We start from the raw sequence: 61,360 nt of genomic DNA, 5'->3' as shown, positions 1-61,360 counted from the left end.
TCTGATTGGTTGAACATTAAAAAGAAATAAAAAAAATAAAATAATTTATACTAGTCTAGTTTTCTTAGTGGCAATTAGGTATGAAGGGCGGACGAAATGTCATCTGGAGAACACAAACACACTAGGCAGTCAACGATATCAGTGCACAGAGGCTATGTGCAGAAATAGACACTAAAGAATAATAGAACTTACATTAAACTGTTCATGATTAGGGGCACAGCTAATAAAGAGTAAAAGAGATCTTGGTAGGGGTACATCCTTTTTTTGATTGCAATGCATTAGGTATGCTTCATTCTCAGTGCATGACTGTAACCCTATATATAGCTCTTGGGTACTGTAAGCATGTAACAATATCCTAGTCCAGTTGCTGGAAAAATCAATCGTTTGTGGACCTACAGTACACATGTTTAATTTTCATTTATATGATACACAAATAAAGAAATTAACCTATGTCCATTTAAGGGCAACAGTTTTAGAATTTTGACTGTTCTATCTGAGGATTCCACACCACTGTGATGTCATACTGTTGAGAATATATCACTTTTCAAGGTTATGGCAGGACATTTCTAACCTGCCACTCTTTATTGAACAATGCTTTCCTTATGTATGGTGGAAAATCTCTTGCTTTGCATAGTTAAACTAACAGTCCATTAAAAAACAAAAAACAAAAAAAACCTTTATTCAACATTTTATTATTTAGATGAAGGGTAATTATGCACAATTAATACAACAGATTGTAAAATTGTAAGTTTAGATTAAGCAAATATGTAGTAAGTACCCCCTTGAATTAATGCCTCAAATATAACAATTGCTTTAGAACAGAGAAAAAAAGAACATTTTGAGAATCTATTACTGTAAACTTGCTACTCTCTGGATGGACGCAATGAATAGTTCCTTCACAGATTCTAAACACACTGAATTGGACGTAGTCGTGGAGGCTTTTTGATAAGCTGCTTGCAAAAATCAAACCTCGTGATTGCTTACTTTAAAGGCTTACTGTATTGTAAATAACCTACCGATACTACAGCATTTTAAAACTCTTAAAAGGGAAAGTCAAATCATATGCAACACTGGCGATTGCCAAAAACCTTATTGTATCACACAGTTGTAGCTACAGATCTACAGTAACAGGGAACAAATCAATAGATTTAAAAGATACTTTTGCTTGCAGGTTGTTAACTTGTACTGGCTTTCGAAGAAAAGAGTTCATTAGTCTGAGACTGTCGCCCTGGTGCACCTGCCAGCTTTGGCTCAGTCAATGGAAGCACACAGATGCAATGGTTAGGTACACGTCTGGCTATAGATTTTTAAAAATAGATTTTGGAAGCCTCTTCTAGCTGTTGCTCTCATGATATTCCATTTGGAAACATGGGGATTTGAGCCCACTCTTGTGCCAGTCTCAATGAAGTTGCTTGAACTAGAGTCCTCAGTCATATTATATTTCCACAGCTAGGGGGTTTGTAGTCGCTTCATCAATTTATATGCAAAGTGCAAAACAACAGAGAGTTTTAAAGTGCAAGGCAGAACAGGCTTTTAAAACCAGCATTAGATTTTTCCCTTACCTCAAGGGAGTCTCCCAATATTTTAGAGATGTGGCAGTTAAATGATTTCATCTCCTTCTTCTGTTTTAGACTGCACATTTATTTTTGATCTTACCAGTAGTATAAAAGGATTCCCTCTCCCTGTTTATGGTGTCTAAATGGAAGTAAAAAAACAATACAAAGCTGTGCATTTAGCATATTGCGATGTTATAGTACTAAAAACTAGCATCACAGTATTGCTGCAATAAAAGAAAACGTAGTTCATTGTAGCTCTCAACAAAAATGGGGTTTGTTCCAAATGAATTGACAATGTAAATTTTTTTTTTTTAACACCACGAAATTAATGAATCCTTAAAAATTTCAATGTTATATAGATTTTTTTTTTCTTGTAAAAGCATCCTTTATATCTACTTTACAACTTTTTGAAAAACAACACACGTGCCATGCTGGCACTAACTCACTCACGCAGGACCACAGCTGAGGAAAGAATCAGGTATGTGATGATGGAGGTTCTAAATATATATATATATATATATATATATATATATATATATATATATCTTTTTTTTTACCGGTATCTTCCATGAACTTGATTTTTTCATTACTATTTTTTTGTAAACATGATTTTTTCCTGTGCAACTAACATTTGCTACTTGGCTTAAAACTACTGTCACTTATAAAAATAATATTAGAGAATAGTATTTAGCTGCTGACTTAACTTTTCTTTTGATCTGAGAGAAAACTACATTTTCTGTATTTAATAAGGAAATCTAACAAAACATCACAACCCCAGAACCACTGCCTCTCCTCCGCACACAGAACTTTACAAACATATGCTCTGGGGGTACAATATACTCTGCTCCAACAATTAGGGGCTACTCTGGGATGTGAGTATTTAACATTACAAATCCCCAAATCCTGTAGTCATTTAAATGCAAAGCTGGTACAAGTGAATGTGTGAGGTAATGGTAATAAGCAAATATTACAGCCTATGCTGAGAAAGGGGTCCTGCTTCTTCCATATCCAGACTTTTGTGAACCCTTCATACAGGAGTCACCACAGACACTCATACAGCCTGGGTATCTATCGATTATGCACACTGAAGTGCCTGCATAAGCAGCTTTATAAACATACATACATGTGAATATCCCTTAACTGTCTGGAGCAGTGTATCACATACATATATTTAAAATCAGAAGGAAAAAATGCTTGCTATATTCTACAGTATATTCAGCTGCCATACAAAATGCATTGATCAAAATAATACAGTAAGGACAAATTATTCTTCAATCCTCTTCTGTTCTGAAAATGCTGGACAACAAAAAAACAACTCTTTCAACTGAGATATTGACAGTGGAAACGGCTGCCACTATCCAGTTATAGGAGGCTGTGTGGTCCAGTGGTTAAAGAAAAGGGCTTGTAACCAGGAGGTCCCTGGTTCAAATCCCACCTCAGCCACTGACTCATTGTGTGACCCTGAGCAAGTCACTTAACCTCCTTGTGCTCCGTCTTTCAGGTAAGACGCAGTTGTAAGTGACTCTGCAGCTGATGCATAGTTCACACACCCTAGTCTCTGTAAGTCGCCTTGGATAAAGGCGTCTGCTAAATAAACAAATAATAATATATGAGTGGATTGAGACACACATGCTGCCACGTGACCCCCAGACCTGTCAACACTCTCGTATTCACCCGAAGTCTCCTGTATCTTGGAGCCTTCTCCCAGACATCTCACGGGACAGATTTTCTCCCGTATTTTGCTCATAACTCTACTGTTAACCCCCCTTATGTCAGCAAACCTTTAATGTCTGCAAAAGTCATGACCGGTGTGTGGTTACTGCAATCCCTGTCTGTACCTAGCAGGGTTTAGGACCCAGAGGAGTCCTGTGGCACGGATGCATTCAGTGAGTGAGGCAAGTTCACATACTTAGCCACGCACCTGCATCCCCACCACCCCACCCAAAAAGTTGACAGGTATGGACCCTATTGATACAGCAAACCCTGTGGTCAGAAATTAACCAGAATGAGGTCAATAAATACTGTAGTTTACAGCTCATTTTAACACCTTCCTTAAACACAAGCCTACATACAAGTCAGAAAAACACTAGTGGTTAAAAAAAATATTAAAAAAAAACAAATAGACTTTATATAACAAGGGGATCGCAAAAATATAGAAACCTAAAAACTGGACGGATGCCTTAAACTGTAACTGCCTATACTGTATCATATATATATATATGAATAACCCTCCCCAGGGCAGAATAAACCTAAATACAGGAATTCATCTTCAGGTTGTATCTATTTACTGTACAGCCTGATTTTTTTATTGTATTTTTTAAAACATTTTCCTTCAAAATCCCAGCCAAAGCGCTATGAAAGGTGTCTTTCTTTTTAAGGTTTATTCTGCACTTTCTTGGCTCGCCCCCTTTTCTTCGCAGGTGGTTTTGTTTCTTTTCTCTGGTCTCCGGTGATTTTGTTTGCAGCTGAAGCCGTGGTATCTGTTGCATTTGTGGAGCTAGTCTTTGATTCAGCCTTTTCCGTGTCTTTTTGCGGAGGCTCTGGGGGCCTTTCTTTAGGTTTCCTCCCCCTCTTCTTTCCGGTTGTGCTGTTCTTTCCGTCTTTCTTTACATTGTTGAGTTCTTTCCTTTTGCCATTTGGAGAGACCGGGTTTGAAGTCCGGAACCAGTTCTGTTCATAGATCAGTTAAAAAAAAAAAAAAAAAAAATGCAAGGTGGTCAGATTAAATGTAGAATCGTCACTATTGTACAGTAATCACCTTCACATCTATTATCAACCCCTGTTATCTTTCCCTTCTGCTTGACACAGAATTGTCACAGCAGGGGTCACACACAGGCAGGTTTCCCTGAAAATAGAATGACACTCCTTACCACCGAATGGGTCTTGCCGATGTGGTATTTAACTCCACTCTCAGAGCTGAACTCCTTCTGGCACAGCAGACACCTGTACTTCCCAACAGAGCCGCCTTCCTGCATGAGAAAATACAGCAGCATCGGGCTGGGTTCACACACTGACGAATATTATATGACAGGTGGAAGCTCTGCCATTCACTTTCATTGCAATTCCTGCGATAAAACATCACTGATAGCAGTAGAAGCAGAGGTGACTGCCTACTTTACAGGAATAAGGACAACAGGCCAGTTGTGTGGAAACCTCTTCCCACTAAGTGTTGGGAAAAAGCTACAGGGGGTTGTACATACCTTGTTACAGTTGGCTAAATGGGCTTTTAGACCTGAAACACTTGAGTAGACTGCTTCACAGTGCTGGAGGAAGAAAAAAGAACACACACATCAGAATAGAATTAGCCCTGCTGTAATTCTGTTTGAAGGAGTGCACATTTTTTTCAAACCATAAAGCAAGATGATGTTCTAATATATGTCTGCACTGCATATTTCAAAATAGCAGTTTCCAATAAGAGCCATGTGTAAACAAAGCTATTTTCTGTGTTATACAATGATTACAGGCAGGCTTTTGTCTATGATACTGTTGGCCTGGACTGGGTTTAAATCTCTAATATACTGTATCAGCTGGCATGGAATATTCTTTTCCACAGCATAACATACTTCTTTAAGAAACAGAGTTTAAGTTACTTGGCCTACATTATTCACACAGAAGATGAACCCTTTCTCCTTGACTTCTTTCTTCCAGTTATCCAGCACTTTGGGGTTAAATTTCGGAAGCCCAGGGCGAGTGTAGTTAAGCTGAAACACAAGATACATATCATTTGAAACATTTCTAGGTTTTGCAACTCCTTGTAACTAAAGTCTAGTTTCACATTTGTTAATACAATCGTTACTGGCAGTGACAAACTGATTTTGAGGACTGACATGAAAGCAGGAGCTACCTCCCTAGTCCAGTCTCTACTTTGACTTTCCTTTACAGTTACAAGGATTTTCCTGCCTATCAAGTGGTCATCATTTTTAAATGAAGCTTGTTATGGACGCAGTGGAATCGAATTACTACATTCAAGCGGTCACCAGTGGATCGATTAGCTGATTAGCATTATTATCGCTCTTTTATCGTCTAACACCTCTAAATAAAAGTGTTCCAATGCACTGCGGTGTTTAGCGTAGCAGCTTACACCCACCAGTTTCACACAGACTCCCCTTGGTCTTCCTGAGAACTTCTCTCTTCTTAGATTAGATTAAAGAGAACTCAAAATGTTACAGCTCAGTTTCAGTAAGCCGACACGCTTACAAATTCACACTGACAACCAGACTGTGGACAGCATTCAGCAAACACATGCAAACAGATTTGTGTAACATTGTTTCTGTAAACGCTAACTTCAACACGTGTATCCTTTTCCTAACAGCTATCACCGCCATATCCCTTGTTCTTATTTTTTAAAACAGAATATTGACAAATTGCATTGTCATTCAATGGGGGGTTTAAAAAACTGAATGAATCTCAGCACTGTAACTAAGACTGCAGGGCTTTATATTGCAAGTTACCAAGACAGTTGATATAGATTATAACGCGGGATGGTAATACTGAATGTGGTACTTGGCAACGCTGAGTTTAAATGAAGTAATAGTCAAAGCAGGAACCTTGTTCCAGCCCACGTTCGTATGTACAGTTCTAGCACTTGATTTGCTGGCTCTTACTCTCTTGATGTCAGGGACCAGGTCGTCCTTCATCTTGCGCTTGTTCCAGTCCTTGGCCAGCTCATCCTCTGCGATCTCCTGCAGATGGAAGACAGCGACCTGGGCAGACCTGCGGCGCACTCTGCCACTGGGGGTCCTCTCGAAGTCCTCTATCTCCTCCTCCTCCTCCTCCTCCTCCCTTGCAGCAACCTGCTCCGACTGCTTCGGACTCTGCACACACAGGGACCCCAATCCACATTGCAAAATAACCAAGAAGAAACTGGGGTACAAAACCCTGACAAGATTATGGGGACTGTAAAACAAGGCACATGATATCATTGTAGGTCAATGATCAGCACAGGACCTCCCATAACTAATAACTACCCATTTTACAAAAATCTATCAGTCTGCAACTGGAAAACCAAGCCCCGATGTGTCTGCTGAATTTCAAACTTTATAATTTCTAAATGGTGTTTTATGCAATTGTACCGTGCTTCAGGGCACTGTTTATATCTGTGAATGGCTCTTTATAAATGGTGTGGAGGCACTCACAGTGCTGTGCTCGGAGCGGATGTGGTAGTCGTGGCCAGCCTTGGATTTGTAGTTTTTCCTGCAGTGTTTACAGACAAAGACAGGCTTCTCTGTGTCGGAAGGGTCTTTTCCGCAGCGCTTCTGGTGATACTGGTAGCCCATCAGACTGGAAAAGGTGGCTGTGCAGCCCTGGGGGGGACAAGAACAAACAGGAGGCCCAGTTACACAAAGCCCCAGCCGAGGGAGTTAAGAGTTTTACTGGACTCTTAATATAACACTGATGGTTTTTTGAATCTCTAAATGGCTCCTTCATATATATATATATATATATATTGTGAAGGATTGCACCAAACACGGGTTCGTTGCCCCTTTAAAAATATGACCCAGCACAACAGAGATTACAACAGAGTTTATAAATTACTCGACCTTCGGTCTCGTGATTTATGACGTCAAAGAAACCCTAAATGGAATTATTTTCCTGTAACTCACTGAAGCCCATCTATTATATATCTATATATATATATATTTTTTTTACCTCATTAGGACATTTCAGCTTGCCCATTTGTTTGAGAACCTTCCGTAGTCTGTCCCGTTCTTCCTGTTCGTCTGGAAAGCTGTCTTTATGTGCACTGGGCTACAGAAACAATAAGTCAACAGATCTTTTTATAGTACGTTAGCAAGCAATGCCGGACAAGACCACAGTATTTATTCTGCACAAGATTACTCTGAATCAATAACAAAAGAGTTTTCTCAGGAACATTAGCATCTTGCACTGCTGGGTTTCCACTGCTAGAACTCGCACTGTGCTGGGATTGATCGGAAAGCTCCAGATTGTCTTGTGGTGAAGACACCACATATTATTTCTGCTCCTCAGATCAGCACTAGCCCCAGGCAATAACAGCCACTGGGAACACAATCTGGTCTCCAGGCACATTTTAAAACTTGTTTTTCCTCATGTAATACGTCAGCCTTCAACCTAGTGCCAAGTTTCTATAGTTACTTAAAAGGGTTGGCCCTGAAGACTGAACATTATCGCTAATATGTATTAAAAGCATTTTCTATATATATTTACTTATATTATAGGGTCCAATGTTAGATATAAATATATTTTTCCCCCCTCCCTACACACACACACACTTACTTATTAAGTACTGTACCTATTGTGTATTTTATTAAGTACCAATGCTATACAAACAGTATGTTTCATTCAGGCAAAGCTTGTTGAACCTGTGCCCTCAGATGCTCCAGTGCGGCTCACCTTGTTAATATGTTCTGCCATTGTGTGGTAATTCAAGCCTGCTTTGGACTTGAACTGCTTTTGACAGTCTTGACACTTCAGGGCATCCTGCAGCTAAGAACACAAGACCACAGTCATTGATTTCAGAAAGAACAGAAGCCTGGGGATGGGACAAAACTCCAAGCAGAACTGTGGATCCTTGCAGGAACTGGCTTGCTGGAGAACAGCAGTTGTTGGGAATTGGACCTTACTTTTTATTTTATTAAAAGAAAAGAAAAATCTGTGCAGGCAGCACAGGGTTAAAAGGTTTCTCGAAAAAATGTACATTGCTTGAGTAGGTATGAAGCATGATCAGTACTGAACATTACTTTACTTTACTCTTGGTGGGTCAAAACAGCACTGAACCCATATGTGAATGAATTATCTAAGTAATTAAAAATGAATCATTTCTAACAGCACTAGAATGAAAGCTAAAGTATGTGTTTGTTTCTGTGGGTAGCACAATCACAGACCACCTTTATTATGTTTTTTTCAGTACTGGTACAAAATGTTGGCGGATGTGGCTACTGGTTTCTTACAGGGACCGCCTTTGTAGTATTACGAACAGGCTGACCACGGATGGATTTTCTCGAATATGTTATTCACAAAGAAACAAACCCTGCAAGAAGTCTTTAACTATGATGCTCGTATATCGCTCAGAGGTTTTATAAATAAACTGTTATTTTATATTGAAAAAAAAGAGCTGTGGAGCAAAGGCTTAGCACAACATTGCCTTTTATTTCTTTTTACGTTTTTACTGTAAAATCAATGAACAAAACATAAGACATCCTCCAACAATGAGGCGGTGTTGTGATATGAGGGTCGTAGAGATGAAAAATGATTATTATACACGACCACCCTGTGTCCCAATACAGTGCCAAGACATGCTGAAGGGTACACTAAAATATGAAGTAATCATTAGTTCACTGTGAATTCTGCATTTGGTTAATTCTGCCACCTATTGTGAAGTTTTATTATGTGTGGTTTCTCTTATAGTGGCTGGAGCTGGTCAATGTCCTCTGCTGGTTTCAACTTCTGCTCTCAAAGTGCAGCAAGAAACCAAAACCACCACCCACCAAATGCATAACTAGCTTTGGAATACAGCTGTGAACTGAACCAGGATGCTAAAGAGATGCTCTTTTCAAACACGTCAAGGGCAGGCTTTTCTTACAGTCTTAATAATAAACCATTTAGACAGAAAACACTAACAACAAGAAGATAAAAACCCTCTGCACATACCTTCAGGCAGATCTCCATGTGTTTCTTGAGTCCAGGGACAGTTTTCCTGGAGATGAGAGAACAAGTCGGACAGACAACCTCTCCCTTCTCCGTGATAACCTGCTGCCACCTCTCCTCCTTGCTCCCTGGTGAGTGACATCAACACAACAGCCCCATCACAATGGCAACCGTGTTCCTGGGGGGGTGGGGGTAGGTTGGGGGGGGGCTGTTCCATCACTATGCCGACACTTTCCTCTTTAACAGACACCCCAAGCTTTTGCTCCAGTACTCCAAAGCTTAGTGATTATACAAAGAAGTAGGTCTAAAATAGATCAACAGCATGTAGATCCGCCACAGTTTAGATCCTTAAAATATGAAGTAATTAATGCCACGTAGCGTTTACTGTACATACACTTGTACTGTTTTCAATTGGTCCCTATCGCAGATTAATATCCTTGTTTTCACAATAGGCATGCAAAACTTTATGCAAATAAAAATGTGTTTTCTATTAGCAAATATTGCGAATCAATTTTCCATATCTGTTTTAGAGCGACAACATTTTGTTGGGAGCTCTGATGCTCATTAAAATTCTCCCCTGTAATCATCACTGGATTGAAATCCTGAGCCTATGCACACGTATAGCTGCGTTTTGCTATGTTTGTTTCAGTGTGGGTTTACCTGGGGAATAGGAGACAGGGTCCTTGCGAAGGTTCGCGCCCTGTGCTTTCCTCTTCGGCTCTTTTTTACAATCGTTTCCTACAACCTTCTTTCCTCGCCCAGACTTTACCTTCTCTTCTGATTTGGTCAAACCTTAAATACAGAATTATACTTTCAAACATTTTTACTCCACGTAGAACATTGGAACCTTGAAAGCTTCAAGATCTGATTCCTTACAGGTTAGAAAGCTATAACTGGACATAAAAAGAATGAAAGATGACATATACTGGTGGTTATTTGCAAAGTGTTTTGCTTTTTACATTTGTTTTTACACTTTGGTTGAACAGAGCGTTGAAAACGGCCCCTGCTACCAGCACAATGTGTAAAGTTACCTTTCATGCCGAATGTTCCTGAAATGGAAGGCTGCTCCCCGGTGAACTTCTTCGGGGTTCTCTGTTTCCTTCCTGGCTCGAGCGAAGATTAAAACAATCAAGTCAAACCATTTCAATCAACAAGAAATACACACCCTTTTTCAACTGTCACTCCTTATCTAAATACTGAGACTGGGGAGATGTCAGCCTCTTTACCACTGATACATACTGACAGTGTATCGACGCATTGACATAAACACCAAAATGAACAGCAGTACTAAAAGTACCTTTGGAGCTGTAGATAATAACACACACCTAGTAAAATACTGAAGACTACTACATTGATTAAATGACATCAGATTATGCATAATTTCCCACTACACACAGGCATTTGGGGGAATGTGTACCTTGTTAGTGTCAGTGTTGTTCATGACTTCTATTTTTATTTATGCTCAAAAAGATAACAGCATCCACATGTGATGGTTTCAATGACATCAGAGTTTGTTTACTGTCTGCTGCACTGTCTGAATACTGGTACCAGATCACAAGGGAATGCTGTTGCTAGGATACTATCTGGAGAAGCACACTAAAAAGGCAGGCCTGGTTGTTTTTGTCACCACATACAGCAGGTGATCTTCATCAATTTTCAAGGGGATTGTAAGCTTAATTACTGATTATCTTCCGTTTGAGTTGCGAGGGGGGAATCTAATGTTTTGTTCGCTTCAACCACAACACAACAAATCAAAAACCAGGGTGCAATTTGCACTGTTTTTGTGGAAAGTGTTGCATCTGTCTCTGAAGGGATCAGTAGGGTGCTGTGCCAGGCCCTGCTAGTCTACAGAGTGTAATAATCTTACTGTGCCTTGTTCGTTCTGGGTCCTCCTCAGGGAAGCTTCCTGCCTCGCCCTCGCTGCCTCCGGAAGTCGTGGGAGAAGCCTCGGAGGCCGCCCCCTGCTGGTGTTTCCTGCCTGCTTTCTGTGGGACATACTCTCCGTTCTGAGAGTGCTGGAACACCTCCCGCGTCTTCTTTACTTTGCTTCTGATTGGGGAAGCGTCAGAACTTTCCGCAGCTCTGCGTGAAACACAAACACAGCCACAATAAAAAAAAAAAGGTTCACCTTTTCTGGGTCAGTATACAATGGCGTTGTAGGATCTTGAGAACTTCGTAAATGACATCCTTAGAGAATGCCCCCTGAAATGCATGCCCAGTACCTTTTCTTAGCACTCCCCTTCACTGGCGTTTTGTGCACTTCATTGTCTGCTTCACTGCCAGCTGTTGGTTCTTGCGAGACTCTATCAGCGTGATTCCACGCCTTGTGCTTCTCCACACGGGTTTTAGATGCAAATGCAGCTTCACAATAAGGACACTGGTGGTTCAGTTTCTCTGATATTGTAGCCTGAACAAAAAACAAGCAAGGACATTTTGAATCTTGTAAAGACTATTGGTACATCGCAGTGGCTACAATGCAATTAGTGCCAATTAGTCTCAGCTGTTCCACAGGTAATAAAACTAGCTTACTAAGCATGTTAAACAGGCAAACAATCTCACAGCACTCGACGACCATGCGGTGGATAACTTATGCAGTTTTGTTCCTGTTTTATGTGAACAGCATAATACAGCATGAAGATGTCTGCAGACAGGAGCGTTGAAGCAGAAAAAGTGAAAAGTGGATTCAAATAAAGCAGATCAATGGCCCGCTGCTTACAATCAACATACCGGTGAAATATCATTTTGCATGGAATTCAGGGATCAGTCCTTGGTTATAAATATAGGGGGTCTTACTGAAAAAAACAGGCACTAGGGCAAAGCTGAATGACTTCTGGAGTAAAAGTCTTCAGTGCCTGTCCCTTAGTCAATGCAGGGAAGGATAACCACATCGGAATTAGGGATCTGGTTGTAAATAGGTTACTAATGAGTAAGAGCAGTTGATAATAAATTTACTTAATTACATTTTTTTTATTAAACTGAGGTATTGATTTGATCAGCCTTGGAATGCCACAATGATGATTAAGTTTAAATGGTTGATGCAATCCCATATTTGAGGTGCTTTCAAAATTCGCCCCATGGCTTTAAAAACGGAGCCTTACCCCCTGGCAACGCTGATAATGGTACTTTAATCCATAGACACTTGGGAATTCTAGCCAGCACCCAGAGCTGGGGCATTTTACTCGAGAGCGATTCTTAAACTCTTCTTTCCACTGAGTCACCATGCTTGCCTACACAGTAAAGTAAGAGGTTAGCATTGATCACACAAGCCATGCAGATACAGGAGAATTATACAGAAGGAGAAAGTCAGAAAGTAGATCCAGTGCAAGGTGTATTTAAAAAGGCAGTTCAGGAAAACTTGAGGGACTGTAGTTAAATGCCTGCGCAGGTTTCTGTTTGGCCTCAAACCCACTGGGCTGAAGGCCTATTGTCTGGCCACTGGGTAATGAAATTCAGACTCCCCCATATGTTTTGGAAATTAGTGAGACCATGGGGTAATTCCAAAGGCAGATCTGCCATGCAAATGAGTTTCCTGAATTTAAGTTTCAACATTTAATTGTTATGAAAATTTGTTAACGGTGCCAAGCATAACAATAGTTAAGAAATCCAATCCTTCCGTTGAAACATTAAACAGAAGTTCCTGTCTACTCTGTAAACAGAATGCTTGGCCAAATCCCCTAGCCCCCAATAAATTAAGCAAAGTCGTAGACTTTGGGACCTTTTAAAATGGATTTCACTTCAGAGCAAACTTTTATTTTTACGAATAAAATACATTTTGATATACATGAACACATTTCAAGATAGCAGACGGATTTTTGAATAAATGTCTAGGGTAGTTTCAGGAATATCAAACTTTTTTTTGGATATTAAACAATATATTTAATTATCTTGGCTCATTTTAAAGTAGGTTGTACATAACAGTACCAGTATTCTGTGTCTACTCAAACATCCTCAAGACACACCTGTTCAGACAGCATCTGTAAACCTCACAGCTCTCAACTATACTGGACTAGATGGCACCCAATCCTACCAGTGCTTGCATCATCTTGTACTTGCACTGAACTGCTCCATATTTTGCCGTATTCTACTACTGCTCTTAATTAGAACTACTTTCTGTTTCTTGTACTTGATTTTACTTTTACCCGTAGTCATGTTTTATGTAATTGCTCTTATTTGAAATCGTTCTTATCCAGTTATCGTACTTACTATGTGCTCTTAATGGAATTTACTCTTATAAGCAAATATCTTTACTATAAGTTTAACTGCTCTTAGTCGAATTCGCTCTTAAATGTAATTATTTACTGTATTCTTTATTTTGCTGTTATTTGAATTGGATCTTATTTTCTACTGATTTTACTGTACTTTGTAACTGCTCTTATCTGTATTGTGATATTTTCTAATGTGGTATTTTGTAACAACTGTAAGTTGCCCTGGCTAAGGATGTCTGCTAAGAAATAAATACTACTACTACTACTACTACTACTACTACTACTAATAATAATAATAATAATTATAATAATCCAGCCTGGCCTAAACAGTGTACAGCACTGGCTTGCACACAGATCTCATTGTTTGCAGGTCTGGCACTGAATGTGCCCCTGGCTTCTTCAGTAATCACTTCATGCCTGGTACAGTACGCACGCTTTGTACCAGCCTGCCTAATGTGCACACTGGCTCTTGTGCTCCCGGGATCTTACAGACAGTGATAAGTGTGACAATGAAAATACTGTGTTAACCTCTGGGATCGTGTATTTGCAATATCGTCTGTAGCGTGTCCCCCTTCAAGAAGAATTGTATATTGCTCTTCAAACACCCCAATACTTGAGGTGGAAGGCAGGTGCTGAAGGCTTTGTATTTTAATGACATTTCACGAATGTCTGTCTCTGCGCTGCAGACAATGGTGTTGGAGATTAAAAAGCTATATAAAAAGAACAAGCAAACACTGTGCTTTTTAATTATATGTATCGAAGCAAATAATGCTGCAGCATTATTACATGCCATTCACGCTCAATCCTAATCCTATATTACCATACAATCTTATAATAATCCAATACCCGTTTTTTCGTTTGATATTAATTTGGTATCTATGGACAAGCAATATCTCAGTCAAACTGCCATTACAGTATTTAATATCAAAGAGAAGCATGGCGCATCAGTTTATATACAGCAGCAGTGTGGAGTAGTGGTTAGGGCTCTGGACTCTTGCCTGGAGGGTTGTGGGTTCAATCCCCAGTGGGGGACACTGCTGTTGTACCCTTGAGCAAGGTACTTTACCTAGATTGCTCCAGTAAAAACCCAACTGTATAAATGGGTAATTGTATGTAATAATAATGTGATATCTGTATAATGTGAAATAATGTATAATGTGATATCTTGTAACAATTGTAAGTCGCCCTGGATAAGGGCGTCTGCTAAGAAATAAATAATAATAATAATAATACTAAAACAGACATGAATCCCGAGCAATAACGGTAAAAAAAAACGCTTTCAAATTATGGTGGCAAATCCACAGCAATTCCTATAACAAGGCTGCTATTTAGATGATAGGACAACCCCTCAAACTTGGTGAAGGGGCGGGGATGTATTGAATTGATTGTGCATGATGCATTTAAATGCTTGACCAAGGCGCAATTGCCTGACCCCAATGTCTACTGTCCTTCACTGTCCATACTCCTGAAACAAAAACTTCATTAAATTAGTGGTCATTAAGTGTTATGACTAAAAAAAAAAACTGTAAGCTACCGGGATCAATGGGCACATTATTCTTAGAAGGTAAATCAACAGGAAAATGAAGATCGACTTCTTTACAAAACAACAGTCCTGTCAGCTGTACAGCATATAAGAAAACCAATCAGCTCAGAGCGGTCGCAATTCCCTTTGAAAACGGATCCTGCTAATTTACCACATATCACACAAAACACACTAATAATGAGCTCTGAAATCTCAAGAGAGGGGGAATCCAGCCAGAGTAGTGCAGCAAGATTGTCAAGGGTAGATGACAGAGCATGACTGAATAGCCTACAGTCTGACTTGCAACAGCTAAGTGATGGAAGACCCATGCATTAACTTTGTACTGCTTGTTCTTCAGGTGAAGAAAGGGCCTCATTATTTTTAAAACTCGACATCAGCAGTAGCTGGCATTTCTGCTGACATTCAAAATGAATCCTCGACATTTATATTCATTAACAACTGTTACAAGTTAGCTGCCCACGTTACAGCTGCCTGGAGAACTATTATAGTTTTTAATTTCACATCCACGCCAAATGGATGCAATTTTCCTTTGTTCTTAAAAAAACAAAACTCTTTCTCCATCTATTGTGTCTTTATTCTGAGAGAAGGAATTCAGCAGTGGTTAAGGATGAAACACACTTCCACTACAGCACAAAAGCCAAAGCTGGGAAATGCAGGACACTGATAGGAACGATAGCAAATCGTATTACAAGGTCTGCTACACTAGTATCATGCTGAGTTACTGCCCACTGATCCCCAAAGTTAATGCCCATCAATATGATATAATTAGGGTCACTTTTTAAACAGAAAGTGAATGAAATCATGAATTACAGCAGTAATTGCAAATGATCTCGGTGTAATATTGAAGTGTTAACGACCAACATGGCAGAGACCTGCATTGGTGGTTAGGAGCGACCGTATGATATAGCAGGTCATAATAGCCATTATGTGGTACCTCTAGATAAAAGCTGTTTCACTCTTCATTAGTCATGCAGGTGTTTGTAATGAAAGTCTGCTATAGTGCAGGTTTGCCAGGTTTAGGGCGCTGATACGATCTTTCAAATATATCCAGCAACACCCTTGATTTGCTTACAGGTATGTTCCTAAGCTCCTGATTGTCAGCTCTGGGGCGTCCTTTTTTCTTGCCTTCTATCTTCTCAACAGCTGCTCCACCTACAGTTAAAAAACAAACAATGCATTCCTTGTATTCCTGCATCATAAGTGTTAAGAACAGAAAAGGGCACCGTTTTAAAGAGGCAGCGATACAGGTTATTATTCTCCAGCAGTTAACAGTAAGCTTTTAGGAGGTACTATGTCAAGTCAGTTTGAATACTATGCTTAGCTGTGATGTCATTCGAGTGTGGTTATTTCATGACAGCAGTATCCTTTCGAATGCTGTCATGCTCTGGTTGAGCAAAGAAACGCTGTATAAATGTTTACCAATGTAAATGTACACAGTATGCTTATAGTATGCATTTACAATAGTTTACCATGGCTTGAAATGTTTTACGTAACTCTCTAGGCTTTACAATGCAGTCCTTACCATGTGTAATTACACTTAGCTGTGCTTTTACTTTGGGACACTTTGATCAGGCATAATCTTTTCTAAATTGACCTTGACTGGGAGACCAGAGTATCTCCTAATTTCCTATTTACCTTTGAAGGGTCCTTCAAGCTTTTAATTGCACCCGGTTGAAGAGTGTGTACAAATTAACACAATCTTCGGCTGTCGAAATTGGATCTTGTATAAATCAAGTGACGACCCCCGAGCAGTAATCCACCTTTAAGTTTCAGCTTTCAAACAGAAGCTGATTGATTACGTTAATTTCATGCCTGTGTAATCAGGTCAGCAACAACAGGCCTTTTTTCAACATTTAATTAACAGTAAAATATAGTGAGCAGTGGTCTGTGGCCACCGATGAAGAGATGCTGTTGAAAAGAGGAATTATTACACTCTCAGAACTCTTCTTCTGATTGATGGGGACTGCTAAATTGATACACTTTGCATGGCATTTACACTATCTCACTGCCACTGACTGTCCCTGTTTATCCAAACTGATTAGCGTCCCAAGTTCTGTAATTAATGTGCTGTAGTTCCACTTAGTGCTGTGTTAATTCAATCACTTGTCACGGTGCAGCTACACAAGCATTTGAATGTATTTTCGATTCTTTTTAAGCCACAACTGGCCTTAACCACAAGGAGTGTACCCCGAGAAGCATTATTGGGTCTCTTGTGAATTAAAAGTGCAATCATGTTTTTTTCTTTTTTGATATATATTAAAAAAAAAAAAGTGTTCTGGTATTTGACTGGCAAAAGGTAAGGTTCAATAAGCTTTTGTTTCTCAATGGCATTTCTAACAGAATTAAGTTTCTTCTTTCAGACATTCCCTTATAAAAGCTTCTCAGAGTTAAACATGGCAAAGTGTAATAAAGCATAAAGCTTGGAAAAGCATAGGTAAGCACTGTAAATCCCAGAGTGGTGTGAAAAACCATGGTAAACTACAGTAATTGCATGCTATAACCATGGCAAACGCTCGGGAAAACGGCTACATTTCTGAGCAATTATAAGAGCTGCTCAGTAAAAGCCCTAATCTCACTATGGAGCATGGAATAAATCCTTGTATAACAGAAGAAAGTCCCAAATTAAATGTGCTTTCTATTCTTGTTTGGTAAGAGGGCATGTCTGTCCTTTGTGAAAAACCCATGCCAATGACGAATTGGAGAATGTTACCCATGGAGGTCACTTACAAATCTTTCATGAAATTAAAACATTTATGACTGGCTAATGGAAATGTGAGAGTTTATCCACTCTGTCAGGCCATAAAGCTGGATATGCATTTTTAATTTAACATTAGTTCCCGGTTAATTATATAAGGGTTAGCTTTGAGATTGTTGCTATGGGAACAAGGAACAGTATTTTAGCAAAAAGAATTTCACTCATGATGGCTTGTCCTTTTTGCATTCAGACTGGATTAGATAAAACTAAAATGCAAAAGGATTCATCAACTTCGGTTTACTGAAAAAAACTGCTTTTATGAGGGTGTTTCCAGTCTTTTTTTCAGAGTGGGTTCGCTTCTATGTATTTCTTGGCTTGAAAAACTGGGGCACGTTTGTTTTCACTGGAACAAAAGTGAACTATGAATATGAATTTGAAATTTAAATTCAGAAGGCTGTTTTGAATGTTAAAATATATGTGTTGCTATAACAACTACGACTGCTGGGTTAGGGATCAGAGAAAAACTTCCTATGCAGAATTGATCAGAAGAAAATTAACTCTCTGAATGTTGCACCCATTTATATTTTCCCTCAAATGGAATATTTAACCCAATTACCAGTATCTTTACCATTGAAAAAGTAATCTGGTTGGAGCTTAGTGACTAATGGGAAAGGAAACTGCTGAAAATTGTATGGATTTAACACTTAATTTACCAGCAGTTTAATACATCTTAAAAAAATCATATTTGCAACTCTGACCATATTTAACCATATTAATTAAGGTCAGTAAAGTGTAGCATTTACGAATCTAACCAATTTAGATGAATCCTAAACCACTTAACATACAATATGGTATTGTTTTCAAAGTCAAGTAAACGTTTGATTCACCCTTATAAATAAAATAAAATGACTAAATTAACACAAACTGCAGATCAAAACCTACAGCAGATAATAAAAGCATCGTTGCTGTTCTTTCAAATATAATACCGATGTTTGTACAGAAACCGGGTCATTTTTTTTACACCTGTATTGAGAGGATCAGCTTGCGGCAGTTTCATGAAAAACAGCAGAGCTCAAATAAGAAAAGCTGTATAGGAATGGTGTAGAATGAAGCAGGGCCTAAATGAGACTAGCTTTGTTTTTGTCAAGTACTGGCAAAAATGTGAAAAGGGGGCCCTCAGGACTTGATTCATTAGTCAGTGGAAGACATCTAATGTTAAGCTGTATGGTCTTTGTTTTGGGGGATTTCGAGTGCATTTCATGCTGAAATAAGCCTAGCCTGCAGGCATGTTTTTTTCATTGTAGGCTGTATTAAGAGGCTATTATAAAGATGGAAAACTAAGCCACAGGGCAGGAAACACCAGTCTTGGTATGTGGTATTTGAAACGGAAGTTATCTGCATATTTGCTGCATTCTTAAAAATAGAGAGTGCTCATCTTTGTGGGCTTGTGACTAAAGCTGTGTAGTGAACATACATTTATAAACTTCATATAACAGCGCCATAATTAATGTATAATCCTGTGGAGACGTTAGTCTGCTTGACTTTGTTTCTTATAATCCCAGAAGCTCTCCTCAAAGTGAAACTATATGTTCGTAAAATCCTGCCCAGATGTGCAGTGTAAATTACATTAGCCGCCCTGAGTACAAATAATTCCAATCCGACTGTCACCATCACAGACTGTTTGAATTTTTCCTAGAGAGATGAGACTTGTGCCTAACTGCCCATTCCTTACAGCTCCTGTTAGTGACACACTACAGCATAAGTATAACTTAATTCACTTGTGATCCCTTTTCATTAGGTAACTAGCATTCAGTGTGGAAATGAAAGATGAGTAGAAACGCTCACCATGCTTGTTGCCCGTGGCAGCTGTTTTTTTGGCAGTCTCTTCTGAGGCGGGCCGACTTCGACCCCCACTGCGTGCTGTGCTCTTACTGGAGTCAGCCATACCTGGAACACAGGCACATCTGCACTGTAGCAACACTCAGCACTCAGACTAATAGCAACATTTCAACATACTGCTATACTGAGAGACGGTCCCTACACCAAGCATTTCCACCCAAGAACTGAGTGTATTGGTAAGTGTGTAGCATTATGCAGGGGTAACACTAATTTACTGCACATGAATTATACTTTAAATATTAAACGATAGCATCGGACAGGTGGCCCTAAATGACTAAAAAGCTGTTAAGAAATTTGATTTAAGGGCCTCAACTGACTGAGCGCCGCCCAGGGGGGGAGGGCTTAGCTCGGCCAGGGTGCCCTCACCTCACCGCGCACCAGCGACCCCTGTGGTCTGGCCGGATGCCTGCGGGCTTGCCTGTAAGCTGCCCAGAACTGCGTTGTCCTCCGACGCTGTAGCTCTGAGGTGGCTGCATGGTGAGTCTGCAGTGTGTAAAAAAGTGAACGGCTAACGGCACACGTTTCGGAGGTGTGTAAGTCTTAACCCCTCCCGAGTCAGCGCGGGGGTGGTAGAGGTAAGCTGAGCCTAAAAATAATTGGACATTCTAAATGGGGAGAAAATAATAAAAAATAATTGGTGACGACTAAATAAGAAAATTTAAAAAAAGAAATTAGATTTATATACTTCAGAAAGATACTGTACACAAGAAGATAGGCATAATGTACATAGGTACATAATGTACATAATCAGACAGCACATTATTTATTCTTTTTCACCAGGTCTGAATTATTCATTTTAAGTGGCAGTTACTGGGGCTCTGGATATCTTAACTAATTGATTTGAATGGTTAAGAAATGACACTGTAGAACATGAAGGTAAACTAGGACAAGCTGGCTTATTAAAAGGGAGCGGGGCACTAATTATGAAAAATGACAATAAAGGAAGCAATTCAGTGCACACGTGCTAATTAATTAGCAAGCCCATGTAAATGACACATGTCATCGTTCTTAAGTGACAGGTCCGTCCCTCCATCAGTTGTTTACTGTGGTATCCACCCCAGTCCCCACTGTATTCCTGTTTATTCAGCGTGACTGACACAAAGTGTTTAGGCTTACTCTTCACATGTATGCAAATGAGGGAACCATAGCATCGGACAGTACTTCAGAATGATACAGCATGTTAATTAATACATATATAAGAGGGTTATTATATTTTAAACATCACTCCCTTTACAGAAACTAATATATATATATATATATATATATATATATATATATATATATATATATATATAATACCGGTACACCTCTTGCAAACTTTATTATTATTATTATTATTATTATTATTATTATTATTATTTTATCAGTCAGCCAAATACGGTGCAATATGCTTGTGCAGTTGGCTTGCAAAATCAAACCACTGACCCCCTCAACTCACACACACTGACATGCCAAAGCACACACCTACCTGGCGTGTTGGAATCACCCTCCCCACACCAACACGAGTGGCCGGGTGGCCCGGGTCGCCACGTGGGGTCACCGCTGTGCACTCTGCGAGTTGCCTTTTATGTTACATGGCAATCACACACCTGCTGTCTCGGGAGTCTGATCCTTAACCAGCACTCGTCATGGGCAGCAGTCACTCGTGGGGCTCCTGCTGTGAATCGAAGGGAGGGGGGTGGGAAAGCAAATTAAAACAAGTGAACGCTTTCACCTCTATGCAGCTACTTTCCACTTTCCCTCATTAATATGCAAATTATGAGGTACTTCCTTTACCCTAGCCATACTAGGAAAATAAAAAATAAAAATACAGACAAATGCGAAAAAAGAAGTGTTCGCTTTACACTAAAAAAAATAACACATGAAGCTTTTAATACTAGGCACTGAAGCAAAATGGCGACTTTTATACGAAGGAGGAGGAAAAAGCCTCCTTGTGCTGCTAAAGGAGACAGGAAAAATATGTTTAGAGTAGTAATTGAATGCAGCTGCATGACAATTGGCTGGAGTAAAAGAAAACGAAACGAAGGAAAATGTCCAGAGAGGTGCCAACACGAGCATGTTAGCGGTAGTCTCCCAAGTCTTACCTCTGTAATTTTTTTTTTTAATAGATATTATCTCCCGAGTCCGTGTACAGTACTACAGTAATGTGTTGGGTCATGCGCGATTCCACTCTCTACCTTTGACAGTTGTACAGTCGAAAGGCAACTTGCAAACTCTCGCGTTATTATTATTTTTTTTTTATCGTGCAAATAAAATTCAGATTCCTGTAAAATAAAATGCAAATGCAAAACTGACCGTCCGCAGCGCTTCCACTGGCGTGCTGCTACACACAGACTCGCGCAAAGGAAACGACGTCTTTAGTCCTGCTTGAACAGAATTATGTACAGTACAGTAATCATAAAAAAAGGAGCTCTTTTCTCGCAAATACTTAGACAACATTTAATGAAACACTGCATATGTCTTTTTCATTTTTAGGTTTTCCGATCTATGTGGAACGGCTATCCTAGCCCGTGCAATACTTAAAGCAGGTCAGTAAAAGCAGAATATTATACTGCTCCGATCCGAGAAATAAAAACAAACAAAAAGCCGGGCGAAGGCATTGTATACAAGTTGACTTTTTAGACATAGGAAAATGATCATATAAGTGATAGATTTTGTAAGATATACCAGAGACTACAGTATTACAATACACTGCAGTACATTTACCTTAATGCATGAAGTATTGCGGCACAAGTATTTTTTGTTATTTCACAGTACTATTGCATAGTCACTGCACCCGAAACAACAAAGTAATCCTAAAGTATAAGTAGTACATTTTTTATGATGTGTATACGAAGATATTATATTTAAAAAAAGATGTGAGTGCAGTTGGTAATGCTTACTTGTACCCGACATCCGCCGTCCTCTCTTAATTTCAACACCTGCGTTTACCTGCCCTTGAACGTGAGGTACTAAAGCGTGAACTATCAACAAAAGCCCTGCAGATGGCGCTCTCTGCTACAGAATTGTTTCAGTCTCACTCTGAACTTCATTTGGCCTGTCTTCATTTAACTACAGGCAATTTCCATTCAGAAGCATTTAACCAGAAAGCTGTTAAATATAACGAAACTGACACACTGCTCTAGACTTCTATATGTCAAGGTGCTAACTTTTTGACCTACTGCCCTTCATCAGCTTACTTGATCTGACACCCCATATATATATATATATATATATATATATATATATATATATATATATACACACATATATATATATATATATATATATATATATATATATATATATATATATATATATATATATTACTACATGCTATAGTATATTTTACAAAAATTGTGTTTTTGTACAATACTATGGTATTTTTCTATGTGGGATTGTGGGGTATAGAGTGAAATAAAGACTCACCAACAAATCCCATTAATGTGTAAAAACCAACAGCCATGACTTTAAGATGCTGCAAAACAGAGCTCAGGCCCAGGTGAGGAGACAGGTTCGACTGCCTGTCCCTGCTGTGTTCATGAACCTCTTGCAGTCTGTGCTTGCAAAGCTGGAATGTACTTCACCCTCAGGAGGCAACATCTCTTTAAACAACATCCTGAAGAAATAAATCCTGAAAGTGAGAACTCCCAGGATAGTCCCTGCTTAAGACATTAAGAAACACATCTAAAATTATTATTATTTTATATAATAATAATAATAATAATAATAATGAGTTACATAAAAGATACACAACACACACTGGCACTATACAATCTGTCTGTAATGCACGGTATACTGGATGAAGAGGACCACAGCTGGACTGCAGACCCCCAGGGAAAATGACTGCCTGAGTGAGGATGGAAATTGCTGACAGGACGCACAGTGCAGAAAGAACTTGCCCCAGGACCACCAGGTGGGGTCTTTTTAGTTTTGCTGCTTGAGATGATCGGCTTCTGTGAGCCCACCGCCTCCCCACTCACACCCCCTCCTGAACCCCAGCTCTCTCTGTTCTGTGGAATCAGCCTGGCTGTGCTGGAATGGCATGTTTCCTACTGGGCTACAGAGGACACACAGGCTAGGGGCCTGACAGAGTGTTTCATCCTCATCTCTCTGATGCCTGGTAGCTGTTTTGAGGCTTGATACACTGCAGCACATTGTGACAGCTTTACTAATTTGCTCTAAGTCCTTCTAGAACATGTCTCTCCAAAAACTCCCCAAATGTGCCGCTCAGACTGAATTACCCAGATGTGCTCAAACCTTGTGTTTCAAGCCCAAGTGTGTTTAATTGAAATGAAAACTGTTGTTCCTACTGTACCCTTTTTATTCGCTTCAGGACCATTTTCATTGCTTCTCATCATGCATTTTCTAATCACCATTTAACTTGCAATTTGTTATTGGAGACAAAATCACTGCATATAATGCATATTGAATTGTCTTCACAAGTTTTTCTGCTTCATATTGATTTACATGGTTTCAGTTGGGACCTGCGTAGGGTAGAACATGGACTTAAAAACCCTTGCATGTTTCTAACCCTTCTAAGTGCAGCCCTGCTTGTAACACTAGCACCTCCAGCAACAGCCCACTCTGTTTCTAGAATCCATCTGACGGCTTTCTCAAAAAGCAGTGTAAATTGAACTGTCAGAACGGTGTCGCTGGTGTTATGTCATGCTAAGCTGAACATTCTTCCAGTTTGCTAGTTTCACATGCAGGTCACATGGGTGAAGGGTTACTGCATTACATCCAATCCAATACCTGATGTTCACCCTCACGCTTATCACATACAGTGTAGCAGCATGGTGTTTTATTGAGGGATGAATAGTACCAGCCTTTTCATCTCTATAGGAAAGTGTATACGCAACAGACAGATGCTGCACTTAACCACCACACAGAAATAGGTCCCCCTGGACGTTTGTTAAGCTATTACTTCATCTTCCACACAACATTCAGCAGGATCCAGGCCAGCAGACCCTCACACAGCACTGTTGGTTAGATGTACAGTACGGACGATAAAAAATACAACACATGCCACCTTGTTTATCATTTTTAATACAAATATATTACAAGAACACGCTCTGATTCTGACGTATTCACATTCCTGTATATTTACCATGTTTACTTACAATCAAGGGTAGAAGATCTCAGTTTTTGGAAAAAAATATGGAAAATAAGTTGATGGAAGCAAGGTACTTTACATAAGGCAATATCTATGTTTGCATTAATGGAAACCCATTCTTAATACATTTGTCAAAAGTGATTCAGGGCTAGCAAGGTAGAAAACGTGTGACTAATAATGTCACACGCTACTGTACACCCTAGAGCAATTCACAAGAAGGTTGTTACCCTCTGATGCAAATTCAATCTCTGCAGGTGTTTTCTGTAGAATAGTATCAATATACTATTTGTTAAAAATGAGATCCATTTCTTTCCTTTGTTCAATTTTTCCTGCTGCAGGTAGTAGCAGGGGCAGGTTTATTTAGATCAAGTGATAAAAAGGCTTCAGAGATAAAAGGAAATTTATGCCAGCAGCTAAAACAGCCTTTAGTTAAATGGGATAGACAACATCTGCTTTTTATGGAAGAATGTCTTCAACTGTAACCAAAGGAATAATACCCGATTATAAAATGTGACATGATTGCGGGATACAAAGCAATAAGATATGACCGGTTTAACAGTCCCCGATGAGCATTAATGTTGGACTGCAGTACTCAAAGAGGTCTGTGAAACCAGATGTATAATAAAGATTGACAGAAAGAGAGTCTTGGGAAGAGAGGGTTTCAGTTCAACAGATTCTTCATTGTGTTTTTTCTGGATTGACGGCTGTCCTTGAATATTGAATATATTCTGCATAAATATTGTACTAAACCCACACTTTCACTTTGTCTTAGGGAAAAGCAACCCTGTTCAAATCAATTGACGATGATTCATGTGAGTGTTCTATATAATTTAGGTCCCGGTAATAAATCCATCAACATTTCAAACATTTTGTCTTTCCAGGCTGAAACACACAGTGATGTGCCTAGACCTTACAGACAAAGAACAGGTTTTTAAGAATGAAGGGAAGCCTGATGAAGCTACAGGATGAATACACAGTGAGTACTGGTATAAGAAATGAGTCCTTTTAATATTACCGGTCTCATAGACATAATATTGGGTACCACGTGATATTACAGAACAGATTACTGGATAATTAGCAATGCTTCTTCGTTCACACAGTGGCTACTGTGTAATTATATGAATGGCTTCGGGAACAAGATTTTGTTATCTGATGTAATCAGATTGTAACACCAGGATACAGGCATTTGCCGTGTAATTACATACTTATTCCACCAGGAGTTAACATGTAACAGCAGGAATAATGGGTACTATGATTACATATATAGATTATATATAGAGAGATTACAATGCATTAGATATTGTACACATTCAAGGGCTTTCTTTTAAAATCATTGAAATTATAATGGTCCTCTGTTATCCAGTTGTCTTGATTGTTTGTAACTTCATTTTGTGACACTACAACGACTTGTGTTGTTTAAGAGGATGTTGGCTAATTAAAATGTGTTACAATTTTAAATGAGAATAATTTAAAAACAAAAATCAATGTCAACATGACAAACATATTAAAAATAATAACCTGAGATGCAAAATACATTAAAAATAATTTTAATTATTATAATTATTATTATTACGTATGGCAGCGTGAAAACTTTAGCATTCAGTTTTAAGATGGTGAACAATTTAACAGTTAGCATCGACCACCATGGCTTGACAGCAAGGTCAGTCCATTAGTGTAAAAGAAAACCACAGGACCTGTTAATACAAGTGATCTGAAGTCTAAAAGGATTCTCCATATTTAGAATACGAGAAATACATTTTAAAATCTGATTATCAGAGGTGCTTAGCAGTTTCAGTTTTCAGCCTGACAAAAAAAAAAAATCCATACAGAAGTCCTATTGGGTTTCGCTAACAATGTTCATCTACATTGCAGGCCGTTGTATGAATCCCCAGCAGCACGCTTTCAGTGTCCTCCCTTGTTATAAGCCTGTTCCTCTAAAGCCTCGCAGAGTGTGGTTTGAATCAGTCCCTCGGAGGCCAAAGCCTTCTTTCCAATTGAAAGCATGCTTTTCCATCTTCCTATCTGGAGTCTGCAGCAGTCCCTCCCAAAGGAATCCCAGATGCATTGTGTGAGAAGCGAGCTGCCAAAAGGACGGATAAGCTTCTAGAGATTTCCAAAAGAAGCTGGAAAGAGAGAAGGCAGGGAATAAATAATGTAGGAAAGCAAAGATGGGATAACACAACTTTAGATGGCTTCTCTGGGGTCCCTCCATCCACCCATACACATCTACAAATCATTTACGGCTGTTTGAAACCAAGTCCATGTGAAACGAAACTAGACAGGTTTTAATCTACTGGAAATTGAATCTTTATTTATCTTTCAAGTGTTCACTCAATGGGCCATGTTTAAATGATTTAAAATGCTGGTGATCTGAATGTTGTTCAAATTACAAGACACTTGCAAATATGTTGTTTTTCATAATATATAACTGTCACAAAGACGGCCAGAGTGGGTGGCGTCAGACCAGATGGAGGAAATAAATAAACAGAGAGATGGGGTTTTGGTAAAGCTGAGCGCGTGATTGCGCTCAGCATTTAATAACAGACAGAAAATAAAAGGTTTGAAACAACAAAAACACAGGACACGGCACTATACGCCAAAGTAAAAAGACAAACAAAACGCACTAAACACAAACGGTGCACGGAGACAAACAAACACGGTGAGTACAAACAAAACACTTATTATATTTATAATTACGCTTTTAACTCTCCTTCTCTCTCACCCGTTCTCCACTCTCTGAACACCTAACCACCAGTGAGTGAAAATGTGTCTCTATATATACTGTTGTGCTGGGATTCAATTACTAATTAATTATTCACTTGAATCCCAGCACGTGAATTCATTACGTGCAACCCCGTGCCACACATTATACACATTTTATCTGCACGTGAAGTGATGTGCCATCTTCGTGCCTAAATATAATTATACACTTTAAACACACGTGAAACACAGACCCGTTTATATCCCGTGTACCAATCTATACACCAACATTAACATACGCACGCATATACATACACATAACACAAATGCACACAGGGGCGGGGCGCTTTGCCACAATAACACACACTAATTAAAGTTACATTTTAAATGCAACAATTATTAAAAAGTTTTAACCAGGCTCATAGCTGCATGACTATATGTAATTTTTTGGTGCTGTGTGAACTTGCAATATCGTCTGCTTTATATACAAATCTTCCATTGAAATACTATGAAAGAAGTAAAACTAGCAAAAGCACATGTCACATTAAGTATGAATGGGACCCTTGTTTCTCCTCAGTCTGTTGTCAGATGCCCTACAGGAAGTTCAATGGAGCCTTAACATATTGAGCAGCCTTCAAGGAATATCACATTGTGCTTTTCAGGGGTGCAGAAAAACACATGCAGGCTTATTTACAGAACCATGTAACTCTCAAAACCAGTAGGTTTCAAGTTTGACAACATTTTCCAAAAATCTTCCTAAATTGAATCTGGCACAGATTTTCCTCAGAACGCCACTTCTCCAGCACTGTTCTCAAATAACGGCTCCCTATTCCAAAGATCACGAGCTGTATTGTGTATGGTAACCATGGGGCAATTGGGTTGGAAAGAGGAACCAGGGAAGTATCACATAGCTACAAACCAGCCCTGGTTACTGCAAGCTGCTGCTCATGGAATAAACCCAGCAGCTTTGCTCAGTTGATGAGTGTGAATAAATAAGAAAAACACTGTGTAACAATTTTTTTTTTTTTTTTGGTTCCTGGGTAGTAAGTGTTATTTCCTAATTGCTTAAGCCTCAAAAGTATAGGAAATGGCTATTATTCCCCACAAACTTTGCTTTTGTGACCAGGACAGTGATATTTTGAAATTTACCTATTTTCCAGAAATTCCAGATAGATTCAGTGCTGAGTAAACTTGGAGTAACTTATAGAACTTTCTAGAACTTTCCAGTAATATAAATAGTAGTATAAATACAGGGGCCTTAAGCCCACCAGTTCAGTTTAGTTCCAGCTGCCTAAGTGGATACATATCTGCATTTTTCTGAGGTGGCATCAAGGTCATAGGAGACTTCAAAATGGTGGCATTCCTGATGGGTCTCCAAGGCGGTTTTACCAAGTTTCCCTGCTATCTTTGCCTTTGGAACAGCAGGGACACCAAGGCGCACTACCACAGGCGGGACTGGCCACAGCGGACCGAGTTCTCTGTGGGGAGGAACAACGTCAAGTGGGAGCCACTGGTGGACCCCCGGAAGGTGCTGATGCCACCACTGCACATGAAATTGGGCCTTATGAAACAATTTGTCAGAGCTCTAGATAAGGAGTCGGCAGCCTTCAAGTACCTTCAAGACTTCTTCCCTAAGCTGTCTGAGGCAAAGGTCAAAGCCGGTGTCTTCGTCGGACCACAGATAAAGAAGATCCTAGAGTGCAATGAATTCCCCAAGAAGCTCACTAGTAAGGAGAAAGCGGCTTGGAACAGCTTTGTCGCAGTGGTTCGGGGCTTCCTGGGCAATCACAAGGCCGAAAACTATGTGGAGCTGGTTGAGACTCTGGTGAAGAACTACGGCAAAATGGGCTGTAGGATGTCCCTCAAAGTCCATATCCTTGATGCTCATCTTGATAAATTCAAGGAGAACATGGGAGTGTACTCGGAGGAGCAAGGCGAGCACTTCCACCAGGATATACTGGACTTTGAACGCCGCTACCAAGGACAGTATAACGAGAACATGATGGGAGACTACATTTGGGGGCTGATTCGTGAAAGTGATTTACAGTATAATCGTAAATCTCGAAAAACTACTCACTTCTAAATCTTTTGTAGTCATTTTTGTATTACTTTAGTATAAATACATGTTAATTTGGATTCATATGTTATTTTTTTCTGACTTTATGTGAACGAAAAGACACAAATTCGCCCGTTTTCTCATTGGAAATAGGTAAATTTCAAAATATCACTGTCCTGGTCACAAAAGCAAAGTTTGTGGGGAATAATAGCCATTTTCTATACTTTTGAGGCATAAGCAATTAGGAAATAACACTTACTACCCAGGAACAAAAATTGTGTTACATAGTGAAATCAGCACAATAGTGACTGTGTTAAAAAAAAAAAAAAAACTCATTGTAGGAATACAGTGAGATAGTAAATAATGAGCTGGCTCTTATCTCTCTGCTGTGTTCAGAATGGCTATTGCAAGTTCAAACCCAGGTAGGCAGCCTATGGTCTGCTAATGAGCCTGTTTGTGACAAGCACCCTGTCTATCTGATCATGACAGAGTTCCGCTCTGGGCCATGCAGATAAAACCCAGTTCATTAAATCTGCAAATGAATCCACACATTTCCCTTTGTCCCTGGCTACCTGAATGCTTTCTGATGATTTTCACCTGCCAAACCTTTTTAAAAGGACAATTCCCTGGGCTGAATTTTCAGATACAAGAATCTGCAAATTGCATGTAGCTTCACTGTTTGATATTTCGATAAACCAGAATAACTGGAAGTGAAGGAACGGTTTGTGTGATATTTGTGTGTAATTTGTGTGTATGTAGCTACAGAATGAATCAGGGTCCAGTCTATGTATGAATGCAAATGTACCTGCAGCTGATTAACATTGGAGTAAATATATACTGTATTTTGAATCCTGAAATACAGTAAGGGATAATATGGCATTGATGGCAAGTATGATGATTTAAAAACACAGTTTCCTTGACAACATGCACAATTCTGTTTTTTCGTTCCTGTAGACGAAATATAGATCATTGCTGTTATATTTTCTCTATACAATCAAAGCACGCTGTGAAAGCTTGTTTCTCCCTTTGCTATAAACAGTATCGAGCCTGTGCTCCTTGTCTCTGCAATCTTCCTGCCACAGTTAAGAAGCATGGAGCTCCGGGAGGCACTGCCCTATGGATTAGATGTTAAAACGAGATCTCGTCTTCTTTGTGGACATCCCATGACACCCATTTAATGAAGAGCAGAGGTGTTGACCAGATTCCTGCAATGGTCAGAAATAGTGGCCAACCTGCAATTCCCCCTGTTCTGGCTCCTTTGCAAACAACTGGCCGGGTTCTCTGCTATTTTTCTGATGAGCTGTTTCTCGGTGAACAATGTATTGCAATTGTTATCAGCTATACAGTGTTTACGTGCAGACATTTATGTTCATTTCCCTATCAATACTATTACTAATTCTATCTTCCCTCATGAAACCCCTACATTAATTTGAATGGTGTATTATCTAATTCCCCTTAAAAATAAGGCGGTGAACCTCATTGGAGACTCTACTGTTATAAAACTGCTCCAAAATATAGACAACAGTGGAGAATCAAGGGCTCACTCTCAGAGCTCAATCCCCTATGGCAAGAGCCCCAGGCAGCTGTTATCAGCAATGCCTGCTGTATGTTCACTGGGTTCAGACAGAGGAATAGCGTGTCTACAGAAACATCATACATGGAATCTCAATGTACCTGAGACCACAACAGATGTTTGAATTATGCCACTGAAAACATACACTAAAACATGGACTGATTAAACATAGCATAACATCCCCATGTTGAATAACCCCCATACCTGGAATGTAATGTGTCTGATTTGACTGTATACTGTGCATACTGTGTTGCATGCTCTTTATAATCCCACTGTGTGGAAAGGAAAGGTTGTGTGCACGACACTTTCAATCAGAATTGTATTGTGAAGAAATGCAAAGAGTCACACATGAAAATGTTACTGCAACTCAATGTCACCGTTTTGATTATTTAAAAGGGCACCTTGTGTACCAAGATAATGAAAATCAACAATCTATGTGCATGATATGTTTAGTGCATATCTGTTTTTTGTATTTATGCACATCTGTCTGTCTTTCCCAATGTCTTTAGTAAAGCATATAGCAGCATCTTTATCTATGGAAATGCTGTGCATTTGTTTGGAAGATTATAACATTTTAAATATTTACAAGGTTCCAAGCAACTAAATTGTCTTTCTACCTTGGAGCAACACATGTGTTGATAAGCCAGAATTTGAAGGCCATGTATATTGAAAAGCGCTACACATACGCTGTCAAATAAATGATCCCGTCTTACACACATCACGCTACTAGATTAAATAAGCAAGCACGTTCTACACCCCAGCACAGGCTATTAATAATACAAAGGGAAAGTTTATAAATGCTTTTTTGGGCTGTCGGGCAAATTTATGCTCCTTTCCTGCTGTGTGAGATAAGAGTTAGTGATAAGAGTTTATGGTCCAGGCTAATGCTCTCTTTCTTAATCGAAAACTTAGCAGGTCTCCGCTCTCAACAGAGGCTCCATCTGTCTCGTTCACAGACTGTTCAAACCCTTTATTATACCTCAGCCAGCGACCATTCTTCTTTCTACATTTAAAGTAGTGGAAAAAGATGAAAGCGTAACCATGCATCCTGAAGTGTGTTACTTTATGTTCCAGTTAAAATGCAAGTGCCTTCATTGTAGGTGTCAGACCAGCAGTACTGTAACTTCCACTGTGCTGCTCACTCTGCATGGCTTGTAAGCTATCATCTCTTTGCATTGCCGTAAGTGAAAACAGGAATGGTGCGATACCAGCTCCACATGGAAATCGCTCTTCAAGTTGAAAAAACAAAGACAAATCAAGCCATAGGGCTGACAGAATGACATTGGGATTTCTGTCCCTACACTCCCAATCTCTGGAATTCCCTACAGAGTTAGATGTTGGGAATATGGTACCATTCAGGTGTTAATAAAAAACTAGCCTTATCATTGCTCCCAGGGCTAAGCACTTGCTGTGGCTAGTGCTCTGTATCAGTGGTTTGATACCACATGATAAAGACTACTCATTAAAGGTCTTGTCCTCTTTTATTACATATGGTTTTTAGGTCATAAGTAAATTGAGTGCTACAATTATTCTAGTAATATTACAATGGGTAGAGTGGAGCTAAGCCTCTTCTATTGTAATTAAAGAGATTATTCTCGCTGACAAGCATATTGCAACTGTTATCAAGGGTACAGTGTTAACAGCAGTCATGTGTTTTACTGGGAGGATTTATTTGAATCATTTTCTGGAGATAACCTGTGGTTAAATAACCTCTCTTGCATTACTCTACACACACTGCTCTAGTTGTATGGGCCTTGACCTTGCCATTCTGTCTCTCCGTAGTTCTGCATTCCCTCTAGTATACCATGCTCAAAATCATGTTGGACTTGTCAGAAATGCTTTGCAATGATAGGAATTACAATTACAACGTTTGTCTGGAAGCATCAGGTGATCTCCACCTATTACGCATACTATTATCCTAGTTTACAGTACAGTAACTATTTGATGTGTTATAGTGCAGCACAGATTCACTGGTCCTTTGCATACTACATACTGTATTGGGGAGCGACAAAAGTAATACTTAAAAATGTACTTTCCAGATCACACAATTTAATGGTTACAGTATTTGGTCAGGGGAGACGGATATCCCTATTATAAGTGAATGTAAAAAAAAAATCTATTGTATTATAAGTTGTTTAGAGTTGTGCTGCGTTTGCCCTGAGAAATAAACAAGGATGCTTGGACTTGACGTGGATGTTATGCTTCGTTGATACTGTCAGTCTGGGACGTTCACTGTTAGGGAAACCCCTGGCCCCTCTTACCTTGACTGAGGAGCTGCAGGTTCCGCACCTCCTCTCGCACCTGGAGCTGCAGCACCTGCTGTAGGACCTCCTGCCGCAGAGTCTCCTGAACAATGCCCATGCGCTCCAGCTTCTCCCCGTTCAGTCTCAGGAGGGCTCGCCCTGGAAACGACACCACAAGCAGGGTGAGCAGGGGCTCCAAACCAGGGGAGCTGCCCACTCCCTTCCACAAAGGGTAGCTACAGTACAGTGGTATGACGGTACCATTACATACATACAGTACCAGGATTCACAATGGCATGAAACAATTACAGTGCGGTATCATAGCAATACCAGTGTGCCACTGAATAGGGAACCTTTTTTTTAATAGCATAGCAATACAGTAAAAGTCACAATAGAGCCAAGCACTATAAAGGCATAACATAAGCATGGGGAAAACAATTGCAATAAGACTGTGCACATTTCTATGACAGCAAGCAGTTTATCTGTTAATTGTAGCTGCAATTTATAACTAAAGGCAATTAGAATTCAATCTGAAAAGCTAGGAGTATTACCATTCCATTACCACGCAACTTAAGCAGCATGACAATCAAATCAAATTAAATCGCTGCTGCTGAAGTGTAAAACATTAAACAGGAAGAAAAAAAAGAATAAGCATTTCACTCTGACAGTTCTTTGTTTTAACTGCTCATGCAGACCCTTGTCCTTGAAACACAGGGGGAACAGAAGGATTTATCTTTAGGATGCATGAGCACTCTGAGGTCTATATTGTAATTACAGATATCAATCACAGCACTCGTCTTTCATTCATTCCTGTATCTCACCTCTCCTTATAGCTAAACACACTGGCTGCCTGCGGGAGAAACCAATCATTTCCACTGATTGTCTTACAGCTGTGGCCAAAAGTTGTGCATACCCTAGAATTGTAGGATTTACTTATTAAAGTTATTTTTTAAAGTACTCTGCGGTAGTATACTTAGCATCCAAATGCTGTCTTACAAAGTAAGGTTAATTAAATAAAGTGATTAAATATCTAAATATTAAGTGACCTTGGCTTATGCAGCTTAAAAAGCAAAGCTATTACACAGCTGTTCAATGCACCTTGTGAAATGCAGCCACGATTTCCATTGCACTTGCTATTACAATAATTGTTCATGCTTCCTTCTTTCTCAGTCAGAGGCTAATACAACCTGACCCGGCTCATACTCAGCTCGTCTCATAGTATTTGATTCAAATCTGGCCAACGACCATTCCTACTGGGAAATCTCAATGTAAAGAATCAACCCATAGGTTCTGTTCACTGCTGCCATTGAGAAGGACAAGAAGCTCTGTCTTAATGGCACAACTCAAAACACCTCAATGGAAAGTGTCGAGGCTCAGATCTCTCCCACAGCACCGAAACCTCTTGAGGATAAGTTCACGCAAACGTATTGATCCTTCAAAGTCATAGGATGAATCATCCTTTCATGATTTGATTTTGTATTTTTGTCTGGAAAAAAAAATGTCATTGTCATATTCAATATTTAAAAGCCCACAGTTGGGCTAAAATTCCCCTGTGAGAAAGATTTCAAAAACCCATTTTGGCAGTTTGTTCCCATCCAACCTGCTTCTCTTCAGTCAACCAACCAACCAACCAATCAGTCAGTTAATCACTTCCTTTATTTAAAAGTTCTCATTTACAATGGTGACCTGACAAAGAAAGCACAAACCGCAGGAACAGCAACATAAAACAATACTGATGTAACAGAATACTACAGTACATACATTAAAACACAACACCAAAATAAGTCAAATAAAACAATTCCATCAGGAACAGATCCATTTTATGACTAAAAAAAGATCTGCTGCAGCCATTTCAAATGAGTGTCTGCCGAAAGCAGATGAAACTCTTGGAACTGCCAATTTTATAAATGCAGCATTATGAATGTGACAACCCTATTTTTTCTGCTTCAATAAATCATGAAGTCTATTTTTAGACCATGATGTGCCGTGAACTAAATACAGCCAATGCTGTCTCCAGATATGTTGATTTTTTTTTTTTCAGAAACAAAGCTTTGAAAATCGAGCCTCTCGACTCCTGTGCTTCCCGTGAAGAGTCAGACTTTTGTTTTCTCCAGATTCTCGCCTTTATTGTTTCTCACTTACCTACCTCCTGTGATGCTTCTTTATTTCACATCAACAGATTTTCAAATATGTCTTTCATTGCAAGCACCGGCACTTTGCTCCAACATTAACTCCCAGCAGTAGTGTGCAGGCTTTTATACCACTTTCTAATGCATTCTCCATTGATGGAGCCAGTTCTGAACACTATTAAACCAATGTATTTACATATCAGTTTCTAAGTTTCTTCCATCATTAATATTCATGAAACTTGGAGTACAGAGGCCAGGGTTTTAAAATCCATATTGCTATTATTACCACCAGCAATATTGTCACTGGAAACTGCTTTCAATTGTTGAAGATCCTTTGTTTCTTTGTTTGTATGTTCAAGTGGGAATATGTCGATATTTCGCTAAGTGTTGTAGTTCAAAGAGACTCCAGTGTTCCTGCTGCAATCAGATCATGGGATCCAGTTAGCTTGTCTTATATTTAAAATGTTTGCAGCTCCTGAATTTCATTTAAGTGTAGAACTAAAAGATTCTCAGCACAATAAAGAGGGGGGAGGGTCGACAATACCTGGTAAGAACGCTCATAACATTTAAGAACGCTGTAAAGCATTGGCTGGCATTTCTTTCACTCAGCTGTTTAATAAAGGTGCTTGAAGACAGCGTGAGATGTGTTCTTTCTGCATAAACGTTGCCTGCAGTTGACATTGAGTGGCGATGATCTGGCTCTGGCTGTTTTACGTTTGCACCACGTTTAAATCACAGCTTCAAAAAGACTCGGGTGGAGCTTGCTGCTCAGAATTCAAAGTCCCTGCACTTAACAGAACAGCTCCCCGGACTCACTGCACACCCTCCATCATGACAAAAGGGGCAGTCAGTCACTACACACGGGTCTCAGCATGAGTAGTGAAGGCAAGACATGAGCGGTACCTTCTAAAGCTACATCACAATGCTGATTTTCTTACACTACTGAATAAAACTGAATTCCATGGACCTTTTAAAATCTGGAATACAGGTTTACTGCATTTTCGCTGAAGAAAATAACACTTTTCATATCAGAATACTGGTATGGCATTATATATATATAGAAAAAAAATTCAAAAACAGCACATTCAAAATTCACCTGTAATTCAGGCCAGTATCTTAAGGGGAGATATCTAATTTTATATCCACCAGAGCACTGGAAACAGACAGAAGCCTATGCTGGCTAAAAACTCAATGTGCTGTGTATTTATAATCTGAATGCATCTCGCTATCTTTTTACTATCCTAATTCTTAACACAGTAAACACGTTTAAAAAAAAAAAAAAAAAAAAGCTTATGCAATGAACCCAAATCTGTTATCTGTACACCATTGCAATTTATCGGGACAGAAGCCTTTTTCTCTCCTCTAAATTCAAATATTTAATATGACATTGGTATGAATAGAACTGGTATGTTTTGACAGCTGAGTAATAGCATCTTCAAGATTAGTTTTTTAAAATGCTTTCAGCCAATGCAGAGAATTTGCACTTATGACAGCCCTTCTTTCAGTTTATAGACACTTTTTTGTTTGCCAACCTGTCCCTTCACTTGACATCACGGTGCCCTGCATATTAATGGAAACAAACATCGCTTGACAGCAAGTTCTTTCCACAGGCTGCACAACAGTGCAGAAATGTGGAGAAAGTGCATGAAATAATAAAAGCAGTAGGATTATTTCCAGGGTTTTCTTTAAACAGCTAATAATATAAGTCAAGGCTATATTCAGACTCATTATTCATGTAGGTATTAGAGTTATCATCATATTACAAGACTAACGGTTAGTACCTTGCCCACTGTATATAGAATGGACAGCAGGACAGTTTCCTCCATAAATCTCCAAATTCTGCAACACTCCGTGACTAAAGAATGCTGTAATGAAGTTTTAACACAATCGTAAAAGCATTTCTCTATGTGTAATTAAAATGTCAGTGTGACATACAGTATGTAGGTGTGTAAAGACAAATGGACGGACAGATTCTGATACTCTCAGTGACGTGTTCTTAGACTGTGCTGTGATGTGTTCATTGCCTACCTGTAATAGCGTGGTGTGAGAAGGCCTCTACGTAGGTCAAGTAGTTGTGTGGACAGTGCTTCTTCAGCCATTTGCAGACGTCCTGCTGTGTCCAGAGGACGACTGGTTTGGATAGACTGGTCAGCGTGGGGCTCGTGTGGTAGACACTGAACGCCTGACCCGATCTGATCTGAAACAAGATGAAACGAGAGTCGTGTTACAGAGGTGGAGTGTCTCATATATGGAAAATATCAGCTCTATAGATTTTGTTTTCCTGTAGCATTTTAACAAACCCAAATAAGGATTATAAAATATTCCAGCTTTAATATGTGGCCAATGTCGCTTATTGTAGCAAAGTGGTTTTGAAGGGTATATCATCTCATCTACATTTTCTGAATATTTGATTTCTTAACTGTTCAACACTCTGTTATGTGTGTTTTGTAGAACTCTTCATTGTTGATTCTTCTTCTATCATTTACTAAGCTTATCAACTAATGTGGTTTTTCAACCACAGGTTAAAACAGAGCTGAATTTCTCAAATGTAGTGGTTTTAGGAATGTCCACTAGGGGGTGTAAAACTGTATTTTCTGCCCCTTTTACCACTGTGGCGACTGCGAGTAAGTAAATGCAAAATCTCTGCACAGTCACAGTTTCAGAGGGGACAGAAATTACAGCTGCACACCCCTAGTGGCCAATTTCCCAAGTATCCTAGGTGTTTAGAAGCAGACCCTGAGGCTGAAAAAGGACACTTTGCTGGATTAGCCATTAAGCCCGGATAATAACCTAAGCAGAATCAACATAGAGAGCACAGGTACTGTAATACGATATCAAACAGGAAAGAAATTCAATACGGTCATCCGAAAGAAAATACATTGCTGATTCACTGCAGACCTCTTGCCATTGTATTGCTTTGTGTTTCGTAATGCTAAACAGAAAAAACACCAGCAGTGACTCACAGGCACTCACATTTACTATCTTCAAACCATTCTCTTAAAAGCACGACTTTCAGCTCAGTGAGGAAGGTGAAAACAGCTCAGAGAACACCTCACTCGAGGGATTGTTCTGGCAAAGAGTCACCATCTCCAGCTACTTAACCAGTCACACTGACATTGAAATATCACCAAAAGACATCCACGCAGACGGTATTCGTTGTGGGCTCTTGTTGTTCGTACTGTATATGCTATGGACCTATGCACAGCATTTTGCAGAGTTCCCAACCCCAAGTAGAGTACTTTAGGTGGAATTTTAGCACTGCATTCCCCATGACTCACACTTTCAATGCAGTGTCATACAAATTACACTGTAGCGCTAATACTTGTAATCCTATTTGGAATTGCCTTTAAGAAAGATTTATCAGCAGGTATTAAATAAATCTGTTCATTAATGTGTTGATTTCAAACCAAGAAAAGCTGTCCTTCCCTCGCCTGTACAACTGAGTACCAATCAATGGCAATTAGCTTCTGCATTGAGGGTTTTAAAAGCTGATTGGAATCCAGTAATATATGCACTTAGCACACAAAGAGATTATGAGGATGGAACACCGTATTTAACATCGATTTTCCTGATCATGTCATTAAATAATGGAATACAAGTTTGAGCTCAGTGTAGTTTTTCTGAAGTCAGTCGGTAATTCTTTGTACATCTTCTCACAGTGTAACTGAGCGCTGTTTCATATTGTAGGTACTCCATCGTAAGGTGCTGTGCTCTGTCTTCTCCCACTGAACACAGGTTCCATTACCTATCCCCTCCTGAGACCTTCAGAGACACCTGCCACTAAACATGTAGCTACTGCTCTTTAAATAGGCTGCTCATATTGAATTTGCTTCCAGGATTTTAATTCCCAAATAGTGCTCTTTCAGTTCAAGGACAGACGGGTTTTTGCTCTGTTGCTTCTCCTCACTGAAATGAATGTTGTCCTAAACCTGGAACCCAAGCTGAAATGCAAGATAGTTCTGGCTTTTCTGTGTCCAACAAGTGTTTGCCTGATGATCCAAGGAAAAACAGGCTAAGCATTGCACAAAGAGATGTTGTATTTACAGTGTCTACTAATGAATATGCTATACAGTATCAAAAAAGTATATGGTACTGCAATGGATTACCAGCGTGTATTGTGAGTTATTATCATTGTGATAATATCGGTATGCCAGCATATGATAATATTAACACTGTGGTAGCATTCTTTCAATGGCAACCACCAGTGTCTACCATGTCCCTTCCAAAGCCAGTGCAGTACCACTGAATTGACATTTAAGACCCCGAGGTAAGGAATCTGATTTTCTATTGACTTCATATTGAATCCAGGTGAAGCAAAGCACTCTCACCTGATTCTTTCTGCGCTTACTAAATATGAAAGCCTCAATGCTAACATTAATTTACCGAGCGCGAGGAACCTTCATTTTAAAACGTGACAGGATTATGATTACATTTTGACACTAATAATAACAAATCACCTGACTTCAACACTATCGCCTGGAAAGAAAGAAAATGTCAAAGAAAGGGGGAGTTTCTCAACACTAATGGATTCCTGATTAATGGAGCTTGTCAGCATCCTCAATGAGATTTAATTAGCAATTAGCAACAGCATGGTTGGATTGGGGGGGGTTGGGGGTTATGATACAGCGATAGACTTGTGCTGCTCTGAATAGAGTGAGTTTATACCACTGCCTCACAAAGCGATAGGGCTGGCAGTTTATTTATTCACTTTGTGTCTGCAGCACAGGTACGTCATAATAGTGCAAGCACTAATACAAAGAGAGAATACACCATACTCAATAACTAACAATAGAACAATAAAGCCATTCCAAACAATTGCGATAGGGCTGGGAGTTCAATAAAGTTCACAGCTGTTTACACAGATCTGCCTCTGAAAAACCGGTCAAGCAGTTTGGGTAACACTGTATATCTAGCGTTGACAGTTCAAATGCGATTCCATATGAACTACAGTACCCAGAATGCAATATACCGTGTCTTTCTGAACTCAAAATGAACTCCATATATCCAGAAGGATTTCTTTTATGAACTCAAGATCCATTTAAGCTGTCAGTGTGTGTCGAGTTAGGGATGTTTTAAAAGTAGGTTGATTAAACAATAGGCAACACAAGAAGCCTACTCTAAAATGAACTCCTCTGAAATAGGCATTTCTCTTGAAACAATCTGTTTCTTGAGAGTGACAAACTAAAGCTGGGAAGCAGTGAACGGAGTGGGCACATGTTCTTTGTAAGGAAGCTACATTGCACATTAATAGGCCATCTGCTTTTTTTTCTGTGGGCAGCAATGTTTCTTTAGGGTTTATTCATATGTAATTATTTAGGGTTTGAAGTTACAGAGAAGGTTTTTTAGTCAACTGGTTTAGGGTCAAAGGACCTTGTTATATAATCGGTTTACAATTTGCAATAATTCTGCTCCCAGGACTACATGGGCTGTGCTGTACTCTGTATAGTGAAATAGCGGTAGGAGAGGATGCAGTAACAGCTAAGTGTCATTCAAGTCACAATATACAGATTGTGAAGAACAGCCGTGACAGTGTTTCTAGTTACAAGGTTTAGTGCAAGCAGCAGGAGTGTATATTCACTGTTTTTATAAGTTGTATGTGGCCTTATTTCTGTATATGTGTGTACAGTCTAATGGTAGTGTAGATAGGCTCAGAAACTGCTTATAATGACTCTTACCTGGCGAGTCAAGGAAACGATCCCCTTTGACCCAGGCAGACCTGTCATTTTTCAGTCAGTACATTGACTTTTGTCTACTTCACCCAATTTCGTACTGTCTTTCCTTAGAATTCTGACAGTTTTGAAGTTATGGATGATAACATATTTTAAACATCTTGAGTAGTTTTTGAATTAAGCAACATTTGGGGCAGTTTGGTAGCCCCTTATAAACAAACAAACAAACAAACAAAAAATCCTTCACAGTCTTTATATCAATAATAAAAGATGTTGTGATTTTCAATAATAAATCATACACTACACAGTAGTTTTTTTTTTTTTAATAGGACAATGTCAACGCCCTGGATGTGAGGAAAATATTCTTCCACTCGGCTTTTAAAACAGTCAATGCGGAACTTAATTGCCATTGATGGGTACTCAATTGTAAAGGTGAGGGAAGGACATATTTTCTTATTTTAAAATCAACGCATTAATGAATGGGGTTTATTTAATACCTTCTGATAAATACCTACCTTTGCAAGCAAGGGTGCAAGTATCAGCACACAGCTAATAATGATAATAACTAGTCTGTAGGATTGCAGACACACTAGTTTACCTAATGATGCAGTGCTTTTTCATATTGGTCAGGGTAATCACGGCCTAGTCTCTGCATGGTTCCAGAGTCCAGTCTTTAACACTTAAGAGCTGTCATGTCAGAAGCCTTGTCTGTCAGTGTTGTTTAGCACCTATTTAAAAAGCCCTGCTGCTCAGGTCCCAGCCTCCTAGTTCTGTTTCCTGCAGCGAGAGCCGAATGCAAAGCAGGGCTTGTACAGCTCTCAGCAATGACCTTGATGAAAAGCCTGCAGGACTTGAGGGGTGAGTCGGGCTCTTTACTCAGGGTCACAGAGGAGCTCATTCAGGATTAGCCAGTCCGCATCGTTTTTTTTTAATCCCTCCAGCGCTCTGAAGGTGTTGTTGGCGGGTACACCAGGCTGGCCTATTAGCTTCTAAAGGAAACAACAGAAGTAATTAATAACTGGCAAGTTATTGTTCCTTTTTATCTTTTATTGTTTGTATTTTCCCTGTGGTTAATCCAGATATCTAAGAATTGCAGCACATAAGCATGGCAGGGTCCACCATGGTAAAGAACAGAGACGGTAAAAGCAAAATGACATGCACATTTACCATGGTCAACTTTTATAAGGGAGTAGAAGAATGGCAAGCACTCACCAAACGCTAGCAATCCTGCTTTCATGTTTTACTGACAAAAATTAATTTCGCTAGAAGATTCAAGAGCTGAATAAAATTCCAGGTGAAAGCAAACGGCATGATTTTTAAAAAAAATGGGCAATTGGAAATTCATTTTTTACACTGATATATTTAATAATGTCAATGAAATGGTTAACACATTATGAATACATAATTATTTGTAGCGATATGTTATCCTAAATTACTTAATGTGGTGATTTTATTGATGTTACTGTTAGATCTATTTACATGACTATTAATTTAATAATGTGTGTTAATTTTAATAAATGCTGATGAAGGCCTGTGGCCTCAACGCATTTGCTTTGGCCTCGAATTTTCCCTTTTTTGTATTCAGCTCTTGTTTCGAATCTTCAAGCAAAATGAAGTTCTGTAAATAAAACATGAACGCATGATTGCTCGTGTGTGGTGAGTGCATGGCATTTTTTAGACTTCTTCATTAACATCTTGCGCCTTTAGCACCTCGAAAAAAACTAACTTTGCATACAATTTTTACAGCGTGCTTTATCTTTTAACTATCCAACTTTTATAAGGTGTCTGTAGAAGTCAAAGTAATTTTTTTTTAAATCAAAGAAAATATTTTAAACCACAAAAGAAAGCAAATTATAATATGCAGCTATGGGTTTGAAACACAAATGGAGCCTTTGTCAACAAGCCTTTCTAGCTTAGAGCAGCTCCCTTTCTGTCTCTGTATGTCCCAGCTTTGCACTATGGCTAATTAAGTACCCAGTCACTCTCTCATTTGAGGGTTGATTGGCAATTCACACACAGTTTGAAACTCTATGATGTGCACGAAGCGCATTGCTTCAGCACAGGTATCCAACTCAACTGGCACAAGCCTGTGTGCATATTGGACTCATTGAGAGAGGCAAGAAGATGAAAATCAGTTTTGAATGATGTCTCTACCAGACACCATTATAAAACACATTATATATTTGTGACAGTTATTTGTAGTGGAAAGCCATTTATACAGTAGAGGAGAATATTCTTCCAATCAGCTTTTAAAACACTCAATGCAGAAGTTAATTGCCATTGATTGGTACTCAATTGAAAACGTGTTTTGACACCAACTCGCCAGTGAATGGATTTATTTAATACTAGCCGATAAATACTTCTCAAAGAGAATAATGAGTTTAAGTAATGAGTTTCTGCACACCACTACTAACATGGTATGAAATGCACTGTAAAACCATGTTAAAGTGGACTAAATCATCATGGCTGAGCAGACCAACTTTCTGTGCCCAGTTTTGGAGTCTGAATGCTCCTAATCACAGGACCTCTTTGAAAGTGCAATTGTCAGAGTAATTGGTCATTCTGACCTCAAGCTGGGACACTGCTGGCCCCTCCCGAAATGCAAAAACTCCATTAACCCTTCTGGTAAGGTCTGGTGTAATCTAAAACCAGAACCACAGGATGCCTGTGAAGACTTGAGAATTATTTTATTTTATTTTATTTTATTTTATTTTTGAGGGCTCAGTCAGGGCTTAATTAAAATGAGCTGGATGGTTCTTCACATCCTGATTCCTTCTTTAACAAACCTGTTTTTCCGCAGGGGTCAGCAGCAACCTGCCGAGGTAATGAGAAAACTAAAACAAATCAAAGACTAATCTTTCTAGGCCAGTGCCTTTGCAATTCAAACAGGGGTTTGCAGTCATGACTAGCGCCAGCTGCATGCAAAGTAGTGTCAGAGTTTGCTGCAGTTTATTTATTTTTATTTAGGCTAAGGATTTGGTCAGTTGCTTCTTATGGTGAACAAATACTTCTTAAACTGAGAATCAATATTGAATATTATTACTTTATAACAAGAATTCCTCATTTACAGGCATTCATTTTAAAGTATGACTTTGACAGCTGAAGTCTAGGTCTTGTTTTTGCATTGTAAAGTGTGCACATTACAAAGGAACTTAAGGCTCTCATCAGACCTGCCAGGTGGCGATTAAACCTGGCTGGATAAAGACACATTCAGTGCAGGGGACAGTCCACACCCACTGCCTGGAGTGCACAGCAGGGAAGAAATACAGTTCAAGCTAAATGTAAAACACCTTTCAGAACCTGTCAGTCATGGGTTGGGAGGTTCTCCTCTATGAGACTTTACCAGAAATAGTCTGATGGTGTGAATCTGCATTATCTCCTCCAACACCAGCTCAGAATCCATGTGTAATCTTTTCATACTGATGTGAAACAAGGAAACCCAGATAACGAATCTCTCTGGGAGTACTTAAAAAGCACACAACGGATAGTGTACCCTGCTTCCATTGTCAAGCACTACCTCTCTATGTTCTGATTCTGTTCTTCCAAAAGCCACCGTTTCAATTGAAGCTTATGCACTGTAATGCCTCCAGATGAACCAAGTCATCATCCCCAGAGAAATGAGTTGCATTAGACTCAAAGTGTGTACTGTTGTGGGATTATGCTGTGGTTAAGAAATGGGGTTAACTGCACCTTTTAAAATACACAGCATCCTGGAACAAGATTGAACTTTCGTTTCTTAACATGAGTCTTTTAGCATCTTTAAAATTGTTATAAAACGGATTGCCTTGTCGATATTTCTCTTATAACAGGCTCAATGTAACTTTGCATGGATGTGGTACTGAGCGCTTATGTAAGCACTGGAACATTTACACTTGGCTGCCAATCAGTTTATGGCATCTCCATTTACACATTTTATTACTCTGACCTTTTCAGCTGAATTGCGCAACTCCTGGGGAAATATCATATACAAACACACAGCCTTCAATTACCCTTGCATGTCCTTGTGCTTAACAGTACTCCACAATCACAGAGTTGTTCATACAGTGCTTGTAAAGCTGCATTCTCGTGGAAGTCCCACATTTCAGAACAGTATAACCCTTCCAGTCAATGTATTTGATTTGACTTGCACAGCCCTGCTGTACTCTTCCAAACATGAATGCGTATTTTTATATTAAATGTACTGTATATTTCCCCTATTTTGCATGCCCGTGTAACTGAAGGGGTGTCTAAACTACATTTTAAAAGAGTTTTTTTTTTTTTCTTTTTAATTCTACACTAGCTTCAGTTCTATGACATTATATTTCATGTATCAAATGCCTAGATTCAGACACACTTACTGTTTCGGTCAGCAGTATGGAGTAGTGGTTAGGGCTTTGGGCTCTTGACCGGGGGGTTGTGGGTTCAATCGCTGGTAGGAGACACTGCTGCTGTACCCTTGAGCAAGGTACTTTACCTAGATTGCTCCAGTAAAAACCCAACTGTATAAATGGGTAATTGTATGTAAGAAATAATGTGATATCTTGTAACAATTGTAAGTCGCCCTGGATAAGGGTGTCTGCTAAGAAATAAATAGTAATAATAATAATAATAATTGTGATAGATATGGCAGTTATATTCTGAATGTATTTTGGCTTGATCATTATTTCTGAAAGCTAGCTTTGTGTATCCAAAACTAAAAATGAAGGACATGGTGTTCTGTTATCTTGTAAAGGCAAGGCAGAGTGCAAATGTTGTTCTGGCTTTAATACATGAAATAACCACCAGGAAGAAATCCCATAACTATGACCTCTGACAAGCAGAGAAACTGAACGACAACCTATTAAATATAAAGAAACAAACCAGTCATTCGGTAACAATGGCCTGTATATGCATTTTAATTCATGTCAATAGCAGAGAGATTCAATTGGTCATATAATACCTATAAAACATAATACTTAATAATGCATTTTAGACTGTACTAAACTATTTTAACTATATCTGTTATTACAAAATAAAAATAAAAACTTTTAAAAACATTGTTTCGGCTTATTTGATAATGGAGGTATGCAAAGCAGGTTTTAAAAACATCACATGAAAAGATGGGCTTTACATACAGTGAATTAAGTATGTTTTTACAATTGTAATTTCAAACCTATATACTGTCAGTCAATGCAAGGGTATTTTTAGTGGAATAAATAGCACTCCCACAGATGAACCTTTAAAGCTGAACATTTCCATGACTTTCAGACAATATCTAACCCGTCTGCTCAATCACTGTAAAGAAATTCCCGTCTGTATAAAGCAACTCTTTGAATGTTCAGTACAAAGTCAGAGAGAGCCTCTCTGGCTACAGGCTTGTTCCCCAAGCCTCTGGAACAAAGTGGTCATTTGAAGGGAAGAATCGGGACTAAATGAAGTCCATTTATTTCTTGTTTTAAAAGCCAAGTAAGTGCTCACTTCAGAAGAACAATTTCATACATTTTAAAAATGTAAAACAAAGTACGCAACACATTTCCCCATGACAAGCAGGGCTTTGTTCTTTTTTTTCTCAATAAGTCAGTATTTTATCATCGGCTTATTTTGTTCAATGATTTAATGGGAGGAAAATGCAATCGTAAGTTTAATCAGTGACTAAAGTTAAACATCTGTGCTGTTGGTGGTGTTTAATACAAAACCATGCCTGTATCTGTACACAGCGTTGTAAAGGGTGGTGGGCTGCAGCTACTGTACCTTGGGAGTCGTAAACCAACTAGACTGCCAATGGAGTCTGTTTTCTAAAAACTGGAGTGCACAGAATACTAAACAGACAAAAACTATAAAATCAGTATAAAGCTGAAAAGGATTATGGGACACTGCCTCTTTCAGTACTGGATAGTAAACAACATCTACCTGTATTGTTTCTGTCCCTGGCTGCTGCAGCAGTTTGACGGTCCTGCCACCTGCCATCCTTTGCCCTCTCTCATCATGCCAGGTAAGGCTGCCCCCTGGCTGCCGGGGCAACTGGTAGTTGAGCTCCTCCGCCGAGACAGTGTGCTCCAGAACATTCCTGCAGAAACTGAAGCTAGCAGCCGCTGGGGACACAAGAACAGAGAAATACTGAGTATCTAATTAGGTGTTAACGCAGCATCACCGACAACAGGAACATGTACTGCTGTAAGAAAATCTGCAGTTAACTTGTCCCACAACTAGAACATCATTTAAAGCAGTATATAACTCATATCAAATTAAAAAAAGACTGCCCTATTAATGCTGGCAGGAAGACTCTGTTCTCAGTCCATCCAGTAAGAAAGCACTTAGGAGATAGTGTTAAACTTTCCCACACTCCGATGTAGCCTGGAGCCATAACAACTTGGATTCTGATCTTGAAACATCTTCAAATGAAACAGAATCGGGCCAGTAAACTGCAGTGCCTGAAGTGGCGTTGGCAGCTCAGTAAATCTCTCTCTCTCTCTCTCTCTCTTCCTCCTGGGACATGACTCAACAGATGCACCAGCATTCTGTCTGCCCCGGGTTACTGAATTGTTGGAGACACCATCCTTTTGATGAGACACATACGTGATCTTGTTTTGTAAACATTCAAGGGGAGCAGAGCCCAGGCGGAATTCTAATCTGTCCTGGTTAAATCCATATCCCCTTTCTAATTCTCAAGCAAATCTGTAATTCTGCTACCCCTGTAAATGGGAACAGAACATTCGCGAAAATGTTGCATCTCAGTGGAACTAAAGTGTGAAAGTATCTGAGTGTAATTCCAGGTGTATTGAGGGTGGGATAATCGGCTCCCCCTCTGAATATAACCATTATTGATGAGGAGGCTCCAGATGCCATTCTAACTCCTCTCTCATCATCAATGTGTACTTTTTGCTGCTTTTCTTTAAGCACTTTTAATAGTTAAATGATTCTGTTGGTTCAATATGGAAGTCAAGCGTTCTTAATTAAGCATAATTATTTTGTATATATTAAAGACGGTTGCTATAAGTACATACATTAAATCACATCCGTATAACAAAAACAGACTATTAGTAAATAAAATGCTTTGCTTTCCAAGCAATATTGACCCAAGCCCTGAAACTAGCAAAGGATGCACTGACTTGAAACAACTCCAAGCACTTTATATACTTTAAAAGCACTAGGCTGCCACTTATTAACCTTTATAGTCTGCAAAACCCATATTCACGTTTATTGGGACCAGGCAGAGGTCTGGTTAATTGGCAAGACTTCCAGATAATCTTATCTGTACTGTATAACCTTGGAGGAATCAAAGTGTATGTAACTGGAATCAAAGAGTGCCATTCTAATTTTAGACATTCTGACGTTGGCATGGGTATTGAAATGAATATAAATATTTAGGTCTGATAGAGTTCAAGGACTGAGTGCTATTCTGTTTTCAATTTCCTTTTTTAAAAATATATTAACATCCTGTCTGTTAAGTGCCTGAAACAAACCAAACACTACACCTCGTTACTGTCCTTCTTCAGCTTGCTTAGATTTTTCTTTTCTTTCATTAGGAATGTTCTGCAGCTCTTGTGAACTGGGGAGCTCCTTGGTTGACTGGCTAACTGAGTGAACACTGTCCAAAGAGAACACAGGGATCTGTCCAGATCAGTAAACAGTGCCTAGTCATCCGGAACCAACTGTCTAGGACTGTCAAATCTCAGACTACCTGACCTAAGGTATCATTGGTTAGTCCAAGGTCAGTGTTAATCAGGGTCAGTGAAGCCAGTCAAAAATGTAAATTAAAATACAAAACCAAAGCAGAGTTAGAAGTAAATTTACTCGCCTGCAGTAGCTACATGTTAGGACAATATTATCTAATTTTTTTTTAAGTACGATATCCTCTGGTATTGGCATACATTTTTTATACTGTGAATGATTTTTTTTTTGGAGGGTGGGGGGGGGGGGGGTTACTTTGTTTCACTGTCTGACTGATTATACATCCCCTTGACAAAATATATTCATAATATAACATTTACAAGAACAAATAAAATAAAATACAAGTCATTCTATAGCTAATTGTGGTATTCATTCTGTAGCACAGATTGGAACATTCTGAACAATGAATTTGTTTCCATCACCTCTCCTGTATAGTTTATTGACTCTAAATCACCAGTCTGAACTGCACGTTTACAGCCTTTACTGTGGAGAATGAAAAGTCTGATTTGTAACAGCAGCGATGGAGCATAAAATTACATTTTATCTTGAAGATGCAGTTGTGCAGACTTTCCTATACACCCAATTCCACCAGAAACAATATAATACTTTTGATATCGGTGATGGAAATAAGACATGCCACTGCATAGCAAATTGATCAATTCCAGGATTTACTGACAGATTAAAAACCTAGTGATCAATGCAAATCCACCCTGCTTCAGATGGATAGTAGGTTAAGGTTAGTAAGAAAAGACAGAACCAACCAAACAAACAAACATACCCTAAACAAACGCCAACTTGATTATTTTAAACTCAGCTAAATGCTGCCAAGTGTTGCTAACTGCGGAACGCTGCAGTGTCACTGCTATGGAGCCTATTGATTTTTTGAGTATATTTGATAATGGGCAATTTGGTATGAAGAGGACTGTCACAGGGCTTCCATTTGTTGCAATGCTTTGTGCTGCTACATTTGTTCCTACACTGCTGCCTTATGGTGAAGGCACAGCCTCAACAAATGGACCTGTTTGGATTATTTATAATGCCAGAAGAGACTTAACAGCAGCCCTGTTAATAGGTCTCTGGAGAGTCAAGCAAGCACGTTGGTATTTGCAGGTGTATTTCTGTTCCCTCTCCATATCTACTCTAACTCTTAACAGCAATGAAGGACCAGTCCCAGTATTCCCAGTCTGACCAGATTGCAAGGTGCTGAGGCAGTGGATAAAGAGACAGTGATCGCTACCATTAAAAAAGCCACGATTCCATACCTCACAATCCCTATAATGATACATGTGATGGTTCAAATGGACTTGACATGAATAATAGCAAATAATTAGGCAATTGTTATTGGTATATGGGGGAACGTGTATTCATACCAACAACAACGACCACAATTATTCACCACGCAAGAGTCACTTGTGTAAAATGCAGGTAGCTGTTGAAGATGTATAAGACGGTATAATGAAGTATTTCAATTCACAGGTTCATGTATATTGTTTCTGTGCAGAGAGTAAAGATAATGTCAGGGCTCATCCTGTCTGGGGGAGTGCTGAAACGTAAGACCGCACACACAGGAAGTGACAAGTATTGCTAATGCATCCTATTTGTTTTTTGGTTTTTTTTTAGAAACCAATACAATCATCTTTCAAGGGCTCTTTAGAACTATCAAGTTTGTTTCTCATTTTGCAAGATTTTTTTTTTTTTTATCTTTTCAAACAAATAGGAGTAAATATTTTGGAGAAACTACTGGAACCTTTTTTGTTTTGTGTTTGACTAAATGTACCGTAAATACAGGTACTGTACCTGTTACTTTTTACATGACAGGACTTACTATACTCCAACAATATTTAATACCAAGGAATTATTACCAGTGTATTTTAAAAAGATCCCATTGTTGCACCATGCAAACCAATCCCTCCTCTGTGAGGTGATCCCCCTGGTGCTGCTGGGGTGGAGATGTATGAAGGATCCTGTGCTAATGACGCTGAAACGTGTCAGCAAGATGGATGTGGTGCAACAAAGTAATGCATTTCTACCGGTGCACCGCCACTCTTCTCTTTTAATCCAGAGAGATAAATATTAAAAGCATGTGACTTCAGGAGTGAGGAATCTAAACCGTTCTAAATAAAATATTTCAACCGGTGGCTAATCAAGCATCGCAAACCTCGAACCATTATTTCTAACAGGCAGACAGTTTTAAAGTTCAAAACATTAGTTATACAAAGCAGGTATTGAAAAGAACCATTTCCTGTTTAATTGCAGAGACCCAGACATGGCTCCTCTATAGATTAGACATTTTCTTTGTCCTTAACCAAAAAGGTTATCGTCATGGTTGGCAATCTATCAAATGATTTTCTGTCAAACGACCAACGCAAGGGTAAAAACCACAGAGAGAGGCCAGAGAGAATCCTTTCTGCTCTTGCTGGTCTAAATAATAAAAATAAAAAAAATGGGAGAAAATGGCATTCGGCCCTCCTATCACACGAATCAATCTTAATCTTTCGGTCCATTACATTCAATTATGATTTCCTGCTTGCGCAGAATGGTATTTACTTCTTAATTCTAAAAGACTATATCAATATTTGTTGCTCTATTTCCTTACTGGTTAAATAATAATAAATAAATAATACTACTAATACTACAACGACAACGACAACTACTACAACTACTGCTGTTACTACTGAAGTGGATTTGCTGGCACTTGTACTGTCCTCTTCTGATATTGTTTATGTTTATTTGGACTTCTCGCTGAGACCAGTTACATACATGTACTCTTCCACATGTCATGATATTCCTGTTTCTGAAAAACAAGTAAGTCTAGTGATCCTGAGACATACCCTCTGGGCCTATTCAACCCATTGCTTACTGTTTAATTGAACTTCTTTAATTACCGTTCCAAGAATAAGTCAGCCTTTCTCTTTAGTAATACCTGAAATTACTGTCAGTGTCTGCTGTCAGGCTGTCATTCATCCGACAAAGAAAGCAGAATCTCCAGCAGACTGGATGCTTCTCATATTGCTGGGTTATACAAATCATGTGGAAAAAAGCTAAATCAGTTTTTTTGTTTTTTTAAACAGCTTTAACTTGTGTGTAAGACAGATACAATATATAAAACTACAATGTGGCAGCATGTATTAGTGCCTCTATTTCAGTTAAAGGCCACTGTGATAAAACACATTATTTTCAGCATGATTATTTTCTGAACCTAGGAAAGTAATTAGAGAAGAGCCTGTCCTATCCCTGTGCTTCTGTCTGCCTTATCTGAGGAGCCACAGCACATGACAGGAAATAATTAGAAGGCGGCAGCCACTCTGTACATCTGCATAAACTGGATATACTCAGAATCATACCTAGGGTAGATCTGTTTAATAATGTCTCTGTAGCTGCAAACGAATCCCTTCAACACTGTCATTATTTCGAACCTTCAGGCAGGTAAAAAGAGTGATAATGGAATACAAGTTAATTTTTTGCAGAGCCTCTGGATGTAACATGGCTTCCTTTAAACAACTCCTGGGGAAATAACAGCTTCTTGAGATTTAATTTCTCCTGCAGCAGGGAAAATTAAAACGGTATGCAATGTGATTTTCCCAGCTACTGGAGAAAAGCAATGACCCGTTTGTCACTGGGCGAATACAGTTATCTTATGATCTGTGTCAGAATGTCATTCACCTTCATGAGCACAAAGAGAAACAGAACGAGGAGCTTTGGCCGTGCATAACACTGGGGCCGATCCACCTTGTGTCTGAATATAAGAAAATGAAACCGGTTTGATTTATATTGAGCTGGTCATCTACTTGACAGCCATCCAATAGCAGTGAATGACCTTCTTTCAAAGCCGTCTATGCCCCAGATGCTCAGGCAGGTGGCTACGGAAATTAAATAGGATTTGTCTTTTCTTTTGTCTGTTTTTTCTGTGATGTAGATTCATCTCTGTCGTGCCAAAGCATGACTCTATGTTTTGACCTTCAATTTGTCTGTCCAGTCAGCCCTGCTAATTTTCCAGCTCCTATTTATTTGAATCAGTTACTTCTGGACTGCTTCCATCACATCAGTGCCACTGACTGCCTCTGTGTGTATTGCAAGTGTCCTTAAAGAAGAGACATCTCTTGGCTATAGGTGCCTTATTGGGATTCGGAATTGAGTCGCACTTTCAACTGTAAACTTTTAAAAGATAAATTAATCAAAGCAAACCTCAAAGACTCTCTCTGCCTGCCTTCCGTTCAAACCACCAGTCTTTCTGTTTCCTTATTCAATTGATATGCTTGCTGCATTCTGTGCCATTAGTTTGTTTCAGCCTGCGAGTCTGAGAACTGAGCCAATTAACTTCAAATTTGTAACAAGGCATTTAGCTCCCAGGTAACAGCCAGGTATTAAAAAGCAGAGTCAAAGCACAATTCACCCACTCTGAAAATCTATATCACCCTGAACATCCCCCCGCCCACACCCCTGCAGTGTCAGTCTGCTCCTGTGCACACTCCCCTCTTGTTCTATAAAAGAGGTGTTAGATACGGACTAAGGGCAGAATCAGACCCCTGTGGTATTTTATCTGCTCCGTGCCATTTTGCTTTGTCTGCCTCTTCATTCCCTGTTTAGTCTGGCCCCAATTTGCTTCCTGCATATCACTGAAATTCACATCAGAGAACTTCAAACCCCACCTGCGCTTAGAAAGCAACAGGAAGCCCAGGAGCCAAAGAGATTGCAGAGGGACAGGTCAACAACACATGAGATACTCAATCAGATCTCACGCTTGGCTCAGAGTGAACGTTGATAGTGGATGCTTTTCTTTTACCGGTCAGTGAAAAGAGATCAATATGTAAAGTGAAACAGAGAAGTAATGATCAAGGCTTTTTTTTTTAATGGGAAAAAAATAATGCGATACAGCCGTTGCTAAACTTGAGTTTGACATCCTTTTACTAGGACAGAGGAACAGAATACGGCAATAAAAATCTTTCCCCTTGGGCCCCATATTCCAGCTTTCTCCACAAATATATCTCACTCTAACCTCAGTAACTCTGTAGACTCTAGAGAGAGCCTGGAATTTTCTTACACAGTACCAGCAGGGCTCTGTAAAAGCTGTGCTAACGTTAACACTAAAATACAATGAATATGTTTTATCACTCCGTATAAATTAAACAAATATTATTAGAAAATGATAAAGTATAGAAATATTTCGGTTTTGAGGTGGCTGATGATGGAATAGTAAAACAATATACCAAAGTGTATGTACACATATAAAGCCCCAGACATGATCAAGTATGTGATTTATTAATATTTATTTTTTTTAAGTGGCGACTGTTTTCACCTTGACTATTCGACATAAAAGTAGTGGTTCGAATCCTGTCTACTGATTGTAAGATATTCTGAGTTGCACTGGTTGGCCTCTGCTTACACAAAGCTGTCAGCATTACAGAATGCTCTGTTGTGGATGTCTTGTTTATCTGAATACAGATTTGCAAGACCAATCTCTGATTGTACTCAACTAAACCGCATGCCATGGTACATATTAACAATCAGTTGTGGACGAGATGCAAAATGCTTATAAAGATTAAGCCGGACTGCTTGATGAGGTCTGGATTAAGAGCGTCTTGTGGAGAATTCCCTGGTGCAGAGCAGGATCTGAAGAGCAGTCCTGGGGGTCTCTGAAGGAGATGTATAGACCTGCCCCATTGAGGTCTCAAAGAGAAGTTTTGAGCATCATCCTACTGCAGTCCTAACTCTTATATCACCCTCATTAAAAAATTGTAATCAGTATCGATCTCCTCTTAATGTGTATTTATCTCTTAATCTGACACTTTTTCCCCCAGTGTCTCCATCATTCACAATACTGATAACCGGCTGACAGAATGGGTATCAGGGAAGTGTCTAATGAGAATGAAACACTATGTGAATTAAACCTGTTCCCCTACGGACAGACAGCCTATTACATTAGCTGTACATGATGGGAATATCAACTGATCATGTTGGTAAACGGGAGGCAGATACAAAAAATATTACAATCTGATGGGGTTTTTTTTACATGGAATCTCCTGGTGACCATACTGCAGGTTATAATTGCTCTGATTTGTACACCTATAGATTGAGGGCAGAGTTAACTGGGATAAAATTAGAACTGCGTTATGTTTTTCATGTCAGCTCTGTTTACTGTTTCTCATTTGAGGACCCACCATGTTGAAGTTGGTGTGGAGCTTCCTGCCTGTGCTTATAGACATGCTGGATTGAAAATGCTGCTTCTGCTGATGTGTACCCTTCAGTCTGCTGATAATAAATCCCATTCGTCTCTCGACATTATTATGCTGCAGGAAGAAAAAGAGTTTGTGGCAGCCCTTTAAATATGTTGCCTGATGAGGTAGCACAATACCATTTATAGAGATTTGAATCCATATCCATTGTGTCACAAAAACTGATGACACAGTAAAAATGATACAGGTGTAGAAATGCATTTTAGCAGGCTTGCTCTCCTTTTTAGATTCTGGGACGGTAGCTTGATTAAGACAATGCTGGTTTCAGATTTGTCTACAGATGCTCAGTCTTATTAAGAGTGCCATTCTTGTGCAGCACTAATCTGATAATGCACGATGGTCTCCATTTTATGCCACATAAAATAAACATTTGACTGCCAGACTCTTTGTCCCAATCCTTTTAATGAAAATGTAAGTTTATTGCTCATATAAAATGGGTGACAGAAGAGGAGAAATAAACAGGTACCACTGTAGACCAGCAGCTTGTGTTAGGTCAGGAGCCAGAACCACTGCATATAACATTATAACTAATTAGCTTTACCCTCTCAGCACTTTTACCACACCAAGCAAAGCTAATTAAAATAGAAACATTGGACACGGCCTTGTGAGTTTCACAATGTGGTGATGGGATGGTAAGGACGAGCAGCTAAAATGTTCAATAGGATTAGCTAACTGGAATAAAGAGACTGCAGGGGTCCCTCAGAAATCAGCAGCTTAGTCGCCACAATTTCATTTTTAAAACGACATTCAACAATCAAAGTTTTTAATACCTGAACTAGAGACAGTCTACACTGGTTAAACCCATGATCCCTCTGCTCCTTTCAGACAACCTTAATTCCTTAATAGGAGCTGAACACAGTGTCTAGAGGCTCCGGCAGATTTATGGGCTATTGATTTTCTCCTCAATCAATGTGTTTAATCCTCACAGACTAATAGGCGAATGCTTAATGGAAACCACACTGTATAGTAATCAGTGTACTGTATACTGCACAAGCCACCAACAAAAGAATATGGATATATTAGGGCAGTAGAATTCAAATCAGAAATCTGTATGACCTCTTATTAGTTTTACTAACATTATCTCTTGTTGTGCTTATAATCTTTGGGCACTTCCTTTGTTTTGGATACGTCTTTTTGTTATTTAATTTGGCTTGACCAAATATTTCAGCAAATTTTTCATCTGTATCACTGACTCAAACATTTGTTTGTATTTTATACTTCAATTTAGAAAATGCAGAAAAAGCAACAACAGAAGACAAAAGGAGACCCAGTAGGAAGGAATTAAGAAGTAAGAAAAGGATTTTAAAATCTTGGTTAGCATAGTTGTGAGAAGGAATAAATATGCATTAACCCTTGAATATTTTGATTGCTATCTAGTCCCTTTTAACAGTTACTGATTAGTGTTTTGCATTGCAGACAGTTTAACTGGTGGCTAAAGAGTGTATTAATTGCAGTTTATTTAACTGGTATTTTACTAAGCAGACAGTGCCACCACCTGCCTCACTGTTGTAACTGTAACTTCTTGGACCAAGTTATCACACAGTGCCACCATGTACAAAACATATAATCTATACATTCTTCATGCATTGGTTAATAGGTTGATATACTGTACAGCTATGGCCAAAAGTTTTGCATCACCCTATAGAATTGACAAATTTTGCTTCAAAAGTCGAATTAAACCTGCTGAATAATGTTACGTTAACATATTGAATTACATACCGCTTTGTAGTTTTCCATATACTTAATGAAAAACTGACAAAAATTTAAAAAATGTGACATTTCAAAATCTTTTTTGTGTTTAAATATGTCTCAGTCCTAAAATGCTAGGTGATGCAAAACTTTTGGCTATAGCTGTATTCTTTGAAAGAAAACTTGAAAAAGAAGATTCAGTTGGATGTGGTAATGCTGGGAACTAAAATGGAGCAGGCTAAAGCAAGGCTTTTTGACAGCAATCCTGCCAGGGATGTCTCGGATTTCAAAGCCAAATGGGAATGCTACCCAGTGTGTCTGGACACAACCTGCTGTCAGTGTGAAATTAAAAGCCCAACTCAGTCTTTGTGGTTTAAAAGAAGACAGTGTTACACAACTGCCTGCTGCAGCTGTTCACTGGCACAGCCCTTAGAATCCTAAATTATACACAAACGAAACAAAAAGGCTGGGTGATATTGAATTGCAAGCACATTACTCAATTATCTATGGTAAAACAGTTTTTTCGGGAAACTTGCACAGGTATATTATGGTTGATTTGTAAAACAGTGACTCACAACCAAATGCATTCACAATTGTATATTGTGACACTCGAAGTGACATGTGTAAACTGAACGAAGACTTGATTGACCAGCTCTCTCCCTTCATTGCTTTCTTCGGTTTAATTGGTTCTCTTCCTTATTTTAAGGTTTACATTTTTTTCCTTACTTCAAAAATGTAAAACCGCCCATGTAGGTTACTGTATTTGAATGAATAAATGAATGATGGTGTGCAATGTATTTTAGAAACAGCCATGTTGGGGGCAGCAGTGTGGAGTAGTGGTTAGGGCTCTGGACTCTTTTGTGGGTTCAATCCCTGGTAGGGGACACTGCTGCTGTACCCTTGAGCAAGGTACTTTACCTTGATTGCTCCAGTAAAAACCCAACTGTATAAATGGGTAATTGTATGTAAAAATAATGTGTAAAAATAAATAAATAAATAATGTAAAAATAATGTGTAAAAAAATTAATGTAATTGTATGTAAAAATAATGTGATATCTTGTAACAGTTGTAAGTCGCCCTGGATAAGGGCGTCTGCTAAGAAATAATAATAATAATAATAATAATAATAATAATAATAATAATAATAATAATAATACTGATGCAATAAAATACCATTACTCCCACGTCTAATTTGATTAAAACTGGGGGAAACTTCAACATCGTAGCTATTAGACTATGAAGAAGTCTGATCAAATAGGTATCTTGTTAATAATGTGTAATTATGATTGAGCCACCAGAGAAGCTTGTAATTAGCTGTGCAAGATGATTTTGTTAAGAAGGCGCGGAGCTATTGCAGTCACACATCTACACAGGCTGCGGCCGGCACAGCTGGATCTATCGCAAATCATCCAGAGCGAGTGGATATCATCAACACATCTGCTGTGTGTGGATCTACCGTATACTTTTCATGGTTCTCCTGTACAATTAACTCGACGTGAAACACTTCCTATTTTCAGAAATCCACGAGGTTTATTAAGCTTTAGTTTGTACGTTTCAGTTTCCTCGAAAATGTATGCCATTATTACTTCGGCTATATGTTTGATTAGTTTATTGTTACCTGTGTACTAAAAAACATGTTACCCATTTTCATTGGCAGGAAAGGTATTGATATAAATAGATAATAGATTATTGAAACAAAATCTTCCGAATTTAGGAGGGTGGACAGCAGCATAACCAACACATTGATTAATGCAATGATACTGTCAGTTTAAACATTTCGCACTTATTGCATATAACCTAATAAAATATGTGTTATTTATTTATTTATGTATGTATTTATTTATTCTGGCCTGTGAAAGTTAAACGTCTTTATTCCTTTCCATTTCAGCACCTAGGTCATTAAACAGCGGTTTTCTACTAAACTGCGGTATTCCTTTGAGACGGACTATAGTGCAGGCCTGTATTTTAACACCTCCATTAATAGTTTGTAACAAACATTTGACTTGATCAATCAAAGTTTGTGACAAAACCATATCGCGCCCCTTAGGAAAGCCGGTGACTGAACAGTATCGTACAGGTATTGCAACTGTTACGGACGGTTAGAACTCCGCTCATCCAGACTCTACTGGAATATATTTGTGTTGATAGAACATTAAGTCAGTATTTACAATTCCAACAGATGGGCTGACTACCATAATTTGGCGTTAACTGTACCCCACTGAAAATGAATTAGTGGGGTAAAACGAATGTCCATGAGTTTTTGTATTGGATTATTGTAGTGAATATTCAACACTCATGCCGAATTCTAAGAAAATGTCCGTTTGAAACTATATCAATGCATAATGCACAGTGCACAACAGTGATGCAAATGAAACATTTCGATTATATATAGCAAACCGTAAAGCAGCATAAAAAAACTGTCATATTTTACGTTTTTATGCGTTTTTTATTATTATTATTTATTTAAACAACTTAAAATGCATTAAGAAAACTGCTGCCTTGCAACTTTTGCAATGATATTACCTGTATCACACTTAAGTCACCATCGATTCTAAAATATCTCGGCTACAGAATAAACTGGAAACATTAACATCAACAGGAAACAAAATATTTTTTATTGATTGACCGAGCTGTCTGAAAAATAAATAAATAAATAAATTCATTTACGTTAAACTACAACAGCTCCTATAATAATACAACGGTACAGTAACACGCCTGGTAAGCAAAATCGTGCTCCTCAATGAACGCAATAAACAACACGCGATAATCGGATATACAGTAGCAGGAATTTCTCTGCGTCCTTACCATCCACAGCCATTGTAGGTCACAGTATCTCCCAGTGTATTTGTTTAGAAATCGCCCATGCTGTTAAAGGTTTTTTAAGGATGGGATAGTGTGAAAGCTGCTAATACACAGCACTCTCAGCTCCCGCGTCTGTTCCGCTCTGACGGCTGTCTGACCACGTATGCTGCTGTTCGCCTATTCAATATTCCCACACGACCGATCAAGATTACTCCAGCCAAACCAGCATTCGCTTTTCCATTTGGAACTGCCTTCAGGCAGCCGGAAACACATAGAAATAACTCCTCCCTAAATACCTGCTCGTTAGTGATCAGCAAGTGTTCTCGTGGTACCTCTGCTGTAGCATCCTAATCAAAATATGCAGATGTAAAGGTAATACTGCAATAATAATAATACACGATAATCTGTCGGCCAGTGCGAATCAGCCTTTGTGGAAATCTTGGATTAAGGGTGCATTCAAGGCAAACACAAATTATCCTGAAGGAATTTTGAAAAATACAATATTCTTTTGCCGACCCTACTCCCAGTGTTAAATATAGTTGGATGTGCTATGCATCTACTGAATTAAATTAAATCTAATTCAATTGACGTACTAAAGAAAGGTGACCACAGCACAGGTCCCTAGAAAATGCATGTGTATGTTCACTGTGTCACGGATGAGACGTAAACCTTGGGTCCTGTTGAAAGTGACTGCAGCAGCAGTTGTTCACCCCTTTGGATAAAAGCGTCTGCTAAATGACTAACTAATAATCCAAAAAGAAGAATAATATTTGCTGTCTAAACTGGACAGGCTAGTAGGCATTCAAACTGAAACCCTCAAGGGATCTAGTCTGTTCTGGATGGTGGTGGATATGTCATAGCCTTTGAGTTTTGGACTTCAGAGTGAATTGGGTCCTAGTGTTCTCAACGCTGTTCTGAGTGGACAATGGACCACATGGCCATCAGCATTGGCACTGGAATAATCCACTGAGCACATAGAATACTGCCTCCCAGCAAGGCAGTGCATTTACTCAATAATGCAATGTGCATGACAGGTTATTTTAATTCAGAGTGAAAATCTATTTTTTTTTTTTTTTACATTATGCTAATCAAATTAACGCATTTACAATTTTGTCTCTACCAAAATAGTTTTCCAATAAAATGATGTTAGTTGACTGAGAATATATCTCCCCTAAGTGAAGGTTAACCGTACCCATTCACAGCATCTATATGTGTTACTGTTCAGACCCTTATAAAAGTTTACCATAGTAAAATCATAGGAAAGCGCAATGAAAGCATGGCAAAGCATCTATGCATTGTAAAGCACCGACACGTATGGTAAAGCATGTTAAAAAGACATGGCAAACTATGGCAAATGCATAGTATAACCATCAAAAAAAAACATGGGGGAATTACTGTGTTAATGTGCAGTGGTAAACCTGTATAAGGAGAAGCTTGGGTAGAAGCCTGGTTAACACAGGTTAGGCACCACACAACTGCAGGCAGGTTCTGTGTGTCTAATCCAAGACCCCACTAAAATGCTTTTGACATGAGGAACGTTACCATAGAAATGTGGATTATTCATGTATAGGTTAAGTCAGTGTTAAAGGGCTGGAGCGAAACTCGCATGGATATTCACCTCTTCCTCCCTGTTCTTACTATTGGTACAGTGTGCCTGCACTGTTGTATAATCAGGTTTGTTTCTAGGGGCTTTGCAATCAAGCTGCCATTCACTGGATTTCTTCTGGGATAACTTCTATTTCTGTGGCTATAAAAACAAGTGAACCCCTAGAAAGAGAGTACAAAAATCAAAGAAGCTTCTGAAGTCTTCAGCATCTGCAAACACGCCTTCAGCCTAGTGTCAACAGCAGCATATCTAAGGAGCTGGCATCCATTTGCCTTGTAGTTAGATTCCAGTAAGGAAAACCCTTCCCTTTGGTGTTTGATGGTACCACATATTTCTACTGAATCTGCCCTTTCTTTAATAAAAAAAAAGCTGTTGTCAAGCGTTCAGGTAATTAAGGAGAAACTGAAACCCT

At 39.0% G+C, this 61,360-nt stretch overlaps 2 protein-coding genes across 5 annotated transcripts; both read right to left on the bottom strand.

Moving 5' to 3' along the window:
* Positions 1–680: 680 nt before the first annotated feature.
* LOC117432265 (zinc finger protein 512B-like) lies at positions 681–22,450 on the bottom strand. Of its 4 annotated transcripts, none has more exons than XM_059003854.1 (18): positions 22,407–22,450; positions 20,993–21,181; positions 19,471–19,572; positions 16,003–16,082; positions 12,281–12,409; positions 11,405–11,589; positions 11,050–11,264; positions 10,214–10,285; positions 9,843–9,974; positions 9,186–9,310; positions 7,929–8,021; positions 7,206–7,304; positions 6,692–6,859; positions 6,161–6,370; positions 5,156–5,257; positions 4,757–4,819; positions 4,427–4,525; positions 681–4,226 (listed from the first exon to the last, which is right to left on the bottom strand). In XM_059003854.1, exons 3-18 carry the CDS (start codon positions 19,568–19,570, stop codon positions 3,930–3,932), a joined length of 2,169 nt encoding a protein of 722 aa, XP_058859837.1. In that variant the 5' UTR covers positions 19,571–19,572; positions 20,993–21,181; positions 22,407–22,450; the 3' UTR covers positions 681–3,929. The 4 variants fall into 4 exon arrangements, with proteins under 4 accessions (XP_058859837.1, XP_058859836.1, XP_058859838.1 ...); XM_059003853.1 differs by lacking the exon at positions 22,407–22,450 and adding an exon at positions 21,609–21,852; XM_059003855.1 differs by lacking the exons at positions 12,281–12,409; positions 22,407–22,450 and adding an exon at positions 21,609–21,851.
* Positions 22,451–25,608: 3,158 nt separating this feature from the next.
* Positions 25,609–59,570, bottom strand: LOC117432279 (sterile alpha motif domain-containing protein 10-like). The gene is made up of 5 exons (XM_059003858.1): positions 59,346–59,570; positions 46,858–47,039; positions 37,349–37,517; positions 33,210–33,350; positions 25,609–26,742 (listed from the first exon to the last, which is right to left on the bottom strand). The coding sequence occupies exons 1-5, from the start codon at positions 59,356–59,358 to the stop codon at positions 26,723–26,725; spliced, it is 525 nt and encodes a 174-aa protein (XP_058859841.1). The 5' UTR covers positions 59,359–59,570; the 3' UTR covers positions 25,609–26,722.
* Positions 59,571–61,360: the final 1,790 nt, after the last annotated feature.

This window comes from Acipenser ruthenus, chromosome 29 (assembly GCF_902713425.1).
Source record: "Acipenser ruthenus chromosome 29, fAciRut3.2 maternal haplotype, whole genome shotgun sequence".
In the NCBI taxonomy this organism is placed as follows: domain Eukaryota; kingdom Metazoa; phylum Chordata; class Actinopteri; order Acipenseriformes; family Acipenseridae; genus Acipenser; species Acipenser ruthenus.
Note: the sequence above shows the minus strand (reverse complement) of the source record. Positions and strands in the feature narration are given on the sequence as shown.

Excerpts from the sequence above, each read along its gene's own strand:
- LOC117432265 (XM_059003854.1), bottom strand. The coding sequence starts at position 19,570 with ATGGCTGACTCCAGTAAGAGCACAGCACGCAGTGGGGGTCGAAGTCGG. Across the intron at positions 6,371-6,691 it reads TCCGCTCCGAGCACAGCACT|AGTCCGAAGCAGTCGGAGCA; the intron begins GTGAGTGCCTCC and ends CTGTGTGTGCAG. Across the intron at positions 4,227-4,426 it reads TCGGCAAGACCCATTCGGTG|AACTGGTTCCGGACTTCAAA; the intron begins GTAAGGAGTGTC and ends ATCTATGAACAG.
- LOC117432279 (XM_059003858.1), bottom strand. Across the intron at positions 37,518-46,857 it reads CAGGGACAGAAACAATACAG|ATCAGATCGGGTCAGGCGTT; the intron begins GTAGATGTTGTT and ends ATCTTGTTTCAG. Across the intron at positions 33,351-37,348 it reads CTCACACCACGCTATTACAG|GGCGAGCCCTCCTGAGACTG; the intron begins GTAGGCAATGAA and ends TGTCGTTTCCAG.